This window comes from Dama dama, chromosome 33, assembly GCF_033118175.1.
Source record: "Dama dama isolate Ldn47 chromosome 33, ASM3311817v1, whole genome shotgun sequence".
NCBI lineage: Eukaryota > Metazoa > Chordata > Mammalia > Artiodactyla > Cervidae > Dama > Dama dama.
This window is the reverse complement of record NC_083713.1, coordinates 74,392,001-74,464,089: the sequence shown is the minus strand read 5'-3', so window position 1 is coordinate 74,464,089 and position 72,089 is coordinate 74,392,001.

Genomic DNA, 72,089 nt, shown 5'->3' with positions numbered 1-72,089 from the left:
TGAGTAGTATTCCATTGTGTATATGTACCATGGCTTCCTTATCCATTCGTCTGCTGATGGGAAATAAATAATATTCAAAAAAAAAAAGAAAGTAGAGTGTTTCCAAAGAGGATGGTTAATTACATTAAATGCTACTGATAGGTAATGGAAGATAAGAGCTTAAAATGTAAAGTAGAGAAGATAAGTGGAAAATGTAAAGAGAGAAGTTAAGGGTATTTGACCCAGGAATTAGACTCATGAGATTATAAAGCACGTGAAATAAAGAAGTGAGGATCTAAATGAAGAAAGAGTACAGTGAGGGTATCAACTCCTTTGGAAAGATGTGTTGAAAAGGGCAACAGAAAAATGTAGCAGGTAAAGGAGGACATTGGATCACTGAAGGGTTTATTTACAACTGGACTATACCGGTACTTGTTTTTAGACCAATGACAATGATGCATAGAGAAGAAACAAAAGATGCAGAAGAGAGAGTGAACCTGAGGGAGTAAAGACCTCGAGTGTGGAGGAAGAACTGAGCCAGGCTACAGGTGAAGGTGATGGGGGTGTTGGTGGAGACACCACAGAGAGGCAGGTATGAGTAGGCATGCAAGCATGGTCAGAGATTGACCGCAGGAGAGGCTAAGTCTTCCCCATTGGTATATTTCTTTCCCCGCCGAAGTGTGAAGCAAGGTCCCTAACAGAATGGAAGCGGAACAGCCAAGGAGAGTCTGAGGAATCACTTTGGAAAAAGGTCAGATTCTTCTAACAGGAGGCTCCTGACCTGAAACAGAAGCACCTGGACAGTTGTGACCATAAGTGGAAGTCTGAGTAACTGACGCACTTGCTGCTTTTGTGAACACACGTTGGGAACTCTCCACACTGGATGAAGAGGCATCACTCTCTCCATTTTACAGGGGAAGGATACAAGTCTCACAGATGCTGAGTGACTTAGTATGTCCATCCAGTTCCTAGGTGATCAAGCCAAGATTAAATACACATATGTAGACGTCAAACCTTTTTCATAAAAATAATAATAGTAACTGCTACCTGTCTTCTGCCAAAGTACTTAGAAATGTATGAAGGGAAGGGACGGGAAGGGAAGACACTCAGTCGTGTCTTGACTCTTTGAAACCCCTTGGTCTGTAGCCTACCACACTCCTCCGTCCATGGGATTTTCCAGGCAAGAGTACTGGAGTGGGTTGCCATTTCCTCCTCCAGGGGATCTTCCCAACCCAGGGATTGAACCCAGGTCTGTCACATTGTTGGCAGATGCTTTACCCTCTGAGCCACCAGGGAAGGAGAACTGTATAAGGATGGCAAGTAAGAGTATTTTTAAGGATAATTCCAAAGTCATAACAAACATGCTTCTGCAGAAAAATCTGAAACCAATCCATTGACACTTTTGAAAAGCATACCCTATCATATATTGATGACTCTGAAATCTTTGTTCAAAGTTTAATTTTAATAGACTTTCTTATCTCAATTGCTTAGGAAAAACCAGATAAGATGATAATTTACAAAATGACCTGAAAAAAGACACTTGCTATAAGCTTGGCAGTATTTATTCAAAATAAATTCTTATGCATCAACCAATTAATAAAATCAGCAATGATCATGGCCTTGGGTAACAAAACCCTCAGAGTCTAGCAGCAAAACAATGTCAAAGAAAACAAATGTCCTGTGGGAAATGTCTTTAAAAGCTCATCACCTTATAAATCAACACTGGCAAATCAAATAGAGCAATTAACATGCAAAAAGTCTATATATGCTTCTTGAGGGAGAAAGTGCAAGAAAATAACATTTTTTTTTCTACTTGAACAGTACAAAGGAAAATAAAAATAGTGGATTGTGTTGGTCAACTGATGCCAAACAAATATGATTGCTCTGTGATAAGATGGCAGGATTAGTAGATGGGGCAGGGACAAATGATGTGCACATCTGTTTAGGACTGTGTGTACATGTATGTGTATGTTGTACACAACTGCACATAACCTGATATGCACATATATTTGAAATGTGTCATTTAGAAATAAAAATATTCACAGAAGATTTTATTAACATCAATTTGGTAGGCTCACAGATTAATTTAAACATGTTTAAAAGACTGTTAGCTTGGGACAATGTCACTCAGGAGAAAATCACAGAGAGATACTTCATTAGTCAGTATGACGTGAGGTTTTGCTAATAACCTAGAAACTTGGGATAAACACTATATTTTTAACTTAATATGAAATAAAGGTCTTCTTAGCAGTTAGAAACTTTATACAGAAAGAATTCAAGCAAATTGAAAAATGCAGACAAGAAGTATCCGATAAAGCAAATGTGGGAAAATTATGGATGTGTAAACGCATAAATCTGTAAATGTTCTTGGCCTATCATCTTGATGATTCCAGGCCGCCTGTTACATAAAATATTTTTGGTGTAATGTGTCTGCGCTCAGTTTCTCAGCCCCGTCCGACTCTTCGCAGCTCCATGGATGGTAGCTGACCAGGCTCCTCTGCCCAGGGAATTTTCCAGGCAAGAATACTGGGGCAGGGTGCCATTTCTTACTCCAGGAATCGATGTCCCAACCCCGGGATCGAACCAATGTCTATTCCGTCTCCTACACTGGCAGGTGGATTCCTTATCACTAGTGCTATCTGGGAAACCCTGTAATGTGTTTATGGCATTTAAACTTGTAGTAATAATAACAATAATGATAATAACACTTACCCTTTATCAAGTTCTTACACTGACAAATGCTATTAGGCTCTTTATAATACCCTAACTTATGTAATAAACACAACTGCATTGTCCCCATTTAACAGATAAGGAAACAGGCTCAGAGATCTTGAACTTTAATTGTTTGCTGGAGTCAGAGATCTAGAATGTAGTAAGAGTAAACTCTCCCCAAATTCTTTTTTTAAATTGAGCTGTAGAATTATGTAAGTTTCAGTTACTTAACATAATGATTCACAATTTTTAAAGGTTATAGTCTATTTATAATTATAAAAGTCTGGCTATATTCCCTGTATTGTACAATGTGATTGTAGCTCTTCTATTTTAAACGTGGTACTTTGTACCTCTTAAATCTCTACCTCTATTTCGCCCCTCCTCCTTCCCTCCATCTGCCCACTGGGAGCCACTAGCTTGTTCTCATATCTCTGAGTCTGCTTCTTTTTTTATTGTATTTAATAGTTTGTTGTATTTTTTAGATTCCACATATAAGTGATATCAATACAGTGTTTATGTCTTTCTCTGTCTCTCATTTTACTTAGCATGATGCCTTCCAAGTTCATTCAGGTTGTTGCAAATGGCACGTTTATTTATTTATGGCTGAGTAGTATTCCTTTATATATGTATATCTATATATTACATCTTTATCTGTCATTTGGTGATAGACACTTAGATAGATTCTATATCTTGGCAACTGTAAGTGGTACTGATGTGAACATTGGGATGAAGTTATCTTTTCAAATTAGTGTTTTTGTTTTGTTCACATGTATGCTGGATCATGTGATAGTTCTGTTTTTAATTTTGTGACAAACCTCCATACTGTATTCCATCCTGGCTCTACCACTTTACATTCCCACTGACTGTATACAGATTTCTTTTTTTCCATTTCCTCACCAGCATTTGCGTTTTGTGTTCTTTTTTGATGATGGCTATTCTGACAGGTGTGAGGTGGTTTTAATTTGCATTTCTCTGATAATTAACCATGCTGAGCTTCTTTCCAGGTGCCTATTGGCCATATGTATGTCTTCTTTGGAAAAATGTCTATTCAGTTCCTCTGCCCCCCCTTTTTTCTTTTTGCTTGTTCTATAAAAGTTAAGAGATTTATTTTTTTTTTTCCAGTGGGTTTTGTCATACACTGACATGAATCAGCAATAGATTTACACGTATTCCCCATCCCGATCCCCCCTCCCACCTCCCTCTCCACCCGATTCCTCTGGGTCTTCCCAGTGCACCAGGCCCGAGCACTTGTCTCATGCATCCCACCTGGGCTGGTGACCTGTTTCACCATAGATAACATACATGCTGTTCTTTCGCAGCATTCCACCCTCACCTTCTCCCACAGAGTTCAAAAGTCTGTTCTGTATTTCTGTGTCTCTTTTTCTGTTTTGCATATAGGATTGTTGTTACCATCTTTCTAAATTCCATATATATGTGTTAGTATGCTGTAATGTTCTTTATCTTTCTGGCTTACTTCACTCTGTATAATGGGCTCCAGTTTCATCCATCTCATTAGAACTGGTTCAAATGAATTCTTTTTAACGGCTGAGTAATATTCCATGGTGTATATGTGCCACAGCTTCCTTATCCATTCATCTGCTGATGGGCATCTAGGTTGCTTCCATGTCCTGGCTATTATAAACAGTGCTGCGATGAACATTGGGGTGCACGTGTCTCTTTCAGATCTGGTTTCCTCAGTGTGTATGCCTAGAAGTGGGATTGCTGGGTCATATGGCAGTTCTATTTCCAGTTTTTTAAGAAATCTCCACACTGTTTTCCATAGCGGCTGTACTAGTTGGCATTCCCACCAACAGTGTAAGAGGGTTCCCTTTTCTCCACACCCTCTCCAGCATTTATTGCTTGTAGACTTTTGGATAGCAGCCATCCTGACTGGCGTGTAATGGTACCTCATTGTGGTTTTGATTTGCATTTCTCTAATGATGAGTGATGTTGAGCATCTTTTCATGTGTTTGTTAGCCATCTGTATGTCTTCTTTGGAGAAATGTCTATTTAGTTCTTTGGCCCATTTTTTGATTGGGTCATTTATTTTTCTGGAATTGAGCTTCAGGAGTTGCTTGTATATTTTTGAGATTAATCCTTTGTCTGTTTCTTCATTTGCTATTATTTTCTCCCAATCTGAGGGCTGTCTTTTCACCTTACTTATAGTTTCCTTTGTAGTGCAAAAGCTTTTAAGTTTCATTAGGTCCCATTTGTTTAGTTTTGCTTTTATTTCCAATATTCTGGGAGGTGGGTCATGGAGGATCTTGCTGTGGTTTATGTCGGAGAGTGTTTTGCCTATGTTCTCCTCTAGGAGTTTTATAGTTTCTGGTCTTACATTTAGATCTTTAATCCATTTTGAGTTTATTTTTGTGTATGGTGTTAGAAAGTGTTCTAGTTTCATTCTTTTACAAGTGGTTGACCAGCTTCCCCAGCACCACTTGTTAAAGAGGTTGTCTTTTTTCCACTGTATATCCTTGCCTCCTTTGTCAAAGATAAGGTGTCCATAAGTTCGTGGATTTATCTCTGGGCTTTCTATTCTGTTCCATTGATCTATATTTCTGTCTTTGTGCCAGTACCATACTGTCTTGATGACTGTGGCTTTGTAGTAGAGTCTGAAGTCAGGCAGGTTGATTCCTCCAGTTCCATTCTTCTTTCTCAAGATTACTTTGGCTATTCGAGGTTTTTTGTATTTCCATACAAATTGTGAAATTCTTTGTTCTAGTTCTGTGAAAAATACCGTTGGCAGCTTGATAGGGATTGCACTGAATCTATAGATTGCTTTGGGTAGAACAGCCATTTTGACAATATTGATTCTTCCAATCCATGAACACGGTATGTTTCTCCATCTGTTTGTGTCCTCTTTGATTTCTTTCATCAGTGTTTTATAGTTTTCTATGTATAGGTCCTTTGTTTCTTTAGGTAGATATGCTCCTAAGTATTTTATTCTTTTTGTTGCAATGGTGAATGGTATTGTTTCCTTAATTTCTCTTTCTGTTTTTTCATTATTAGTATATAGGAATGCAAGGGATTTCTGTGTGTTAATTTTATATCCTGCAACTTTACTATATTCATTGATTAGCTCTAGTAATTTTCTGGAAGAGTCTTTAGGGTTTTCTATGTAGAGGATCATGTCATCTGCAAACAGTGAGAGTTTCACTTCTTCTTTTCCTATCTGGATTCCTTTTACTTCTTGTTCTGCTCTGATTGCTGTGGCCAAAACTTCCCACACTATGTTGAATAGTAGTGGTGAGAGTGGGCATCCTTGTCTTGTTCCTGATTTCAGGGGAAATGCTTTCAATTTTTCACCATTGAGGGTGATACTTGCTGTGGGTTTGTCATATATAGCTTTTATTATGTTGAGGTATGTTCCTTCTATTCCTGCTTTCTGGAGAGTTTTAATCATGAATGGGTGTTGAATTTTGTCAAAGGCTTTCTCTGCATCTATTGAGATAATCATATGGTTTTTATCTTTCAATTTGTTAATATGGTGTATTACATTGATTGATTTACAGATATTAAAGAATCCTTGCATTCCTGGGATAAAGCCCACTTGGTCATGGTGTATGATTTTTTTAATATGTTGTTGGATTCTGTTTGCTAGAATTTTGTTAAGGATTTTTGCATCTATGTTCATCAGTGATATTGGCCTGTAGTTTTCTTTTTTTGTGGCATCTTTGTCTGGTTTTGGAATTAGGGTGATGGTGGCCTCATAGAATGAGTTTGGAAGTTTACCTTCATCTGCAATTTTCTGGAAGAGTTTGAGTAAGATAGGTGTTAGCTCTTCTCTAAATTTTTGGTAGAATTCAGCTGTGAAGCCATCTGGTCCTGGGCTTTTGTTTGCTGGAAGATTTTTGATTACAGTTTCGATTTCCTTGCTTGTGATGGGTCTGTTAAGATCTTCTATTTCTTCCTGGTTCAGTTTTGGAAGGTTATACTTTTCTAAGAATTTGTCCATTTCATCCAAGTTGTCCATTTTATTGGCATAGAGCTGCTAGTAGTAGTCTCTTATGATCCTTTGTATTTCAGTGTTGTCTGTTGTGATCTCTCCATTTTCATTTCTAATTTTGTTAATTTGGTTCTTCTCTCTTTGCTTCTTAATGAGTCTTGCTAATGGTTTGTCAATTTTGTTTATTTTTTCAAAAAACCAGCTTTTAGCTTTGTTGATTTTTGCTATGGTCTCTTTAGTTTCTTTTGCATTTATTTCTGCCCTGATTTTTAAGATTTCTTTCCTTCTGCTAACCCTGGGGTTCTTCATTTCTTCCTTCTCTAATTGCTTTAGGTGTAGAGTTAGGTTATTTATTTGGCTCTTTTCTTGTTTCTTGATGTAAGCCTGTAATGCTATGAACCTTCCCCTTAGCACTGCTTTTACAGTATCCCATAGGTTTTGGGTTGTTGTGTTTTCATTTTCATTCATTTCTATACATATTTTGATTTCTTTTTTGATTTCTTCTATGATTTGTTGGTTATTCAGAAGCGTGTTATTTAGCCTCCATATGTTTGAATTTTTAACAATCTTTTTCCTGTAATTGAGATCTAATCTTACTGCACTGTGGTCAGAAAAGATGACTGGAATGATTTCAATTTTTTTGAATTTTCCAAGACCAGATTTATGGCCCAGGATGTGATCTATTCTGGAGAATGTTCCGTGTGCACTTGAGAAAAAGGTGAAGTTGATTGTTTTGGGGTGAAATGTCCTGTAGATATCAATTAGGTCTAGCTGGTCCATTGTGTCATTCAAGGTTTGTGTTTCCTTGTTAATTTTCTGTTTAGTTGATCTATCCATAGTTGTGAAAATTGGGCCTTTTTTTGGTCTGTGTTAATTGTCTGAACTGTTTCTATATTTTGGATATTAACTCCTTGTAAGTCTTATCATTTGCAAACATTTTCTCCCATTCAATAGGCTGTTTTTTCATTTCATTGATGATTTCTTTTGCTGTGCAAAAGCGTTTAAGTTTATGTAGGCTGCATTTCTTTATTTTCATTTTTGTTTCCCTTGCTTTAGGAGACAGTTCAAAAAAAATATTGCTACAATTCATGTCAAAGAATGTCTTACCTATGTTTTCTTCTAGGAGTTTTACACTATCCAATCTTACATGTTGGCCTTTAATTCATTTTGAAACTCTCCCCAAACTCTTGATTATTCTGTCATCCTCTTGGCCAAAAAGACCAACAAGTCAAAGGGCAAATGGCAAGGAAGCAGCTTCAGTCACCCTGGTCATCTCCCAGAGCTCTAGGTTGGGTTCCTTCTTCCCCATCACCATTAAGGCAGCACTGCCTCCTCCCCACTCTCCCCCATCAGGGTTGGGGCTGCTGAAGAAAATAATGAAGGCTGATAATGAAAGCGCCAAACCCCAGCCAGCCTTGCCCCTCTGGCTCCCGTGCCTGCTCTCTACACACAGCTCACTTACCGGAGGTCTGACTGCCACACTCATTCCCACCCAGCCTCCTACTATCCAGTGGGTTCCATTTTAATCTAGATTATATCTATGTGCATGTGCGCACATGAGTGTGTTCTCACATGCAAGTTTATACTTGTGTGTGCACATGCACATCTGTGCATGTACACGCGTGCCTGAGCCTGTCAGGCTCCTCTGTCCATGGGATTCTCCAGGCAAGAATACTAGAGTGGGTTGCCATGCCCTCCTCCAGGGGATCTTCCTGACCCAAGGATCAAACCTGCATCTCTTGTGTCTCTTGCATTGGCAGGAAGGTTCATTACTGCTAGTGCCACCTGGGAAGTCCTTCATGAAGCATAGATTTAGCCAAATATTAACAATTTTCATTGAGAAAAACTTGTGTAAAATCTAAATACTCAGCCTAATATTCAAGGTCTCCAAGTTTTTTCTGCAGAAGACTTTTTCCAAACGTATTTTCTATTACTTCTCTTTCTACATGCTATGCCCAGAACATTAAAAAAGAAACAACTTACTGTTTCCCTTATCCAAGCTCTGCTTTCCAATTTCCATGCTTTTGTCCATACTTATCTCCTTCCTTTTTGCTAAATGTCAAAATCACCACATTCCTCAAAGTTCAAATCAACTGTTAGCCCTCTGCAGATCCTAATCTGATTCCCTCACTCTGGATCAATGCTCTCATCCCTGCAGCACTGCACGTGATCCTGTGTTCTCCTTCATCTTAGTGCCATTCTGGTCATGCCTCATCTGACTCTCCATCATTGATGGAAAGATCCAAGAATGTTCTCATTCTTCACCCGGTCGGTGATGATAAATTATTGCTGAGCAAAGCAATGAAGACATTAATGAATGTAAAATAATTTTTAGACTCAGAAGATGTATCAGTATATCTCAGTTCCCAGCACTTAAAGAAAATGCTCAATAAATATCTACAGAATGAGTGCGTGAATGAATTAATCAATTGAACGAACTGATTGAGCTAAGAATGCACATTATAAGTCATTTGGTGAGTTGCTTAATTCACAATGCACATCAACTTCACTTCAGATAATCCATATTAGTTCTTTGAGTTGATGAGTATAAAAAGCACTGGTTAACTGTGCTGGGTCACGTGCTTTGTGAGCCTGCCCACATCATGTGTGCAAGACCAGTGCTCGGACATTATCCAGTGCATACTCTTCTGCACTGTTAAATTTCTTTGAACTTATAGGTAAACCTGGCCTTTATAATCATAGTGTCCAATACAGAAACATCTATCGTGAAAGAAGTGAATGTCCATTTGCTCACTTTACTTGAGTGAAGGCTTTAATTCAGGGAGAGAGCAAAAAGGTTTTATTTCCTAGTTGCTGTAGGTGTTTAGGACTCTGAGGAGAGAATGCTGTCTGCCCACCTCTCCAGTCTGTAATTCCTTGTCCTCAGGTTTCAGTAGGGTGCCTTTCTGAGGATGGTAATGAAATTACTAGTAATAGTAAAATTCACCCTAACAGATCGTTTCAATAAGCATGGTCAAGTCTGCAGAGAAATGATGGGTGGGTTAGATCTGGCCAGACCCTTGACACTCTATGTGTTCTAGGCAGGCAAACCTTCATCCTGTTCTCCACTGTTCAGACTTCAGCATGCTCTTCTGTCAGTGACTCGAGTTCTAAAATGATCCTACTCATGTTATCACACTGCTGAAACTCAGCCTCTCACTGAGAGGCCACAGTTTCTTCTAAGCTTGGAGAATAGCAGAAGGATGGGACACATTTACACTAAGGTCAGAATGACAGAAAGACCTGAAAGTCATCCCAGATATTGCTTTGTTTAAAAAAAAAAAATAAAACTCTACAACATTTTGTTTTTATTTTAATTTTGTAAGAAATTCAGGGAAGGGAACTCTCAGCATTCCATTGAACCCTAGTGCTAGAACTTACCATACTAATTTCATGAACCATGAAATGATTTCCTTAAGTAATATAATGTATCTCCCCTCTCCATTCCTGTGTTTTCTCCCCGTTTCTGCCAAAGTGAACTTCCTAAAATACAGATCTCCTGGTGTAACCCCACTATTTAAAATATATCAACTCATTTTTGCCTATGTGATAAAAGTTCAAGCCCTTCAACATAGAGCAGAAGTTTCTTCCCAATGGTGCCCCCACTTCAGTTCCCCTGATTCCATTTTTTTTTTGCAACAGAAAAATAATTTAGTTTCAATATTGATTTATTCAAAGTACTGAATTATCAACCTGTTTCAGGTTGGATTCTCCAGGAAGTATATTCTTCTTTTTTTTTTTTTTTTTTTTGAAGTATAATTGATTGAAAGTGTAGTGTTCATTTCTGATATATAGCAACATGACTGTTTTTTTGTGTTTGTGTGTGTGTGTGTGTGTGTGTGTGTGTGTATGTGTATGTGTGCATGGGATTCCTAGGTGATACAGTGGTAAAGAATCCACATGCCAATACAGGAGATGCAAAATAGACATGGGTTTGATCTCTGGGTCAGGAAGATCCCCTGAAGTCGGAAATAGCAACCCACTCCAGTATTCTTGCTTGGAAAATTACAGGGACAAGGAATTTTACAAGGACTGTAACCCACAAGGAGCCTGATGGGTTACAGTCCATAGGGCTGCAAAGAGTTGGACATGACTGGCTCATATATGTATGTACATTCTTTTTCATATCGTTTTCCATTATAGTTTATCACAGGACATTGACTGTGGTTCCCTGTGCCCCCTAAATAAAAGGCTCTGAGGTCTAACCTCTACACACTAACCAAACTCTCACCTTAAATACTTTGCAGAAGTTGTGGACTCTGCCTGTCACATGTCCCATGCTGCCTCTTCTGAATCAGCATGCTGACCTCAGTCGTCCTCATCTTAGCCCAGGCACCCCCACCCCTTCTTCCCTTGTTCCAGGACTGCCTGTCACCACTGCTGTTCTTATCCCAGGCTCCACCCTTCCTCTTTCAAGTCTCCCACTTCGCTGGGCTGCAAGCTCTCTGAGTTCCAGGTGAGTCTTCGAATGTCTCTCCATGTGCATCTAGCGCAAGTGTTCGTTCCATGAGTATACATTTGCTGAGTGACTGAATGAATCAACCAACCTCTACATTAATAAACAAAGGATTTTATTTATTTTATTTCATACCTTTTATTGGAGTATAGTTGTTTTACAATGTTGTGTGAGTTTCTACCGTCCTGCAAAGTGAATCAGCTATCCATATACATGTAACCTATTTTGAATTTCCTTCCTGTTTAGGTCACCGCAGAGCACTAAGTCCCCGGCGCTATCCAGGATGTTCTCGTTACTCATCCATTTTCACCAGAGTACTCAATCCCAACCTCCCAGTTCATTCCACTCCCTCCCTGCCTTGGTTTCCGTAAGCTTGTTCTCTACATCTGTGTCTTTATTTCTGCCTTGCTAACAGGTTCATCTGCATTGTTTTTCTAGATGCCACATGAGCGGTATTATCTGACATTGTTCTGTTTCCGACTTGCCTCATTCTGTACGGCAGTCTCTAGGTCCATCCATGGTGAATCAGCTCAGACTGATCTTAGGCCCAATTTGACCTAGCTTCTAAAACAAGAAACTTAAGGAAGGAAAAAAAGCAAAGAGCATATCATAGATCTAAGCAAAACCCAAAGTAAGTCAGAACTATGTACAGTCAGGTTCCTGATTTGTATATAAATAAAACATATTTCTTATATGGCGTGGCTAATGCCTAAGGATTTTGAAATATCTTGCTTTGAGTCTCACTCAAGTTGCTTAAGACAATAAAATACCTACTTTACCTATTGTGAAGAATTTTGGATGTGCTGTTGTGAGTGAGTTTGGGGTGTAAGGTATGTGGGTGGTGGGAGAAAATAAAGAGTTTAGGGAAATAAAGACAGAAAAGCAAATTCCAGAGAAAAGCAATACTATAGAGTGAACATGCCATGACTGTATGAAACTCCTGAATGCTCTTGTAAAAATTATTAAATTCTAATTTATACTGGATTGGGCTTGCCACAGTATGGTACACCCCAAAGTGTTTCTTCTCAGATCATAAATGCCCAGTGTCCTCCTGCTGGCCTAACAAATGCTTGTCAACCATGTTTTGGTTTGTGTTTGAGATGTGAAATTGCAAAGCTAATGCTTCTCCCCTTTCTTTGGAAAAAGAAAAGTTGTGATGATGAGTTTTGTTGGTGGCTGAACACAGGTATTCTTCTCATAAATGCTCTAAAAAGCATCTTTATGTCAAAAGAGAATTGTTTTGCAAGTTAATTTACCAAGTACTTTTTTTTCTTAAACCATCCTATTTTGTCCTTACCAAAACTTGCAAAATTTATGACAATCATCTTTAAGATGAGTACTTTGAGATTCAGGAAATTTGATGCAGAGTTGTGGTTCAAGCCTGCATATGATTCCAAGATATACATTCTTTCTGCTTCAACACAAGCCAACCTCCTGGGGAGCCAGAGAGGATACACAGATTTGCCCTCCTTTGCCCTAGTCCCCATTTGCTGAAAGCAACCCCAAGATCAATTATATTTCTTTAATTCTTTCCTTTGTCCAATATCTGCCTCCACAGCAGTTTCCTTTTCTTATTGCCCATGTAGCTTATCCCAGCCTTTCCCTCCTATAGGGAGAAATCACCCTCTGTACCCCATTTTCTCATTCTCTATCCCCCTTCCACCACCCTCTAAGTTCAGTCAATATTCTCCAGTTCCCTTCCAGACCCTTTCACTGAACTCTGTGGTTCTGTTGTGTATGATCAATTCGTCATTCTCAGGCTTCAGCTTATGCCCTGCACTCCTTTCATTGGCCCTACCCTACAGATGGGATCAGATGCTTTGGTTCCCGTGACTCCTTATCACACCTGCTTGTCATCTGTTGCTTTTAATCTTCCTCCAGTTCTAGGATATGAAGTCCTGAGACTCAAGACTGGGTTCTGTTTTCTGGGTTCTGATAAACATCCAGAACTTGGGGAAATGCCTTGCACACAGTAAATATTCAATAATATTCATTGAATAAATGAATGAATGAGTCTGGCTCACAAATTCTACACCAACTGAGTAATCCCCCCTGCCCATTTTGCATCATGTTTCCAGTGTGACAGAAAAGGATCACAAGCTGTGTCTGCCTGAGTTTTGTTTTCGTTGCATTTTCTGATATTTGGGGTTTTGTTTTGGTTGCTGTCACCTATATCACTGTGATATCTCAAATCTGCTGCCCCCCCCTCAGTTGTCCTCTATCCACACTTCACCATCCTATTCAATCTCAGGAAATGATGGGATCTTCTACTTTTCTATTGCGGAGGACACCATGTGAGCTTTCTCCTCTCTACCTTAATCTCCCTTGGAATCTTGACCCTTGATCTCTTGGCAAGTGCAAACTGCATTGATAAAGTTGCTGTCTTTGCACCCTCACCCCATCTTGCACTGCTTATCCAGCCCACTGTTCTGTCCGTGTCTCTCCTCTTGACCTGATGTGGTGCCTGCATTTTCTAGTCCTCCCTAGCTCACCAATGTTTTATTTAAGAAGGCACCTCTGTTCTGCCCTGTGGCTATCCTTCTGCTCCCTAGCATCCCCATTGTCTCTGCCAACTGCCCCAAGTCCTGGTAGATTCCTTGCCATCAGTCACAAATAAGCTTCTTGAGCCCTGGTTTCCCATTAATTCCATTTTCCTTGGTTAGAATGGTGTCCTCTTTCCTCTTAGCCCAGGATTGCCACCACTTCCCACTTCATTGGGTATTCCTCAATCAGATTCTCTCCACTCTACCTCTCCTGAATCTCAAACTTTTCCAGGACACCTTTAAGAGTATCTTATAGCACTTTACACATTCAAAATCACACCTATTCCTCAAGGGCTTTTTCATCTTCTATTCTCCCTATCCATAACTCCACTGAAACTTCTTCCCAAAATGTGTCATAAAAATTAGATGTACAAGTCTAGGCTCATGGGAGGCTTCTCTTTAGTTCTGTCTGAACTTATTGCCCCTGATCCAACCTGCAACCTATCCTAAACTCCACTGCAAGTCTAGTCTTTCTCGCCTACATCTTCTGTTGAATTATTATTTATTGACAATCTATGATTACACCCCAGAGACCAACAAACCAAGTTCATGTCTCCTAATTTGATTCTCAGGATCTACCAAACTATCCTTCACTTCTTGCTTTTGTCTTAGGGAGAAGAAAAAGTATTAATTTTATGAGATGAACCAACCTCATTTAAACATTAAAAAAAAAACTTTATTTTTGTAAAGCACAGTCAACACGGATTTTGAACTTCATGTCAAGGATGTCTCTTAAAATGCTCAACACAAATTCCTACAAAGACTGAAACTAAGACATGCTGCCAAAGCATCTCTCCTGTCTGTGCAGATGTGGGGTATATTTAGACCTGCACAAAGCAGCTCACAGCAGAAGTGCCCACCTTTCTTAGAGCATCTTCCCCACATCTAAGTGGTACAAGTGTCTCTCAATGGGAGATGCCATCATGTTGCCACTACTTATAGCAGACCACCCCTCCTGCGGAGAAAGAAACTCAGAGAACAAAGTTCAACACCTGGATGCAGAAAAAAAAAAAAAAAAGAAGCTAATTATTTTAAGCATCTCTTCTGTGCCTTGTGTTTCCTTCATTAATGCTGGAGATTCAGCTAATCTTTAGCTTTACTGTAAACTCAAATATAAAGGTCTAACTCCACATTAACTAGTTCTCAAAATTCAACAATGTTGACGCTTTATTCAATTTTTTACCAAAAGAGAAAAAACAATATTTTTTGCATAGTACAGTGTCACAGTTTGAAAAAATGATGCTTTTAGGTAAGAGGATACCAAAAAGAAAATTTTTGAAGAAAATGTCTGTTATTCGCCAAAGAAATACTGCATATGCTATATAATGATGTTTAACATTGATGAGGGATGACTTGAATATCAAAAATTATGGTGTGCTTTTCTTCTGTAAAAGTACTGTGCACAATTTCCAGTAATTTTTTAAAGGGAAGCTTGGCATCCTTTGCCTCATCTTTTGTCTTCTGGTGGGAATGTGGATGGACTAACTGGAACCTAAGAATTCAAAACATTTTAAGGAAGTTTGTAGCACATCAAAAAAAGCGAAAGTAAATCACTCAGCTTTGTCCAACTCTTTGTGACCCCATGAACTGTAGCCCACCAGGCTCCTCTGTTCATTGAATTGTCCAGGCAAGAATACTGGAGTGGTTTGCTATTCCCTTCTCCAGGGATCTTCCTGACTCAGGAATCAAACCCGTGTCTCCTGCATTGCAGGCAGACGCTTTACCATCTGAACCACTAAGGCACATTGACGATTATTTCTAATAATCCTCAAAGAGTTAAATGTCTAAAAACATGAGGTATAATAAACTTACAAAATAATTTAACATTGAGTAAAGGCTCAGTACTGTAGTAAGTGAACCAAAAACAAATGGGGATGAGATCTTTGAAAAGGAGTCCTGGCTAAAATTAAAGATGACCCCAATTTGCCAGCAAGACTAATATTCTGTGTGAACAGAAGCCTCCTTCTCCCAACAACCACTGACCACAATCTCTCTTATGTTGTGCCCTTTTTAAACTAGTGTATATTTTGCCTACTCAGATAGACAAATACATAACATTGTTCTCCTGTTCTTTGGAGAATATTTGAAATGATTTCCAGGTCTCTAAGTATCAAAACAATTTTATACAAGAAAATTAAGTTCCATGGGTGGGGGGAATAGCTTGTCACTTGAAATTTTAGTAACTGAATGATGTATTAAGTGATGGCTTTGCTCCCAGGCTAACCCACTAAAGCAATTAAAATACTCTGCACTCATACAGAAAAGTACAGAAAGTGTCTGCTGCTGAGCTTGTAACTACTTTACATGTTAAAGGCCTGCTGAATATGTTAGGTTGGGTTGGTCTATACGTGTCAGAAACCCTAAAGTAACAGGAAGTGAGAGGTTGATTCCCTCCCTTTCCGCAGAGGTAGAGAGCTAGATGGAACAGATCCATGTAAGTATGACAAGTAGACGCTCCTTCCATTTGGTCACCGTCATCCTCAGAATGTGCCTTTTCTCTCATAGTGCAATATGACTGCTTGAGTTCCAGTCATTTGTTTTGCATTCCAGATATTGGAAAGGATAAGGAAAAGAAATTGTTATCTTTTTGCTGGAACATAGTCACATTTCCACACCAAGCTGCAAGGGAGGGTGGGTCACTGGGTCACCATTCTTGCAGCAGTGCTGAGGGTGGTGGGCAGGACTGGCTTGGCTATGAAAAGGTGTTTCAGTGAAGGAGGACAAGGATGGGCAGGGGGTGACCAGGAATTCCCACATGTGTTCACCACATCCCAAACCAAGTATCCATGCCTATGCTGAGCCAAATGTTAAACAGTCGTGTAAACTAGGGATATGTGTTTGAAGGTACATGTCTACTTTTTAGAACTGTGTTTAACTGCATGAACATACTCGATTCTTTCTTCTCTCTTCTTTTTGTTCATTTGTCCTTTTTCATATTTGAAAAAAGGCTAACAAAACAAGTAGTCATGTCCAAATCTGATATTTTTATCATATGAACACACACATTACACCTTACATCTTAGAAGTCACAAAAAGAGTACAAAGCATATCATTAACACATTAGTCTTATCAGCAGAATTCTATATTTACTAGTTTAATTTCAATGATGCTTAAGTTATTTCCCCACAAACATTCTTGAGGGTCTGAGGATGGAAATAAACACATTGAAGTGTCCTGTTTTGATTGTGTACTAGCTGGATGGAAACTGGAGAAAGAAAAACACAACAGAGAAAGGCAAAAGATGGCTAGATTGGAGCTGGGGCTACCAGCTCTGCCTTGATTCTGTCCTTGACTTGCTGGGCACTGCCTATTTTCAGATCTCAGTTCCTTCATTTATAAAATGTGGGGACTGGATTAAGCCATAAATTCACTGTTATGGACTGAATTGTGCCCCCTCAAAATTCATATTTGAAGCCTTAACTCCCAGTGTGACTATATTGGATGTAGGACTTTGAAAGAAGTAACTAAGAATAAATGAGGTCATAAGGGTGGAGCCCTGATACAGTAGAACTGGTGCCCTTGTGACCAAAGCAAGAGGCACCAAAGAATCCCCAAAAGAATCCCCAAAAGGGATTAGGGCATGAAGAGAAAAGCCCATATGAGAACACAGCAAGATGGTGGTCATCTGTCAATCAATGCAGAGGGATTCAGCCTTGCCTGCACCTTGCTATTGGACTCCCGGCCTCCGGGACTGTGAGAAAATTATTTCTGCTGTCCAAGTTCCCCAAGCTATGGTGCTTTGTTATGGCAGTTCTAGCCAACTATTGTAGTAACTTCGAATTCTAACATTGTTTTGTTAGGAACCTAGACTGTTCTTATGTATAAAGATCAAAATATATTCGTCTGAATTTTAAAACAATATTTTACAGATAATAATAGAATTGAAAATAATTCTACAAAGCAATCATCAGCTCACAGAATTTTAATCAAATAAAAATGATTGTTTACAAGGGGCCTTAATGGTTTACAAAATGTCTCCATACAAATTACTTTATCATCAACTAAAGAAGTAGATGGTTTCATAGGTCACAGGATTAACCGCAGGTCTATTAATGTCTGTCTATGCATATATCTTGTCCCCTTCTTTCAAAAAAGAACAACAACAACAAAAAAAAACTGTCAAGGCAATTTATACTGAAAACAGGAGTGTAGTGAGGACAATATGCCAAAAAAAGTCATTTAAAGGTCATTATTGATTCTCCTCCAACTGACCACCATCTCTATAGCAATTACTGTCTGCAGGGCCCTATATCAACATTGGTGGAGAAACGAAAACTCCAAGTCTTGATTTCTATTCACAGGAAGACTATAATCAGTTAGGGAAATAAGATATAAACAGAAGAGTCTAAAATAAGAGAGATGCATACAATGATAGAATATATGTCACAAAATTGTATCATCTAAAAAGATGAATGAAATATAACTGTAGAGAAACCTATAATGTTTCAAAGACTTTTTGCTGTGATATGTAGCAGATAAAATGAAATCAGTTAAAAAAGCACACTGCTTCTGGTTGGGTGGAAGAGGGCTGGCAGGAAAGTGGTTAGTCTAAGTGAGTGGGAAATTATTAACCTGCCCAAAGGCTGCTTCAAGGTATTTTATTATCACTTCCTAAACCCCAGTGATTGTGGCTTGATTTTTGTCATGTTTCTATCACTTATATTATTTAAAATATTTGTCATTCACCTATCTTTATATATTAATCATTTATCAACCTTGGTATCTGGGCTTTATCCAATTACCTAAGTTTATCTCAATGGTTGGAGACAGTTCCATATGGCCACAGAAGGGTGACAGTTCATTCTATTGGAGCTAAAAAAAAAAAGATACCTAAGATAACAAGACGCTTGTCAATATGGTGGCCATCTCTTGCCAATTCTTGTTTGTGATCTATGGCCCATATTTTGTTCTTGAGCCCACTTCACTCTCAAATGTGTGAATTTGGATTATTCCTCCAACATCTGGCCAACAGTTAGGTTTCCTGCTTTGGTTTCACCCATCAACTGTGATTTACACCTTCTCAACTGAGCATGCATTACTGATACCTCTGCTGACACGCATGGCCTTGGACAAAGCACTTATTCCTGTTGTTAGTCCTACGTAGTTCAAATCACACTTCTGATAATTCTTGGTAGATACAATATAGATCAATTTTGGAGGGTTGCCTTATTCTGTTGCTGAATCATCAAAGACTCTCTATAAGCTAAAAGAAGGTGCACCAGTTTAAAAAAAAAAATCATTTCTAAAGGCAGCTGGATGGCAGAAAGTGCACTGGAACTTCTCAAGGTTCCTCAAGTTCTAACACCTTCCTGGGTTGGATTTCAGAGTGCATAACTGAAATAAGGCGTTCCACTTTTTGAAGCAATGAAGCCGATGAATTCATTTTAATAATTAACTCTTTGAATATTAACTTTAGTTCAGATTTACCAAGGAGTCGTTGCTTCCTGATTGCCACCTCAAAAGTTTAGAAGGAGTTTCTAAATCTTGTGGAATAGAATCCATTTTTTTCCTAGTTTTATTATACTGCCATTACTGGATGACTTTAACAAGATCTCATTATTAAATAAATTATCACAAATATAGGCCATACAACTTCACTCTTAAATTATTACTTTCTTATCTAGTGAAAGGGACCCAAAAGTTATGATATCTTAGCTGTTATAATCTTTGACTGATGTGGAAAGTAGGAAAATTAACATAAACTTGCTGGGACTCTGGAGGTTTTACTGAACATGGGAGGTGTGTCTTCTGAGTATTGGCAGTGACAGGATGCTGTTTCTTTAAGATTGAAAAAAAAAAATGTTTCAAAATAAATTATAATGATTGACATGTTCTTGGGTTTGCAACACCTCTTAACTCTCAATATTTCTTCCACTTCTTCAAGCTTATATTTCCTTCTACTTTCAGCTTCTTTTGTATCATTTAAACTCTTTTTTCTCTCTCCCAAAAGAAAATTTAAAATCTTTCCAAGTAATACAAAATAATCTATGCAGTATATTCATAGCCATGTAAATATAGAAGAAACTGGTTTGGGGGAAAAAAAAAACTAAAGAGAACTGAAATGTTTGGGTTATGGGTGAGGTATTTTTTCTTCTTATTTTTTAAAATTGCCTACAATTAGTAATAAACACTTTTGTACTAACAATAAAATGATGATAATAATAAGACCTGTAACATCATGAAAAGAACATGAGCTCAGGAGTCAAATAAATGTGGTTTAAATTATGGGCATGAGACCATGGGCAAGTCTCATCACCTTTATAAGGCACCATTGTCAACTTTTTGTCAAATTCCTTATAGAATACCTTCCTCCCAAAGTTGACGTTAGATAAAATAACCTCTGTAACAATGACTTCACGTGATCATGCTCCTCTTTTATAAAGTAAAATTTTTATCCAAATTGAAGAAGCCTCAGTGAAAAGTAAGCTAAGACAATGTTCTGCCTCAAAACTCGTCTGTCTTTGCCTCTGCGCAGAAAGTTGGATACCAAAACAGAAATGTCCGCTGAAGGAGCGCGTCAGCCAGAGGTAACGCAAAGCTTGTGGCCACAACGCCAGTGGAAGGCAGGTGTGCTCTGAGTCAAGGTTTCAACTTTTTCCAACCTGGATACAGGGTAGTCATTAGATTCTTCAGTGGCCTGTCTAGTTTCTCAAACACCTGGTAAAATTAAATGCCTAAAGACTGGCAAAGGATATGTTCATTGTATATAGCCATCATAAAACTAATGAACTGAAAAGTCTAAAATTCTCTGTCAGAAGTGATGTGATCTAACTTAGGAAACCATCTCCCTGACTCTGTAAGCTGAGTATGGGGACCGTTCTTTAGTGCTATGCATAGGTAATAACGGTTCCGCTCTGCAAACCTGGAATAATTAGACTAAATTGTTTTTATCCTCTTGAGAGAGCCTAGTAACAATGATTATAAGAGATTAAGCCATTTCAGGAAATAGGCAGGCTCTACTATGAACTTCAGGAATATAATCTCTGGTGAATAAAGTAGCTTATATAAAAATTCACAAAAAAGTACTTTTTAATCAGAAATTACTATATTAAACAAACTAGTACTGAGCTCCTACTGTTACATGCCAAGATCTGAAGATACAATTCAAAATTAATGCCCTCTTGATAGTGAATCCCTAACAAATCCTGTCTATTTTGCATTTACAATACACCCTTGTTTTTCATCCCTACTTGCCATATTGTTGCTCAAATTGTCTACAATTAGTAACACTTTTGTGATAATAATAATAGAATTATAATAATAATAATAAACCGAATAACCTAGTGTTAAGAACATGAGTTCAGGAGTCAGATAAATCTGATATAACTTCTTGCCTTCAACCTTCAAATCAAGCCGTCATCTTTTCTCATCTGGATAGATGATGACAGCCTTCTGTCCATTTTACTTCTTTGCAATTTTGTCCCCATGCCTAATTAATTGACCGTCCTTTCTCCAGAATCCTTGCCCTCCAGGAAAACATCCAAGCTCCTCCTGACTTTGCCTCTGGTTTTTCTCTGTGGTCTCACCTTTCACCATCCCCATTCTACTACAGCGCTAGGCTGGTCACCTCTTCGTGACCCCATGGGCTGTAGCCCACCAGGCTCCGCTATCCATGGAGATTCTCCAGGCAAGAATGCTGGAGTGGGTTGCCATGCTCTCCTCGAGGGGATGTTCCCGACCCAGAGATCAAACCCAGGCCTCCCACATTGCAGGTGAATTCCTTACCTGAATTCTAGTGAACTTTACTATATATTCACAGGCACACACTGTGATGTGCTTTCCACACCCTGTCTGCTCAAGCTTTTTGTCTCCTGGGTGTGCCCGTGACCATCTCTCTGCTAGGATACTTCTTTCCCATTATCCTAAAGCCCACTTTATTACTCATGCCTTTTAATTTTCCATATTTTCAAAGCTTTGATATTCAGGCCCCTGCTGATCCTGGAGAGACTGCTCCTTGCAGGCTGGCCAGTTCAGAGAGACGGTAAACAACTCCCCTGGGAGAGCGTCGTTCATAGGCAAACCAACCACAGCCAGGCTACCCCTTTATCAAGCTCTCAAACGTCAAACCACTATTTCGCAGTACTAAACATCCCTTGGGGCTTCCCCGGAGGCATAGTGGTAAAGAATCTGCCTGTAATGTGGGAGACCCAGGTTTGTTCCACCGGTCAGGAAGATCCTCTGGAGAAGGGAAAGGCTTGGGATGAGATAACAATAAGGGATAGCTCTTCTGCCCCAGAGCCTGTTGAAATTATTCAAACTAGCCAATCTTAAACCTACTTACCTTGCTTCACTAGTTCCTTCCTGTAGAAACCCCAATAAAGACTCTGCCATGCCTTCCCCTGGCTCCCTCAGCCTACTGACTGACTCTGGTGATTTCCTGTGGGGGATGAAGGGGGGCCTTCTGGAGGGAATTCTGAGTAACAAAGTATCTTTTCAGTGGTAACTACCTTCATATCTGTTGGCCTCACCTAACACAAAAACATTCTGAAAGAGATGGGAATACCAGACTGCCTGACCTGCCTCTTGAGAAACCTGTATGCAGGTCAGGAAGCAACAGTTAGAACCGGACATGGAACAACAGACTTGTTCCAAATAGGAAAAGGAGTACGTCAACGCTGTATATTGTCACCCTGCTTATTTAACTTATATGCAGAGTACATCATGAGAAATGCTGGGCTGGAAGAAGCACAAGCTGGAATCGAGATCGCCAGGAGAAATATCAATAACCTCAGATATGCAGATGACACCACCTTTATGGCAGAAAGTGAAGAGGAACTAAAAAGCTTCTTGATAAAAGTGAAAGAGGAGAGTGAAAAAGTTGGCTTAAAACTCAACAGAAAACTAAGATCATGGCATCTGGTCCCATCACCTCATGGGAAATAGATGGGGAGACAGTGGAAACAGTGGCAGACTTTACTTTGGGGGGCTCCAAAATCACTGCAGATGGTGACTGCAGCCATGAAATTAAAAGACGCTTACTCCTTGGAAGAAAAGTTATGACCAACCTAGACAGCATATTAAAAAGCAGAGACATTACTCTGCCAACAAAGGTCCATCTAGTCAAGGCTACGGTTTTTCCAGTGGTCATGTATGGATGTGAGAGTTGGACTATAAAGAAAGCTGAGCACCGAAGAACTGATGCTTTTGAACTGTGGTGTTGGAGAAGACTTTTGAGAGTCCCTTGGACTGTAAGGAGATCCAACCAGTCCATCCTAAAGGAGATCAGTCCTGGGCGTTCATTGGAAGGACTGATGCTGAAGCTGAAACTCCAATACTTTGGCCACCTCATAGGAAGAGTTGACTCGTTGGAAAAGACCCTGATGCTGGGAGTGGTTGGGGGCAGGAGGAGAAGGGGATGACAGAGGATGAGATGGTTGGATGGCATCACCGACTCAATGGACATGGATTTGGGTGGACTCTGGGAGTTGGTGATGGACAGGGAGGCCTGGCGTGCTGCAATTCATGGGGTCGCAAAGAGTCAGACACGACTGAGCGATTGAACTGAACTGAACATAAATAACAATGGAACAGTTTAAAACACTTAACTCTATTATTATCCACTGGAAAACCTGCCTGAATCCCTTCACTCTCCCAGGTGACCATGATACAGTGTATCTCATCTGTGCTTTCTTTGGCCACATAAACACCATCCTCAGGCTCTTCGTGCATTGATAATATGGCAAGCGTCCCCACCAAACTCTCTGGCCACTACTATATCCTGTATATATACTTACTGCCAAACTTTCAAGTAATACCTACAGAGAGTGTATAGCAAACTCTCCAGCTGAACTGAACTCAACTAGAAAATGAGCTCTGCCTTCAGAAAACATCAGTATGAAGAACGATGCGGAGCAGCAAGCAGATGATTCCAGTTCATCCTGGTAAACTCAGAGATAGCAACAAACAGGGCACTGCAGGAACTGAAGGATATACATGAGACCCTAGGCCTGACATGTAACTGTTTAGAAGGTTTCACTTTGTTCTTCTTTTTGTCTTTAAGAGTCAAAGTTTCTCCTGCTTTCAACAGCATTTGCACATTCAGTTCAGTTCAGTCGCTCAGTCGTGTCCGACTCTTTGCGACCCCATGAACCGCAGCACGCTAGGCCTCCCTGTCCATCACCAACTCCCAGAGTCCACCCAAAGCCATGTCAATTGAGTTGGTGATGCCAGCCAACCATCTCATTCTCTGTCATCCCCTTCTCCTCCTGCCCTCAATCTTTCCCAGCATCAGGGTCCTTTCCAATGAGTCAGCTCTTCGCATCAGGTGGCCAAAGTATTGGAGTTTCAGCTTCAGCATCAATCCTTCCAATGAACACCCAGGACTGATCTCCTTCAGGATGGACTGGTTGGATCTCCTTGCAGTCCAAGGGACTCAAAAGTCTTCTCCAACACCACAGTTCAAAAGCATCAATTCTTTGGTCCTCAGCTTTCTTTATAGTCCAACACTCACATCCATACCTGACCACTGGAAAAACCGTAGCCTTGACTAGATGGACCTTTGTTAGCAAAGTAATGTCTCTGCTTTTTAATATGCTGTCTAGGTTGGTCATAACTTTCCTTCCAAGGAGTAAGCATCTTTTAATTTCATGGCTGCAGTCACCATCTGCAGTGATCTTGGTGCCCAGAAAAATAAAGTCAGCCACAGTTTCCACTGTTTCCCCATCTATTTGCCATGGTAAATCTAAAGCACTAACAGAACAAAAAGAAATGGCCTCAAAATCAGTTAATTTGGAGCTCCTGACTATTGGATGGATGACTTGGCATATTTACAAAGAAGAAAATTATTGTATCAATTAAAGTAGCTGTCCTGGATTTTACCTTCTATAAGTGCTTTCACCATGCCCTGCCTCTGTTCCCTCTGCTAGTGTCTTTGCCACGGCTAATGCTGGTCTTATACCTTCCTGGGGGCTTCTGAGGTGGTGCTAGTGGTGGAGAAATTGCTTGCCAATGCAGGCGACAGAAGAGGCAGTTTCAATCCCTGGGTCAGGAAGATCCCCTGGAGGAGGGCATGGCAACCCACTCGAGTATTCCCGCCTGAGAAATCCCATGGACAGAGGAGCCTGCAGGACGGTGGTGTGGGCAGGCGGTGAGGGGGTTGGGGGAGTGGGGGCCACAGTCCATAGAGTCACAAAGAGTCGGACACAAATGAAGCAACTTAGCAAGCACGCACGCACATACGGCATACCTTCCTCCAGAGTGAAAGACCAAGCAGTGATTAAAGTCCTGGTCTGCATTTTCAGGCCCTATTTGCCTACTTGATTAAATATTCAGCAGACACTATGGGGATATAGCCAGTCTATTGCCCCTTTCATCTTACCTCAACAATTTCCATCACAACTTTTTATCCAAGCTTGACAAACTGACTTACCAACATATCAATTTTAGGCATATAATCAAAGCCTGTGACTTAGTAATTCACTCTACTCTCCAAATACATAGTCATTATGCCTTGAAAGCATGTTATACTGCATTGTAATTTTCCATAAAATTGCAAATGATGGTAAGCCATAAGCCATGACACCAATTCTGGCCAGAGCCAATACAAAAGTCTGGATGGAGCCAGAGTGCTTCAAACAAGTAATCTTAAATGAAGGAGGAACTACTTGAATCCTAATTGGATTGTCATCAGTTATATTTTAATGCTGAACTGCTTCTAAAACCATATGCATGGTGGAATTTTTTATTCACATTATATTTCTATTATTTATATTGTATAAAACTATTACTGATATTGTTGGTACAGAAATTTACTTTCTCAATCCTATTCAGGCCCCTTAGATAACATACTTATTGGGATGACCTTTCTGATAAAACCATTCACAAAAGGTAACTCTTAATGCGATCTCATTAACATTGATTTTTCTGAGGGAGCTGGGGAATCTTGAAAGAAATACAAAAAGTCACAAGTCGAATTTCTGAATGAATTATTAAGTTCATTACATGGATTGTCATCCAAATTTCTTATCCAACAACAAGCTAACTTGGAATATTGAAAACAACATAGGAACTTTGATGGAGACGCATGTAGTTTAAAGATTCTGATGGCTTGACTGAGATTAAGCAATGCTGAAAAAACCTGCCTGCCTTACTAAACTGTCAATGCTCTTCAGCATTGCTAATAATTGTAGAGAGGAGGCTGTTTATCAGTTTGTTTGTTTACCTGCTTGTTTGTTGTGGCCCTATAATATAATTCACGTGATAATATAATGACAGAACAAGCCTGGTCCCCATTGCAATATTTTACCTTCAGTGCAGGTAACTCAGTTAACTCAGCCTCAGACTCTGGGAAGAACTCTGTCCTTTCTTCAGGAAGAATTTAATGTATCTGGGTTCCTTAATTCAAGTCACTCAGAATCAAGGCAGCCTGATGGTTAGTTGGGCTCTGAGATTATATTCCATTTTCCCCCCAGCCTTATTGAGATATAACTGACATATTGTGTGTATTTAAGGTGTACAATGTGTTGGCTTTATTGCTTATATATTGCTAAATGATTACCACAGTATCATTAGCTAACACCTCCATCCCATCCAGTAATCATGCTTTCTTTTTCTGTGGTGAGAACATTAAAGATGTACTAACGGTCCTACTTACAATTTCTTACAATGGTGCAAAAGCAATATGCATTCAGTAGAAACTATACTTTTAATTTTTTTTTTCCCAAGACTAGCATCATGCAGTATATACTCTCTTGTGATGCTGGGTAGCATCAACAAACTATGTGTACCAGTCAGCCACACGATCACAAGGGTAAACAGCCAATATATTTATGGCTATTCTATACCCAGTCATCCTGCTTTTCACTTTCAGTATAGCATTCAATGGGCTTCCCTGGTGGCTCAACAGTAAAGAATCCACTTGCAATGCAGGAGATATAGAAGACGCGGGTTTGGTCCCTGGGTCAAGATCCCCTGGAAGAAGGAATGGCGGCCAACTCCAGTATTCTTGCCTGGAGAATCCCATGGACAGAGGACCCTGGCGGGCTCCAGTCCATTGGGTCACAAAGAATCGGATACAACTAAAGCAGCTGAGCATGCATGCATGCATAGTATTCAATAAATTGCATTAGATGTTCAACACTTTATTATAAGTAGGCTTTCTAGTAGGTTATTTCGTGCAACGGTATGCTAATAGGAGTGTTCTGAGCATGTTTAAAGTAGGCTAGGCTAAGCCATGATATTCTATAGGTTAAGTGTATTAAATGCATATCTGTTCTGATGTTTGCTATTTCCTTCTTTCTGCTAACTTTGAGCTTAGTTTGTTCTTTTTTTTTTTTTTTTTTTTTCTTGGGGTATAAATGTAAGTTGTTTATTTGTAATCTTTCTTTTTTCTTAATATAGGCATTTATCACTGCAAAATTCCCTCTTAGACCTGCTTTTACAGAATCCTATATGTTTTACTGTGTTGTATTTCCATTTTCATTTGTTTCAAGATTCAAGATTTCATTTGATTCAAGACTTCCCTTTTGATTTCTTCATGACTCATTGATTGTTTGTATAACAAATATTTTTTTAAGTCATTCATCTTCCACATGGCAGACAAGAGAATGCAGCTCACAAACCTCTAACTAAATGAACAGAATGGACCAAGGGTCCCCTTTGCTGTGCTCAGAAATCATTACCACATCTGAGCCAAGACTTTGCTTTCCATAAACTGCTACAAGATTAGCTGGCACATAACAGTAGATATCACTATTTCCAGTCTATGGAAAAGGAAACCAGGGCTTAGAGAACTTAAATACCTACCAAAGGAAATAAAGAAATTGGAAGAGCTCTTAATATATTTTCTATAAAATTTTAAAAGACAGTGTTATTCCCATCAATTGTGGTGTTTGTAACTTCAAAGGCACTGTCTAATCCATAGTCTTAGAAGGACAAGTTCTTCAGCACCTCAGTACTTCTTGGAAGGGTAATTCATTTTTTCTTTTATCTTGTTATCTTCATTTTATCTTGTCAGGCTCCTCTCTAAGACTAGAATTGGTTCCTGAATGCCAGTGAAAATAAATGTTTTTCTTAGAATACAATGTGAAAAATTATCATTGGAATTTTTCAGTGCAGTAGGTCCTGCTCTGGTTTGCCATCAACTGTTCCCCTGACTTGCTTGGCTATGTGTTATCTGTTTCTTTCAGTATGATTTTCAAGCCTGCTGGGACTTCACTCAACCAAGTGGTTATGCAACATCTGGCTCCATGGTCTCCAAATGTTGGGTTTCATATTCTTAGCTGCTTCTTAATCTAACACCAGCATTTAGGTCCCACCCTGCATTCGATGACCCAACATGAGACAGATGCCACTCAAGCATAGCAATAAGGAGTGGTCCAGCCCCTCAGAACCAGCGACTCCAGGAAGACACTCTACCTCTTAGGCTGAAGGGCAAAGAAAGAGGGAAATATTCTAGACCTGGTGAGGGTAACAGTCATTTTGTAACAGTTGCAGTAGCTGTATAACAAGAAAATGAGACAGAAACTCAGACCCTCTGGTGAGCACAGCCACCGCCCACTCGAGCCCCAGGGGGAAGGCGCAAAGGAAATAAACACCCCAACCTCTCTCTGTTCCCGCCTTCCTACCTTCTGACTGTGGAAGTTATGGGACAAGTGAGGTTGGCTAGGACAGCCAGTAATAGTCATTTTCCTAGAACATAAAACAAGGTGGAGAGAAGGGTGCAGATTGGGTCTGGAGGAAAGAAAGGAAGCATCTATCACACCCCCACATACCTGCTGTCCCCTCAGGACGCATCTAGCTTACATTCACGGTTCTCCCCTCTGAACTAGCGTGTTTCGTGGCTCTGTAGGATTCTTTTCAGATAGGTTCACCACAAGTTGTAGGTATTTGCCACTTTGGGCCTTTTGATACCCCTTTCCTCTTGTTTTGATAGTAACACCACCAGAACTCTTTTGAGGAGTCTTTGCATCCCAATCCTACTTTATGTGGTACATGGCTGATTTTAACACCCCTAGTGACAGAGGTTGAGTCCATTTTTAAGCAGCAGCAGCAGGCTAACCCTAAAGACAATATTTCAGTAGCAGCCAAGTCAGGTAAGTCAAAACAAATGAACTGACACATGAAATTCTGGCCAGTTTTGAATTTCACCTCTCAAAAGATAAGTCATCTACTGTTTCTTAACTGTAACTCTAATGATCTCATTGTGTTATAGGATGTTATAGAGCTATTTCCCTTTTAAGATTGTAAAGCCAGAGAACACAGCTGTTCTTTATATCCCTAATATCTAGCACAATCTCTGACATCCAGTTAACACTTGGAATAAATGGGGCAAATGATACAAGAGGATAAGCATCCTGGCACAGTACTATCCAGATGATGATTGATCCTCACAGAGATTTTGTCACTACATGTCAGCCTGTGTGTCTACCTGGTGTCAAGAGTCAGAATAGCAAAAAGAATAAAGGATAGATGATGATAAAGAGAGATTAGGAAATAAGTTTTTAGCTTTATATGGATAGAGAAATGGCTGAAAACCAAATACCTTGGTAAAAACTGAAATGTTCCTACATTGTATTTACCATATAAAGTGAAGTGAAGTGAAAGTCGCTCAGTCGTGTCCGACTCTGCAATTCCACAGACTGTACAGTCCATAGAATTCTCCAGGCCAGAATACTGGAGTGAGTAGCCTTTCCCTTCTCCAGAGGATCTTCCCAACCCAGGAATCAAACCGGGGCCTCCTGCAATGCAGGCGGATTCTTTACCAGCTGAGCCATCACTACAAAATTGGCTGTAGAGAATGCACAAGTTTAGGAACTAAACAGGTTAAATAAGGAAGAACCGTGTGTCTGAAGGAGACTAAGAAGACCCACGAACACCTGCATCACTTCTATTGTTTTCCAACATGTAGCCCTGGTCTACCTAGGTGGCCAATCCCATACTTTTATTCTGATCATCTTTTTTTTTAAACCCTGGAATGTGCCCCTGCTTCTTTGTACCACATCCCTCAAGGCCAAATTCAAATTACACTCCCTCCCAGAATCCATCTTACTTACTATGACTCATATTAGTAATGCTGTAGAGAAAACACAGAAAAAGAGGGAGTCTCCAAAAACAATTGTCCAAGAGATCACCATTGGAGGTTAGAAGAAATAAAATGGTCAAAGTCAACTAACTTCAAAGCAAATTCACATTTGTCTATTTGTTTGAGCCTCAATAGAAGATGAGTCCACATCACTCAATATTCTTCTGCTTTGTTACATTAATGTTCCACCTGCATAATATTTTTCATCCTCTCAAAATCATAAAGGTTATGTGGGAGGAAGGAAAACAGCAAGCATGAGTTAAAATTCCCTCCCCCTCCTCCTTCCCTACCACAGCACCTAGCAAGCCCAGGATTAGGTGTTTAATAGATATGTGATCATCGTGATCAATCAAAATGACATTATGTGAAGAGCAGTCACTTTTTATCATGAAATCTCCTTCAAATGTTTGGAATGTGTTTCAAGCAGCTTCATTTCTCTTAGGAAGCTAATATCCATAAATGTATCCATGTATATCTTTACATTGCATTAAAATTTGCTGGTTGAACAAATATATATATTTGCTGCATATATATGGAGCAAATATATATATAGAGAGAGCATATATATATGCCACACACATATATATATATATATCTGCCACCTTGCCTGCTCTAAATTCCTAAAAATGACAAATCACATATATATGTATAGATAGATATCTGCCACATATATATATATATATATATATCTGACACCTTGCCTGCTCTAAATTCCTAAAAATGACAAATCATATTTCAAAAATAATAAATCCACATTATAGAATATAAGATATTGAAAAGATAAGATCAGATTGACAGACGAAGTATAGCTAAAAGGACATGCAAAAAGAAATTGCTGAAAATGTAAGTGGTGGGTCCTAGTCATGAGAGCCTTGGTTATGATGCCACAACAAACAACTCCAAAAATGTGTTTACTTAACACACAAGCCTCATTCTCTCTTGTGTTACACACCACCAGGGGATTGGTGGAGGGCCGATTACACAAGTCACTCGAGGATCCAGGCTCAGGGAGGTCCACGCCTTTTCAGAAAGAATATCCTTTATAACATGCAGACAGAGGAGTGCTTGCGTGGACCCGTGAAATCCTCGCCGCTAGAATCGGCAGTAATTTGCAGAGTCCCTCTTGCTGAGACTGCTGGTTGGGCTACAACTGCAGCACCTGCTGGGCTTCCCGAGTGGCTCAGTGGTACAGAATCCACCTGCCCATGCAGGGGCACGGGCTCAGTTCCTGGGTGGGGGAGATCCCCTGGAGAAGGATGTGGCAACCTGCTCCATTTTCTTGCTTGGGAAATCCCATGGACAGAGGAGTCTGGTGGGCTACAGTCCATGGGGTCACAAAAGACTCGGACACGACTTAGCAACTAAACAATAACAGTTGCTAGAACAGGAAAAGGAAGAGGCCGGCCAGCTGCCTCAGCCTGTTATGATGCTAGATCACCTCCCAGTGACCTCCGATTGACCCAAGTATCCACGTGCTCCTCTCCAACATGACTGAGAAATGTGGAAGAGAAAATTGAGTATTTGCTGAATGTTATTCTCTGCCACCCCTGGAGAAGGAAATGGCAACCCATTCCCATATCCTTGCCTAGAGAATTCCATGGACAGAGGAGCCTGGCAGGCTACAGTCCATGGGGTCATACAGAGTCAGACAGGACTGAGCAGCTAAGCGCCCACATACATTCTCTGCCACTTAATGTAAGACTCTTTCCTTAGTCTGCAAATGATACTGTATGACTTGATTTCAGGAAAATGGCAGATAGACCCTAATCTGTAGAAGACTCCTAGAGAAAGAAGAACCAAGGAGATAAGAATTGATGACAAGGAGCCATGCCTCCATCTTGCATATACTACCTAAGCTACTTCTTCTCCATCATTTTTTTCCTGTTTTTCTAGTATGCATGTGCTGCATGCTAAGTCACCTCAGTCCTGTCCGACTCTTTGCAACACTATGGACCCACCAGGCTCTTCTGTCCATGGGGTTCTCCAGGCAAGAATATCAGAGTGGGTTGCCATGCCCTCCTCCAGGGAATCTTCCTGATCCAAGGACTGAACCCATGTCTCTCATGTCTCCTGTATTGGCAGGTGGTTCTTCATCACTAGTGCCACCCGGGAAGCCCTTATTTAGTACATCTCCTCCTTTTTAAAGACAAAGACATTGGAGTTTAATTTTCTTCTTAAAATCAAGGAGGAGTCAATCCCATCCTTGGATGAAGATTCTTTAAAGGCCTGGTGGATAGCACATCTACTAAATATTCCTAAATTCCTTCTAAATGTATCCACCCAGACTTTCAGTCATAAGGTAGTATGGAGTACTTCTTTTTAAAAATTTTTAATTGGAGGATAATGGCTTTACAATATTGTGTTAGTTTCTGCCATATATCAACATGAATCAGCCATAGGCCTACAAATGGCCCCTCCCCCTTGAGCTTCCCTCCCACCTCCCACCCCATGCCACTCCTTTAGTTTGTCACAGAGCCCCTGATTTGAGCTCCCTGCATCCTAGAGCAAATTCCTGCAGGCTGTCTGTTTACATAAGGTAATGCATTTGTTTCAAGGTTACTCTTCCAACTTGCTCCTCCCTCCCCTTCCCCTGACTGTGCGCACAAGTTTGCTCTCTGTGTCTGCATCTCCACTGTTTTTCTGAAAATAGATTCATCAGTACCATCTTTCTAGATTCCAAATATATGTGTACAAATAGGTATACAGTATTTGTTTTTCTCTTTCTGACTTCCTTCACTCTGTGTAATAGTCTCTGAGTCTGTCCACCTTGAAGTAGCTTCTATGTGTCACACAGTGTTCTAGGTTCTCTGTCTCTGAATGCACAAAATCAAACCAAACCTGGGTTCCGCACAAAGCAGAAGCCACAGAGAAACACATGGAGGTGAGTCTCTGGGGCATAACTGCAGAATCTTCCAGAGTTTAGCGACGAAGGAAGAGGATTCGTTCTGAAAGTGAACATGCCAGGAAAGGTTTAGCAGGGCTTCGTATTGCAAGTGACATTGGAAGAAACTTGAAAGGTCCAGTTTAGCTGTAATCACAAGCATTATGAAAACGTTCTATTATGTTTTCAATCTTTCCTCACCACAGTTACTTCTTGTTTTTCGATTCATCTTCCCGTTTACTTGCTTGGCAGAAGTGGCAGGAACCCACAGGGATGCCACCTTTCTCAGCTTCCAAATCATTCAGCTCTGCCTTTCCCAGCTGCTGTGCTGACTTTAAGTCTGAAAAACCAACCTGGAGGCCCAGGAAGCTGCCTGCTCCTTTCCCACCTGATGGTCGAGTCAGCTTTTAAAACAACGCTTCCCATATTTGTTATTCTCCTTCTTTAGCGCCATTGGCAGCTGTACTTTCCACTTCACATGAATTTTGGTCTATTCCAATTTTCCACTCCTCTGACTCTAATCCCATGGTTACAAATGGAATCCCAGGCTGCACTAATATCTCTTGCTTGCTGGCACTGAAAAGATCAATATTTCAAAATGCCATATGTTTTATAGATCAGCCATGGCATGCATACAAATAAGCGAGATCTGAACCATTACAAGTATCTGTAAGTTACAAAAACGACTGTCCAAAAGAGGCAAGTTATCCCTCGTGGCTACATATCCAAAGGTCATCTTGATGGCTGACCAGGATGCCAACTCTTTATGTGTCCTTTGCCATATCTGGGAATTTGAAGGAGAAAAGGATCACCAAAAATGCCACCAGCACGCTGAGTAATTTGACATGAAGGAACGCATTGGCAATTAGACATCCCCAGGGTTCAGCTTGAAGCTCTATCCAGTGGCAACCCTTGGTTCCTGAGAGTCTTGCTTGTACTCATTCTTTCACCTCATTCATTCAACAAATACTCATTGAGCACCTATACCTCATGGCCTGAACTGGGTTCCATGGATAAAAGGACAAATAAATCTCTTCTCAAGAGGCTCTTGCTCCACAAGAGGGAATGTGTACATAGGTAATAAAGTGAAACAGGCACAAAGAGAGAGGAAAACTCTCAGCTTCAAGGAACCCAGAAGTCTTCCAAGAGGAAGTGAGCCTGAGCTAAGTGTTGAACAATTTCAACACTTTTAACAGTTTTACAGGTCAACAATTTCAGAATGCATCTGGTAGAAAGAATGACGCATGTAGGAAACTGCAAATGGTTCAATATGACCAAGCAATTCATGACAATGGACATGTGAGACATAGGAAAAAAAAAAAAGAAAAGAAATCATATTTGTTTCAAAAATATTAGAGGTCTTCGGGATGTTTAGGGACAGGATCTAGCAAGTATTGATGATCCGTTGTGTATGTCCATGGATGCCTCCACCCAATGTTATTTAATTTTATCCTCCCAATAGTCCTCAAGTTACATTTAGTAAAGCCTCTCTCTCTTTTGCAGATAGGGAAAGGAGGGCACAGAGAGATTCAATATGTTGCCTTGGATCTTCACATAATAGATTATTAAATTAGACTACAAGCCATGGGCTCAGAAGTTTACAGAATATATAAAAATTCCAGTTGAATGATATTTGGAGCCAGACCAAGAAACATGAATTCTTAGATATAGAAATCTGATGAAAGGAAAAATCAGTGTTCATGGAGTGAAATATAAGATTGATGTAGCAGATAAAATACAAAACTGAAATATGGGATAGAAATTCACCAGGGAGAGAATATTTACAGGGAGAGAATAAATAGATTCTTAGAAGTCAAAGTCATTAATGTGTGGTCAGAGTTAGCTCTCTTGAGGTACACTGGCCTCATCAAAGCGCTTTGCAGGGTTGGACAAATATTTGCAGAATGCCTATGAGATACGAAACCTTATATCTTTACTTTAGAAACTTTCTCTAATTTACCCTCATAGCAAATCAATAAGCTTCCCTTTTATCTCACCCATGAGATGGGAGTGAATCCAGGTTGAAAGATAAAACGTATGTCACATGCATACGTATCACAGTGTTCAGAAGAGTAGAGAGACCATTACCTCAGATCACCTTCATTTTATAGGTAAAGAAACCCGAGCTTGAGAGTGGATCCCTTGCCTTCACTCGTGTAGCTAGAGGAGACAGCATATTTTAAGCCAGGTATGTCTGTTTCATTTTTTCACAGCCTTTCAAGCCATACCAACTCCTTCCGTTAGCGTTAAATGGAGGCAGAACTGTCTAATAGACATGTAAGTGCTCAATGAAATGAGAATACTAAAACTCTATTGTTTGATTATTTCCCTCACCATAATATATCTTCATTTCAGGAACCTGGGGCTTCCTGAAATCCTGACAAGTTCTGATTCTTTAAAATTATAGATTGATAGATGATAGGTAGATAGATAGATACATGGATTATTAGACATTTCCACTTCAATATGATTTACTGCCATGCCTGACTTCTTCTAGGTTCTTTGTATCCTAGAGCTTTTCTGTTTGTATAATTAACAAGTATACACTTTTAGATTATTTCAGGAACCTCTGAACAGGTGAGGCATCAGAAAGTCCCTGAAGTCATCACACTCTTACTACATCCTTTGATTTAGCAAAAACCAAACCATATGCAAATATCAAAAGATTGTAAAATCATCAGGCTCCACAGAAGTTCCAAAGTAATAAAATGAGCCCATTTCAAGGCAAGAAGAATGACCCTTATTAAAAAAGTTTTAAAAATTAAGTACAGTAATATGGCTTTAGTCTGTCAGGGCAGTAGTCAAATAAAAATATATTTAAAGAGCGGTTCTGGCCCCTGCGGTAGGTATGCCTGTGAGAGCCATCATGTCTTTAATAACTTTGCTGTATTTCTTCACCACATTATTGAAAATTGTTTAATGAGCAGTTTCCCTCAGAGAAGATACCAGATTCTCAGAAGCAGTTGCCATGAGAGATACTCTTTAAAGCCTGATGAAATTATGTTTATTCTTTTACATTTCTTCCTGGAGTGGTTGAAATCATGGTGATTTCATTTTTTTTCCTTTTAGAAATATGTTTTCTGCTTATAAAAATAGTAAGCATTCATGGTATAAAAAGTAAAATTAAGCAGTCTAAAGAACAATCAAGATCAATGTGATTCTATTGTACAAACACAGAGGGTAACTAAATATTAGGGTTTTCTGACTATCTCAACTTGAATTCCTACATGATTTTTGTATGAGTAAGAGCAAATAAAAATAAATCAATTACACTTGGATCCTGCCCCAATTTTTGTAGCCCACTTTTTAAAAATTGCATCATTCTCTCATACAAATCATATTCTTCTTGTAAACCAGAAAGCAATCGCCTTGGCATTTCAATTTTCTCCAGTGTGCAGGGATCCTCTTTTCCATTCACACCCAGCACTTCCTCCCATTCATGACTCTCATGTCCGTGGGCAGCCACTGGCCCCGTTCAGCCCACTTTGTGCCAGGCTGGTGTCATCTCTATCCCTCCAGCAGAACCCGTGATTACACGCGGTGGCGTTAGTGTCAGAGACCCAGGAATCAATTCACCCACCCAGTTATTGGCTCTGTGATTTGGGGTTAGTCACTTAAGCTTTCAAGGCCTCCATATTTTTTATCCACAAAATGGAAGATATAAAGATAAACCTCCTGAATTTAAAGGTAAAGATTTAAAGATAAACCACCTAAAGGGCATACCACAGAGATAGGCCTGGGGTAGATCACTGGTTCACATTAGCTTAAATGGTAGCTAATAGTGAAGAGAAGTTGTGAGAAATGTTACACTGAGAGAGGTAGTTACAATAAAGTTTCTTCAGGAACAGCTAACACAGACTTTTTATTGGTTATCTTTTCAAATAACAGCACAGTTTGGCTTTTAATCATTTCAAAAGTTCTGCTGAAATTTTCCTTCATAAATTGCCTCTCTCCTATTTCTACTGACAACTTTATTTTCTTTTTTGGTAGATTATTCCTTTATACTTTTTGCTCTTTTCATTTGCTGGGGTTTTAATGTATTTCTTATTGATTTACAGCTATTGTTTTTGAAATATACATATTTTATATTCCTTCAAGTTAGTCAAATATTTTTAAAATTCCACTTTGATTCCTCTGTTGATGTTTTCCTTGGAGTAAGAAATGGCAACCCACTCCAGTATTCTTCCCTGGAAACTTACATGAACAGAGGAGCTTGGTGGACTAGAGTCCATGGGGTTCGCAGGGTTGGACAGGACTGAGCAACTAACAAATGAGAAAAGGAAAGATATACCCATTTAAATGCAGAGTTTTTAAGAATAGCAAGGGGAGATAAGAAAGTCTTCCTCAGTGACCAATGCAAAGAAACCTCTTCAAGAAAATTAGAGATACCAAGGGAACATTTCATGCAAACATGGGCACAATAAAGGATGGAAATGGTATGGACCTAACAGGAGCAGAAGATATTAAGAAGAGGTGGCAAGAATACACAGAAGAACTGTACAAAAAAGATCTTCCTGACCCACATAACCACAATGGTGTGATCACTCACCTAGAGCCAGACATCCTGGAATGTGAAGTCAAGTGGGCCTTAGGAAGCATCACTACGAACAAAGCTAGTGGATGTGATGGAATTCCAGTTGAGCTGTTTCAAATCCTAAAACATGATGCTGTGAAAGTGCTGCACTCAATATGCCAGCAAATTTGGAACACTCAGCAGTGGTCACAGGACTGGAAAAGGTCGGTTTTCATTCCAATCCCAAAGAAAGGCCTCCCAAAGAATGCTCAAACTACCATACAATTGCACTCATCTCACATGCTAGCAAAGTAATGCTCAAAATTCTCCAAGCCAGGCTTCAACAGTACATGAACTGTGAACTTCCAGATGTTCAAGCTGGATTTAGAAAAGGCAGAGGAACCAGAGATCAAATTGCCAACATCCATTGCGTCATTGAAAAGGCAAGAGAGTTCAGAAAAACATTTACTTCTGCTTTATTGACTATACCAAAGCCTTTGACTGTGTGGATCACAATAAAGTGTGGAAAATTCTGAAAGAGATGGGAATACCAGACCACCTGACCTGCCTACTGAGAAATCTGTATGCAGGTCAAGAAGCAACAGTTAGAACTGGACATGGAACAAAAGACTGCTTCCACATTGGGAAAGGAATGCTTCAAGCCTGTATGTTATCACCCTGCTTATTGAACTTCTATGCAGAGTACATCATGCAAAATGCCAGGCTGGATGAACCACAAGCTGGAATCAAAACTGCCAGAGGAAATATAAATAACCTCAGATATGCAGAAGACACCACCCTTATGGCAGAAAATGAAGAGGAACTAAAGAACCTCTTGATGAAAGTGAAAGAAGAGTGAAAAAGCTGGCTTAAAACTCCACATTCAGAAAACTAAGATCATGGCATCTGGTCCCATCACTTCATGGGAAATAGATGGGGTAAAAATGGTGACAGTGAGAGGCTTTATTCTTTTGGGCTCCATATTCACTGCAGATGGTGGCTGAAGCCATTAAATTAAAAAATGCTTACTCCTTGGAAGAAAAGCTATGACCAACCTAGACGGCATACTAAAAAGCAGAGACATTACTTTGCCAACAAAGGTCTGTCTAGTCAAAGCTGTGGTTTTTCCAGTAGTCATGTATGGATGTGAGAGTTGGACTATAAAGAAAGCTGAGCGCCTAAGAATTGATGCTTTTGAACTGTGGTGTTGGAGAAGACTTCAGAGTCCCTTGGACTGCAAGGAGATCCAACCAGTCCATCCTAAAGGAGATCAGTCCTGGGTGTTCATTGGAAGGACTGATGCTGAAGCTGAAACTCCAATACTTTGGCCACCTGATGTGAAGAGCTGACTCATTTGAAAAGACCCTGATGCTGGGAAAGATTGAAGGCGGGAGAAGAAGGGGATGACAGAGGATGAGATGGTTGGGTGGCATCACCTCAATGGACAAGAGTTTGAGTAAACTCCAGGAGTTGGTGATGAACAGAGAAGCCTGGCATGTTGCAGTCCATGGGGTCGCAGAGAGTCAGACATGACTGAGCAACTGAACGGAACTGACCGAGTGACTGAGCACACATACATTAATATTTTAGCTTTAATCTCTTTACAGTAATTTTTACTGGTTTCACTAGAAATTACAATGTATATCTTAACCATCTATGTGGACTTACTATTTTACTGCATACATGCATGCTAGTTCGCTTCAGCCGTGTCTGACTGTTTTCGACCCTATGGACTATAGCCTGCCGGACTCCTCCGTCCATGGGACTCTCCAGGCCAGAATACTAAAGTCGGGTGCATGCCCTCCTCCAGGGGGTCTTCCTGACCTAGGGATCAAACATGTGTCTCTTATGTCTCCTGCATTGGTAGGCAGGTTCTTTACCACTAGTGCCATCTGGGAAGCCCCTAATATTTTACTACATCATGTAAAAATGGTAGAAACCTTCTAATATAGTTCAATTCATCACCACCAATCTTTGTAGTGTGATTGTTATAGACATAATACTAATAAACATTACAACCGCCATACTACAGTGCTATAATTATTTATTAAATAGGAGCATTTTTTTTAATTAAGAAAAAACAGACTCCCAGCCCTCAAAGATTTTGTGGTTTTTATCTGCAGATGGGGGCATTCACGCCCTCTCCCTCCCTTCCGAGAACTCCCCTATCATCTCTCGTGGTTCTGGACTTTGTCCTTTGGCACCACATGCCAACAGGAGCAGCTCTGGGCGCAGGAGGTCCATGCAGCCTGAGTACAGAGCAGGAGAGCGTGCCTTCCAGCTGATGCTGCCAACTTAACACATCTCACTCTTGCTTCTCCATGTTTGCTCCCCAGAGCTTCCAAATAGTTGTATTTTTCACATTATTTGCCTACATCTTGTAATTATTATTTATAATTATAGGGTTAGTCTTATTAAGCTTTTCTATCATGACTTTAAATCAGATTTCTGTTGTGACTCCTGAGTTTATTCTTCCTCCATCCCCTCATTGTTTGCGTTCCACTGACGAATCACATTCCTGTACATGGAAGAACTTTTCTTCACTCAAGAGTATATGAGGCTTTCTTTCCTACTACAGTCTTCAAGCAAAATACTTGAATGTGGCTCTAATAATAACAGCTGCAATTTACTGAGTCTAATCCACTCTAACTCTCCTAAAATGGAAGAAAATAAACAGAGCTTATTCTTCATGTAAAAAAGAATGTTTCTCCTTGTTTCTATCCATGCTGTTCTCTTCAGAGCCAACTGTTACTTCAACACTCTCTACTGCTGGGCTCTTCTTCTCTTACTGAGATGAACCTGTAGTCCAGGGCCTTTCTTTTTTGAACCCAAAGGCTATTCATAAATATCTAGTTCCCATGGTGTTCATTAATGTTCAGTCACCATTTTGTATTTTTAAAAAATTATTAGCTCTGGATTAGAAAATCTCTGATTTCAGTTCAGTCGCTCAGTCATTTCTGACTCTTGCAGAAAATCTCTGAGAACATGAATGATTCACCAGTATACCTGCTCCTAAGGTCATCTCTTTTTAAATTCTGATCAGTTCTCATTTCTCCAAGGACTACACATGGATTGCCAACAGGCACGTGAAAAAAATGCTCAACATCAGTAATTATTAGAGAAATGTAAATCAAAACTTCTTTGAGGTACCACATCACAGGAGTCAGAATGGCCTTCAAAAAGTCTACAAATAGTCAATGTTGAAAGGGTTGGTGGGAATGTAAGTTGGTGCAGCCACTATGGAGAACAGTATGGAGCATCCTTAAAAAACTGAGAATAGAGCTACCGTAGGACCCTGCAGTCCCACTCCTGGGCACACACACGAGAAAACTCTAATTTGAAAAGAGACATGCAAACCGACATCCACAGCAGTGCTGTTCACAGTAGCCAAGACTTGGAAACAACCTACACGTCCATAAATGGAAAAATGAATACAGAAAATGTGATACATACACACAATGGAATATTGCTCAACCACAAAAAGGAATTAAATAACGCCATTTGTAGCAACGTGGATGGACCTAGGGGTCATTGCATTAAGTAAAATAAGTCAGACAGAGACAAATGCCATATGATGTCACTCATATGTGGAATCAAAAAAAAAAAATAACTTACCCATAAAACATAAACAGATTCACAGGCATAGAAAACAAACTTATAATAACCAAAAGGAAAAAGAAGGGAAGGGATAAATTAGGAGTTTGGAACGAACAGATACACACTACTATATATAAAGTATAGGACTTACTGTGTAGCACAGGAAACTATATTCAATATCTTGTAATACCCTGTAATAGAAAAGGATCTGAAAAAGAATATACATATATGCATATGCACTTGAAACTGACACATCATTGTAAATTAACTTCAATTTTAAAAAGGAAAAGAATAAAATAAAATAAAAAGGAAAAGAAAAAAATATTCTGGTCAGTTTTGCTCCAATCTGTAATTGAAATTTATTTACTGAAATATTTTGGAAAGGAAGAGGCAAATCAGAGTTGAAAACTAAAATCAATCAGCATAAGAGAGTTAGAACATGAGACACTAGAATATATAAATAGGTAGTCAATATATTGAATCCAGGAAATATACTTGAATCCTGTATCTAGAGATGTGTGTGTGCATACCCCATCCCTCAGTCATATCCCAACCTTTTGTGACCCCATGAACTGTAGACCGCCAGTCTTCTCCATGGGATTCCCCAGACAAGAATACTGGAAAGGGTTGCCATTTCCTCCTCCAGGGTATCTTCCTGACCCAGGAATCTTCGTTGGCCGGCAGATTCTTTACCACTGAGTCATCTGGGAAGTCCAGGGGCCCATAATAAGTGTTCAATAATTATTTATTGAACAATGATATTTAAGTTTGTAAATGGCAATGTCTTTGTTCAAACAATTTACCTATGACTCATTTAAAAATGGTTTTATTTAACTTGTCTAGGAAGAGAGACTAAAAGTTTGCATCATGACCTTGGAAATGGCCTCCAACTAGAGAAAAATAATTCTATGATTTGTGTTTCTAGGTTGAAATGTGGTTGAAAGGGCCCTTCTTGGCCCTCCATAGTAAGTCTTTGCATTCTGTAACACTTCAAACTGATTCGTGATCATTCATCTGGTTGTCCCCTCCATCAAACTGTGAGTTCCTGGAGGATGAAACCAGTGCTGTCCTCATTTCAGAAGACCCCAGAGGTCATTATGTTTGCCACACACAGTGGAAACTCAGAAAATGGTAAATAGGTACATGTGTGACTTTTTGTTCCTAAATGAATGGTTCGCTTAGTATGCTAATTATCAGTAAGAGCTTTTTTAAATGACGTATTAATATGCCACATTAGACTACTATTAAGCTTATACAGTTTCAGCATTTATTTATTCGTTGCCTTCTACGGCTTCCCAGGAGGCTGTGGGTGAAGAATTTGCCTGCAGTGCAGGAGACGCAGGTTTGATCCCCAGGTCAGGAAGATCCCCTGGACGAGGGCGCAACAACCAACGCCAGTGTTCCTGCCTGGAGAGTCCCAGGACAGAGGAGCCTGTCTGGCTAGAGTCCATGAGGTCACGAAAAGTCAGACACGACCAACAAGTGAGCACACACCTCGGGCTCAGGCGTGGAGAAGGGCCAGAAGAGGCCATCAGGAGAGCGCTTACAGAGGAATCTGGGGCTTCTGCTGTCTGCTTGCCCAGCAAGCAGAGCCCAGCGCAGGAAACAAGGCTTCCATAAACTGGAATCCAGTTCTGCGCTTTTTAAAATTAGCATAGTTTCAAAACTTTAATTCAAAGAAATTTTAATTTCTACTTAAAAAAATTATTGGTAAAGTTACATGAGCAGATAACACCCTCTGGCTTAGACATTCTGTGCACAACTTTTTTCCCTACCTACTTTCGATACATAGCCAATATTAGATCAGGAATTGTTGTCTACCACATGCTGCCCTAGCCAGCTATGCCAGAACAGTTTCCAAAATAAAAATGGTAACATCTAAATTTTACCATAAGATGAGCCACATGGAGTCAGACACATAGTTGCCACTTATTAGAGTTTCTCTGCTGGCTCAGCCAGTAAAGAATCTGCTGGTAATGCAGGAGACCTGGGTTTGATAGATGGGTCAGGAAGATTCCCTGGAGAAGGAAATGGCAACCCACTTCAGTATTCTTGCCTGGAAAATCCCATGGACAGAGGAGCTTTGTGGGCTACAGTCCGTGGGATTCCAAGAGTCAGACACGACTTAGTGACTAAACCACCACGAAGGAATTTGGTGTCTCCTCTTATTTCTGGAATTTAGTAAAACAAAAATGGATTTAGACACTTTTCTCACTTTATACATTCTTTACCCACAGAGCCTCCTGGGACGCCTTCTAAAGTGAGCGAAGGTTGTCCATGATTTTAGGATCACCAAATCGCATAGAAGAAGGTTGGTTGTTAAGAGTTCCTAAGCCCCTCTTCTTTAGAAAGGGGAAGAAGTAGCTCTAGTTTCGTCAACTCAAAAAAGCAGAAAATACATCTGATGCTGCAGCAGCATGAAACAAAACCGAAGTGAGGAGAGAGACTTCAGAAGAGGAACCCTGGAGGAGAACTGGGCTGTACTTATGTTTTCCAGAATCAACAACACAGCAAAACGCAAAGTAACACAAGTGAAATTCTTCACCACCATTTTCATTGTTTCTTCTCTCCTAGGTGCATTGCATTGTTTTCATCTGGACAATTTCAATAACCTCTTAGCTCCTTGTCAGCAACCTCATCTTCTTCCAGAGGACCACCAGGGTGAACCGATAATGCTGTTTGTATGCTCAAATTCTTGCAACAACTCTGAGAACAAGTCCAAAGTCAGCCTGGTGTTTCCACTCTCCTTAAACATTGCTCCTTTTAAAAGTGCTTTCAAATGACCTTAATAACAAGAGTAACAACCATATTCTAGGCATCCTGTTGGGACATTTTAAAGGTCACATGTAAAAGCCCTTTTCCTGTTTCTGCTCCAAGACCTTCCTGCACAGGTGTGTTTTTTCTGTATAAACAATATCACATAAAATGTCTAACCCTGGCTGGATTAATTAGGGGCCAGCAAGTTCCAAAGCAATTTACAGCAGAATCTTAGTGCTGCCTTGAAATCAAAGTCACTTGTTTGCATTTAACAAGCTGTGCAGTGAAAGATATGTGATGAAATTTGGCACAGAATTTGGAATAGAATGTTTTTTTCACCCAAATGATCACTAGATGCACTAAAAACAGAAAACTCTTTTTTCTTTTTTGTAAGACAAAGTAATGGGAGATTTGTTGCATTTCAGCCTAATGCTAATTTTCTGACCCAAAATGACCAAATCACTTTTCAGGAATAACAAAATTGTTCAGTGGAATTCTGTTATGCTGGGGAATGATATTAATGTGCAATCCAAGAATAAAATTGACTTTCTGTAAATATAGAGAATTGGTTCACTCCAAAGGGATATTTTTAAAAAGATAAAATGACAGCAACCCAAGACAGTTTTCAAAGCCACAGTATAACTAATCCGAGCATTTTTTCTTTTCAAAAATGTCTTCTTGGTAAAATTTGGATTATATACCCACAATTACATTTTAGTGTTTTTCTTTATATTTATTTGTACACCCTGAATGGAAAGAATCTATGTTCATTTGTTCCCTAATCCCATGAGTCATCCCCAAAAAGTCAAATACTACTGTTCTTGTCTTGTAAATAAGAGCCGAAAAAGACCAGTTGCACCCAAAGTAATTTCTCAGGAAATTTTTACTTGTTTGTAAGCCTGTGTGAACTAAGATTCTGTTTCCACCTACTCCAAAATCTGGAGGTAGTGGCTTCTTCAGTATTGACCTAAACCCTCCAAGTATGGTATTGACCCCTTCTCTTCTGATACTTAGGCATCCTCTTTTTTTCTAAGCACCTCTGTCCTACTTCTTTGGCTTTTAACTTCTTCCATTTCTTCTTGAAGAACATATTCCCATCAAGGGTACCATTGAGCCTGGTGTTGTTATATTAAATGTAATTGCTGATTCTCCATCCTCCCTGCACATTTGACTCAGTGGATCACTCCTTCCTCTTTAGTAGTCTTTGCTTGTTTGACTACAATATTGTCCTTTTCTTTCTATCACACTGCCCATTGCTTTTGGATCTTCTTTTATGGATCCACCACATTTCCTTGACTCAGTCTTGGACATCTTCTCTCTTCTAAATAGATTCACTTCCTTTGTGATCTCTTCAATTTTATGACACTAAAATCAATCAATACATTGATGTCTCCCCAAATGATAAGTTTCAGCCATGAATCCTTCACCTGAACTTCTGTCTCCAGGTGTCTGCTTAAACATCCATACTCGAGTGCTTAATCAATACACTGAAATGAATGTGTTCCAGGAAGAACTCTTCCTCAACTCCTCCAGTTCCATGTGGGAACCTCCAGTATCCCTGTCACTCCTGCTGTCCATGACTTCTCTGTTACCCTCACACTCCACATCAAATCTATCAGGTGCCCATACTGCCACTGAAATATATCTGACATCTTATTACCTCCATTGCTACCAATTTGTAACCAGCCAATATCATCCCTGACATGGATTATTGAAATGCCTTCCAAGTTGTCTTCTTGCTTCTGCCTTTGTCAACTCTTCCGTGCCTATTACCCAATCTTTTAGTTTATTCTTGACAGTGAAATTGAGCTAGTCTCATTAAAGTATAAGCTATATCACATCACTTTCTTTCTTATACACCTTCTGTAAATTTCTTTGTGAAAGCCAAAATCACTTACAATGGCCTACAGGGTCAGACACAATATTTAGACATGCCCCATTCATTTCATAGAGTTCAATTCAGTTCAGTCACTCAGTCGTATCTGACTCTTTGCGACCCCATGGATTGCAGCACACCAGGCCTCCCTGTCCATCACCAACTCCCTGAGTTTACTCAAACTCATGTTCATCGAGTCAGTGACGCCATCCAACTATCTCATCCTCTGTTGTCCCCTTCTCCTCCTGCCTTCAATCTTTCCCAGCATCAGGGTCCTTTCAAATGAGTCAGTTCTTCACATCAGGTGGCCAAATTATTGGAGTTTCAGTTTCAGAATCGGTCCTTCCAATGAATATTCAGGACTGATTTCCTTTAGGATGGATTGGTTGGATCTCCTTGCAGTCCAAGGGACTCTCAAGAGTTCAAAAGCATCAGTTCTTCAGTACTCAGTTTTCTTTATAGTCCAACTTTCACAACCATTCATGACTACTGGAAAAACCATAGCTTTGACTAGTTGGACCTTTGTTGGCAAAGTAATGGCTCTGCTTTTTAGTATGCTGTCTAGTATGCATTACTTTGCTGCTGTATGAGATGAGTGCAATTGTATGGTAGTTTGAGCATTCTTTGGCATTGTCTTTCTTTGGGATTGGAAAGAAAACTGACCTTTTCCAGTCCTGTGGCCACTGCTGAGTTTTCCAAATTTACTGGCATATTGAGTGCAACACTTTCACAGAATTATCTTTTAAGATTTGAAATAGCTCAACTGGAATTCCATCTCTTCCACTAGCTTTGTTTATAGTAATGCTTCCTAAGACCTACTTGACTTCACATTCCAGGATATCTGGCTCTAGGTGAGTGATCACACCATCGTGATTATCTGGGTCATGAAGATCTTTTTTGTATAGTTCTGTGTATTCTCGCCACCTCTTCTTAATAACTTCTGCTTGTGTTAGGTCCCTACCATTTCTGTCCTTTATTGTGCCCATCTTTGCATGAAATGTTCCCTTGGTATTTCTAATTTTCTTGAAGAGATTTCTAGTCTTTCCCATTCTATTGTTTCCCTCTATTTCTTTGCCTTGATCCCTGAGGAAGTCTTTCTTATCTCTCCTTGCTATTCTTTGGAACTCTGCATTCAAATAGGTATCTCTTTCCTTTTCTCCTTTGCCTCTTGCATCTTTTCTTTTCTCAGCTAGTTGTAAGGCCTCCTCGGACAACAATTTTGCCTTTTTGTGTTTCTTTTTCTTGGGGATGGTCTTAATCACTGCCTCCTGTACAATGTCACAAACTTCCATCCATAGTTCTTCAGGCACTCTATCAGATCTAATCCCTTGAGTCTATTTCTCACTTCCACTGTATAGTCATAAGAGATTTGATTTAGGTCATACCTGAATGGTTTAGTGGTTTTCCCTACTTTCTTTAAGTCTGAATTTGGCAGTAAGGATTTCATGATCTGAGCCACAGTTAGCTCCCAGTCCTGTTTCTGCTCACTGTATAGAGCTTCTCCATCTTTGGCTGCAAAAAATATAATCAGTCTGATTTTGTTATTGACCATCTGGTGATGTCCATGTGTAGAGTCTTCTCTTGTGTTGTTGGCAGAGGGTGTTTGCTATGACCAGTGTGTTCTCTTGGCAAAACTCTGTTAGCCAAACTCTGGAGAAGGGAATGGCAAACCACTTCAGTATTCTTGCCTTGAGAACCCCATGAACAGTATGAAAAGGCAAAAAGATAGGACAGTGAAAGATGAACTCCCCAGGTTGGTAGTGTCCAACATGCTACTGGAAATCAGTGTAGAAATAGCTCCAGAAAGAATGAAGAGACAGAACCAAAGCAAAAACAGCACTCAATTGTAGATATGGCTGGTAATTGAAGAAAAGTCTGATGCAGTAAAGAGCAATATTGCATAGGAACCTGGAGTGTTAGGTCCATGAATCAAGGCAAATTGGGAGTGGTCAAACAGGAAATGGCAAGAGTGAACATTGACATTTTAGGAATCAGCAAACTAAAATGGACTGGAAAGGGTGAATTTAACTCAGATGATCATTATATCTACTACTGTGGGCAAGAATCCCTTAGAAGAAATGGAGTAGCCATCATAGTCAACAAAAGAGTCCAAAATGCAGTACTTGGGTGCAATCTCAAAAATGACAGAATGATCTATGTTCGTTTCCAAGGCAAACTATTCAATATCACAGTAATCCAAGTCTATGTCCCGACCAGTAACACTGAAGAGGCTGAAGTTGAACAGTTCTGTGAAGACCTTCTAGAACTAGAACCAAAAAAGATATCCTTTTCATTATACGGGACTGGAAAGCAAAAGTAGGAATTCAAGAGACACCTGGAATAACAGGCAAATTTGGCCGTGGATTTCATATAACTCCCATCTCAAACCCTCCACTGGTGCACACCAGCTGGCTCTCTGTTCTTCAGGCCTATGTGATCCACACTTTCAAGAACCCTTGTGCTTGCCATCTTTTCTCCTGGGTCCTTCCTACCAGCAATTTTCACACCATGTTTCTCTCTTTCTCTCTTACCTCCCTCTTGTCTTTCTCAAATATCACCTTCTTTCTGTGATCCTTCATTTACTATGCTTTTAGAATGAGAATTTTTCCAGCACTACTTATCTAATTATACAATAAAATAGTTAAATATTAATTTCAACACAAATGTTAAGATTAGTAAACATAGAATTAAACCCAGAAAACTAAAGTCTGGAGGAAAAAGAGAGAGAGAGAGAGAGAGAGAGAAGGAGAAGTGAGGGAGAGAGACAGCATAGCTATGTGAGTCAGAAAGTCCTCAGCACTTTACTTCTGACCACCCTGACAACCAAAATAAAAATGGTAACAGAATTGTTTGAGTGGTTTCTCAACATCCATAGAGATAAGTCATGACATTTCATAAGAGGAGGCAAAATTTTACCCACCACTTAGCTCCGAAAGAAATTTCTTACATGAAACTTCTTCGAAGGAATTCAAGCAAAGTTGGGGGTGGTGAAAATTACCATATCTCAACATGAAATGCAAGTGTGAACCTCAGAAAGTACTTCTTCTTGTTGCTTCAGTGAAAGCATAGGGTATAATACCAAAGTTCAACTAAGCAAAATTCATTTCACTGAGGAGAAAATAGTGTTCTTCCCAATGCTTTTCTATCTTCCTAGACTCCCAGCCGAAAGCTCATCCAGGAAAATAATGAGTACAGAGTGCCCTCTAAGCATTCCACTGTCCAAAGGACCATTTCAATTCCTGCCCATTCCCTCGGGCCTATTCTGGATCCAGCACTTTAGTTTTGCTATTTATTTAAGCTCATTAAGCAACAGGTACTCAGAAAATATTATGTCAGTATTTCTGAACTTATTTGCAAATAGAACTTTTGATGTTTTCTTGTGTTTTGCTTATTATGTTGGGAAAAAAGAAAGACCTGATTTACCTCTCTGGTAACCTGAGTTACCAGAGAGAGAGTGTGTGATTATCATGAAGATACATGGGCTGAACAAAAGCTGGGGCTGGGGGCAGGGAGGGAGGCACGTCCTCCTCCCATCCTCACGCTCTTCCTTCCTGGCCTCTCTCTCTGGCTCCTCGGCATATCTGCTGTTCCTCCTTCATCTTTACGGATGTTCTCATCCATCCCCTACTCAACACTTCATCTGTTTCCTCAAACAGCATGTGGAGTCTGAGCCAGGGTCTCAGCAGAGCTTCCTGGCATCCTGCTAATGGTCACTGTCTCAGTATTTCTTGACTCAAAGCCACAGGAAACAGTTTATCTATGTGAACCAGAATTATTAGGTCATTTATTTCTGGTATCCTGCTTTGGCCCATTTTTGGTTCAGCTGTAACCAGTAGGATTATAAATAGAGACATATGCTTCAAAGTCTGCCTATATGCCAAAAAGATATCCTTTTTTCATAAACTTTTTATTTTATATTGGAGTATAAGCAATTTATAATATTGTGATAGCTTCAGATGCACAGCAAAGTGAATAAGTCATGCATATGCATGTATTCATTCTTCCCCAAACTCCACTCCCATCCAGGCTGCCACATAACATTAAAAGAGTTCCCTGTGCTATACAGTAGGTCCTTGTTGTCTATCCATTTTTATTACAATAGTGTGTACATGTTGACCTCAAACTCCCTCACTATCCCCTCCCCCCACCATTCCCCCAGTAACCATAAAATTGTTTTCTATGTCTGTGAGTCTGTTTCTGTTTTGCCAATAAGTTAATTTGCATCACTTTTTTAGATTCCACATGTAAGTGTTACATGATTTTGTCTTTCTCCTTCTGACTTACTTCAGACAGTACAATAATCTACAGGTCCATCCATGTTGCTACAAATGGCATTGTTTCATTCTTTTTTATGGCTGAGTAATGAGATAAAATTGCCAACATCTGCTGGATCATCGAAAAAGCAAGAGAATTCCAGAAAAACATCTCCTTCTGCTTTATTGACTATGCCAAAGCCTTCGACTGTGTGGATCACAATAAATTATGGAAAAATCTGAAAGAGATGGGAATACCAGACCACCTGACCTACCTCTTGAGAAATCTGTATGCAGGTAAAGAGGCAACAGTTAGAACTGGACATGGAACAACAGACTGGTTTCAAATAGGAAAAGGAGTATGTCAAGGCTGTATATTGTCACCCGACTTATTTAACTTATATGCAGAGTACCTCATGAGAAACACTGGGCTGGATGAAGCACAAGCTGAAATCAAGTTTGCTGAGAGAAATATTAATAACCTCAGATATGCAGATGATACCACCTTTATGGCAGAAAGTGAAGAAGAACTAAAGAGCCTCCTGATAAAGGTGAAAGAAGAGAGGGGAAAAGTTGGCTTAAAGCTCAACATTCAGAAAACTAAGATCATGGCATCTGGTCCCATCACTTCATGGGAAATAGATGGGGAAACAGTGGAAACAGTGTCAGACTTTATTTTGGGGGGCTCCAAAATCACTGCAGATGGTGACTGCAGCCATGACATTAAAAGATGCTTACTCCTTGGAAAGAAAGTTACGACCAACCTAGACAGCATATTAAAAGCAGATACATTACTTTGCCAACAATGGTCTGTCTAGTCCAGGCTATGGTTTTTCCAGTGGTCATGTATGGATGTGAGAGTTGGACTGTGAAGAAAGCTGAGCCCAGAAGAATTGATGCTTTTGAACTGTGGTGTTGGAGCAGACTCTTGAGAGTCCCTTGGACTGTAAGGAGATCCAGCCAGTCCATCCTAAAGGAGACCAGTCCTGGGTGTTCATTGGAAGGACTGATGTTGAAGCTGAAACTCCAATACTTTGGCCACCTGATGTGAAGAGCTGACTCATTTGAAAAGACCCTGATTCTGGGAAAGATTGAAGGTGGGAGGAGAAGGGGACGACAGAGGATGAGATGGTTGGATGGCATCACCGACTCAATGGACATGAGTTTGAGTAAACTCCGGGAGTTGGTGATGGACAGGGAGGCCTGGTGTGCTGGGGTCCATGGGGTCCAAAGGGGCCACAAAGAGTCAGACATGACTGAGCAACTGAACTGAACTAAATATTCCACTGTGTACCACGTATTTATCCATTCCTCTGTCAATGGCCATCTAGGTTTCTCCATGTCTTGGCTCTCATAAATAGTGCTGCAGTGAACATAGGGGTGCCTGTATCCCTTCAGACCACATTTTTCTCTGTATATGTGCCCAGGAGTGGGATCGCAGGGTCACATGGTAGCTTTGGGGCTTCCTAACAGTGTAGTAGGTGGAGAATCTGCCTGCAATGCAGAAGACACAGGAGAAGAGGGCTTGGTTCCTGGGTCTGGATAATCTCCTGGAGGAGGGCATGGCAAACCCTCTGCAGTATTCTTGCCTGGAGGAACCCATGGACAGAGGAACCTGGAGGGCCACAGTCCAAAGAGTCGCAGAGTAAGATATGCACACATGTTTGGTAGCTCTATTTTTAATTTTTTAAGGAACCTCCATGACAAGACAGTGTTCTTGAAATAAATGTTGTGGGAGAGGCATTGATCCACATCATCAAGCTTTCTCCCAAAAGAGGGGCCAGTGAAACTGTGAACAGATAGATCCTGTGACCTGGAATCTGAGGACAAAAGGACCTTTCAGAGTCATTCAGATATTACTGTGAATTAAACTGCTGTCAATTTTATCTATGCACAAGGTATTCTTTAACAGAAATAATCAAGTATTGCCCTATTGATGCTAATTTATCAATTTTTTTGTAATGAAATATTGTTTAATCCACCCTGTCATATCATGGAACCATTGAGCTGATGTAGAGAAATAGGTCATATTTGAATAATGGATCTCTTTTTCATTTGACTCTTTGTTCAAAATAATCTTTTTGTTTTCATATCATTATAAATCATAGCAGAAATTTTTCATAAAAAATGTAATATGAGAAGAAACCAATTGCCATTTGTAAAAAAGAATATATTAAATATATTTATCTCAATTATATCTGTTATCAGAGGGTGACTGTCACTGCAAATCTTTCTGTGCTCAACTTATCTTGGAAAAATGAAAAAAGAATTTGGTAGCTTAGGAAAGCTTCCCAGTCCAAAACTATAGAGGAAAACTAATTTTGGTTTTGACCACAAAAGACATCAACGAACTCATACCTCATAACTTCAGTTCAACTTAGGCAACTGCTTCACTCTCTCAAAACCATTCTTCCACAGTTTTAACCAAAATGTACCCTATTAAATGCACTGCTGAATCCAGCAGTAGCAGTGTTTCTGTTCAAGTATTAGACACCTTAGCCTTCCAAATAAACCCTTCATTCTGTATGATGGTGATGACTCTATTGCTTCACCACCGAATAAACACAGTCAACTGCACAGGTATTACTGGCTCCACACAGCCTCTTCAAACCATCCACAAGACTGAAAGAGCCTACTTTGAAACCATCCATACGGGGAAAAAATGAAGCCAGAGAATCATTCAGTGATAACACAACCCCAAACCTAAATTGCATTCAGGAAATTCATTTTGATACAAAGTGCTATTTGATAGGGGAATAAAATCAGGAAACAGCTTAGTTGATAAGGAGAAAAGAGAAGCATGCTTAGCTTGAGCCAAGCTACAGATGTATCTAATTAGCAGGACCAGCATTTTGGTGGTGTTTGTCTTTTTTTCTCTCAATACATCCACCACCAACCAGCCTCTTGTTTCTGCAGTTTGTTCATTGCCCCATTTTCCTCTCATTGGTGACTTACTTTCCTTGGTTTCAGAGTAAGACATCATGTCAACTATCTATATCTTGATCAGATTTAATTGTAATCAATGAAGTCTCTTCATGAGAGATTTTCATTCTAAGTTTTATACTAAATTGCACAAAGAAAGATGCTGTTGGCTTTTCAAGAAATGTCCAGCATTAGCATATGAAAGGAAAAAAGTGATGGGCATCTGAAAGTCATAAGATGTGAGAACTGCCATATGAACCAGCAATCCCACTTCTGGGCATACACACTGAGGAAACCAGATCTGAAAGAGACACGTGCACCCCAATGTTCATCGCAGCACTGTTTATAATAGCCAGGACATGGAAGCAACCTAGATGCCCATCAGCAAACGAATGGATAAGGAAGCTGTGGTACATATACACCATGGAATATTACTCAGCCATTAAAAAAAATTCATTTGAATCAGTTCTAATGAGATGGATGAAACTGGAGCCCATTATACAGAGTGAAGTAAGCCAGAAAGATAAAGACCAATACAGCATACTAACGCATATATATGGAATTTAGAAAGATGGTAGTGATAACCCTATATGCAAAACAGAAAAAGAGACACAGATGTACAGAACAGACTTTTGGACTCTGTGGGAGAAGGCGAGGGTGAGATGTTTTGAGAGAACAGCATCAAAACATGTATATTATCAAGGGTGAAACAGATCACCAGCCTAGGCTGGATGCATGAGACGGGTGCTCAGGGCTGGTTCACTGGGAAGACCCAGAGGGATCGGGTGGAGAGGGAGGTGGGAGGGGGGATCGGGATGGGGAATACATGTAAATGCATGGCTGATTCATGTCAAGGTATGACAAAACCCACTACAATATTGTAAAGTAATTAGCCTCCAACTAATAAAAACAAATGGAAAAAGAAAAGAAACTGCCTCATGTACACATTGAGATATTAATACATTCCTGATCCCTTGGTATTGCTGACTAATGGCATGCTGAATAAATCTTGCCTAAAAAAAAAAAAAAAAAAAAGATGTGATAGTTATTCATTTACTATGGGAAGTGCTAAATGAGGCATGCTACACAAATGATCTCTTAAATCTTACAACCATCCTCCCTCTTTCCTACATTCCTCCTAGTGGAGGAATCTGAGACTTAAAAAAGATGGAAGTAACTTCAGTTCAATTCAGTCACTTAGTGTCCAACTATTTACGACCCCATGGACTGCAGCACGCCAGACTTCCCTGTCCATCACCAACTCCTGAAGCTTGCTCAAACTCACGTCCACTGAGTCAGTGATGCCATCCAAATCCAGGAGGTAGTAGGCCCAAAATTTGAACCTTAGTTTGTCTGACTCCATAGCATACAGTCTTCCAACATGCAGTGATTACAAGTCTTCTAGCTGCTGTCCTCTAGTCTTTAATCCCTTCACACTGTCATGTGAAAACACTGCTTCATGTCTGACCATTTTAGACTCTATTCCTTAAAATCCACCAGTGATTCCTGACATTTGTGTGCTCCTTAACTTATCACGCAAGGCTAGGTACAAGTGAGCGCTCTTCTGATCCACTGGATCATTTCTTCACAGGTATAACAAGCAGACCCTTATCCTCTTGCACCTCTGGCCCCTAGGTATTAAGATCATTAAACTAAAATTGATGCCTACTCTATAGCAGAATTTTAAGAGATGTTACTGACCACATGGCCTCCTATATAAGAGTGGAGTAATAGTCCCAACCAAGTCTGACTGCAGCTGCAATATTAACATATCTTCACAAGAACCATCTGAACAATTTCAGGAGCTTCCTAACCCAGCAGTGTAAACACAGTGACTGGTGTGCCACAGGCGGAGGCGTTTCTGCATCAGGAGAGGCTCCAAGCCTGTACACTGAGATATCCCTAAATCCATCTTTCCTCATCCTCTAATATTCCAAACAGGAAACAACTATCCTCCAAGAGGTCCATGACCAGCCTTAAAAACCCTAACTATAAATACCCCACATACAAGGAAGTATATATCATATTTTTACCTTTCACATATCTATGTGCATTTAGGTTTAAAGTTAGGTTTGTTAACATTTTAATTTAATTAATCCAGGAGAAAAGATACAATTATGATGTAGATGTCTGGTCATGTAAAGCCATTCTCCTATTTATTCCCGGTGGCTCAGCTGGTAAAGAATCCTCTTGCAGCACGGGAGACCTGGGTTTGATCCCTGGGTTGGGAAGATCCTCTGAAGCAGGGAACAGCTACCCACTCCACTATTCTGGCCTGGAGAATTCCTGGACTTTATAGTCCATATGGTTGCAAAGATCTGGGCACAGCTGAGAGACTTCCACTTCACTCCTGCTTACAGACAGGCCGCTACAAGAAGCAGTGGAGGGAACAGTTTCTACCCCTTCAGACTCCACTGTTACAAGTAGACTTCCAGATGCATATCAATGTTATTTTCAAAAACCTCCTTCAAGTCCTTTATACTTGTTAGTCTTGAACTGCATGGAATTCTCTGTAAGTTGCATAGTCTCTAGGTGGCTTTCATCTACCCATGCCTTCACTGGTACCGTTCTCTCTCTCAGGAATGCCCTTCTTATCTTCTTCATCATTTAAGATTATATCAAGCATGATCTCTTTAAAGAAGCTCGTTCTGAACCTCAGAATAGGCCGATGGTTAAATCTTTGTATTCCTGAGTCATTTATGCTTCTTAACCATATGTTATTTTGTTGAAATACTCCATTTATGTGTCCATTTTCCTCACAAATGACAAGCTCTGCAGAAGAAGGGATGCTAGTTGAGCTGATTATGGAGTCACACAAATTGGGATAGGATCTTAGCTCCACTACTTACTAACTTGTGACATTAAACCTCTGTGTACCATGGAAAACTTGTCTGCAAATAGTTTTACTTTCTATTCTCTAGACATAATACTGTGGAGCTTTGCCAAAATAATATAAATAAAAGCCTAAAATAGCATCCAGAACGTAATAAGCTGAAAAAGTGTTAGGTATGTTCAAGAAGAAACTTTTTGTGGTTGACAGTTGGATCTGTTCTGTTTGTAGCTTGCTTTGTTTGCATGATTGAATTTCAGCAATCTTACTTGATAATGCAAATAAGTTACCAATAATTCTTTTGTCTCCTCTATCTCCCATTATTTTCTGAAATTATTCTGTTTCATGAAATCCCATGGGATTCAAACAGAATGTCTTGTCCCTGGAACAGTTTTACTGGAGTCCCAGGTCTTCTCTTCTATCATATAGGCTCAGTGACCTGATTTGTCATCTAAAAGAGTCATATTAACCAAGTGCCATGGACTGAGATATAATCATAATAACAACAGGTAAACTATACAGAGTGCTTAATATGTATAAGCTACTGTGCTAACCAAGTCACATGAAATACTATATTTTGTCATCACAATCATCCTATAAGGCAGTTTGCTCATGGTAACCCAGTTAGTTCAATCCTCCTCTGAAATCTATGCTTTAAACACCACATTCCATTACCTAATTATATATTTTAAAGATTATCATTTTAATGACTTCAGTGAGAAGAATAATAACTCTGTAGACCAGTTCCTTAAGCATATGCCCTCTTCACGTTTTCTACTTGGAGCTAATCTTCATCGGGCTTCCCTAGTGGCTCAGATGGTAAAGAATCTCCCTGCAGTACATGAGACCTGGGTTCAATCCCTGGTCAGGAAGATCCCCTGGAGAGGGGAAATGGTTACCCACTCTAGTATTCTTGCCTGAAGAATTCCAGGGACAGAGGATCCGGGTGGGCTACAGTCCATGGGGTCACAAAGAGTTGGACATAACTGAGCAACTAATACTACACGAAGATGTTAACATCACAGGGTCTTCATTTTTCCTTTGGCCACACTGCATGGTTTGTGAGATCTCAGTTCCCCCAGGAGGGCTTAAACCCAGGCCACAGCAATGAAAGCCCAGAAGCATGGAACCCTAGGCACTACACCACCAGGAAACTCCTTAAAATCATAGATTCTGCGACGTGCATGGGATTTGATATTTTGTATCTAATATTTAGTTGCTCTGAATTACAGAGTATCCAGGAACTAAACTAACTGGAAGTACTCATTACAAAGTTAACAGGGCCAGACAGTTTAAGTATTTTGCATTCATAGTAAAAATCTGTTCCATACTAGAATATTTACAGGAGGAAATGCTGATATTTGCTTCCCAGTCAATAATCTATTTTTCTTCTCATCTATTAGTGCAATAAGCTATTTTGGGTCACTGAAAACTATCCCTTTGGTCCTTTTTTTTTTTTTTTTTTTAGTTGGAGGCCAATCACTTCACAACATTTCAGTGGGTTTTGTCATACATTGATATGAATCAGCCATGGATTTACACGTATTCCCCATCCCGATCCCCGCTCCCACCTCCCTCTCCACCCGATTCCTCTGGGTCTTCCCAGTGCACCAGGCCCGAGCACTTGTCTCATGCATCCCCCCTGGGCTGGTGATCTGTTTCACCATAGATAGTATACATGCTGTTCTTTTGAAACATCCCACCCTCACATTCTCCCAAAGAGTTCAAAAGTCTGTTCTGTATTTCTGTGTCTCTTTTTCTGTTTTGCATATAGGGTTATCATTACCATCTTTCTAAATTCCATATATATGTGTTAGTGTGCTGTAATGTTCTTTATCTTTCTGGCTTACTTCACTCTGTATAAGGGGCTCCAGCTTCATCCATCTCATTAGGACTGGTTCAAATGAATTCTTTTTAATGGCTGAGTAATATTCCATGGTGTATATGTACCACAGCTTCCTTATCCATTCGTCTGCTGATGGGCATCTAGGTTGCTTCCATGTCCTGGCTATTATAAACAGTGCTGCGATGAACATTGGGGTGCACGTGTCTCTTTCAGATCTGGTTTCCTCGGTGTGTATGCCCAGAAGTGGGATTGCTGGGTCATATGGCAGTTCTATTTCCAGTTTTTTAAGAAATCTCCACACTGTTTTCCATAGCAGCTGTACTAGTTGGCATTCCCACCAACAGTGTAAGAGGGTTCCCTTTTCTCCACACCCTCTCCAGCATTTATTGCTTGTAGACTTTTGGATAGCAGCCATCCTGACTGGCATGTAATGGTACCTCATTGTGGTTTTGATTTGCATTTCTCTAATAATGAGTGATGTTGAGCATCTTTTCATGTGTTTGTTAGCCATCTGTATGTCTTCTTTGGAGAAATGTCTGTTTAGTTCTTTGGCCCATTTTTTGATTGGGTCATTTATTTTTCTGGAATTAAGCTGCAGGAGTTGCACAAAAAACCTCGAATAGCCAAAGTAATCTTGAGAAAGAAGAATGGAACTGGAGGAATCAACCTGCCTGACTTCAGACTGTACTACAAAGCCACAGTCATCAAGACAGAATGGTACTGGCACAAAGACAGAAATATAGATCAGTGGAACAGAATAGAAAGCCCAGAGATAAATCCACAAACCTATGGACACCTTATCTTTGACAAAGGAGGCAAGGATATACAATGGAAAAAAGACAACCTCTTTAACAAGTGGTGCTGGGATAACTGGTCAACAACTTGTAAAAGAATGAAACTAGAACACTTTCTAACACCATACACAAAAATAAACTCAAAATGGATTAAAGATCTAAATGTAAGACCAGAAACTATAAAACTCCTAGAGGAGAACATAGGCAAAACACTCTCCGACATAAATCACAGCAAGATCCTCTATGACCCACCTCCCAGAATATTGGAAATAAAAGCAAAACTAAACAAATGGGACCTAATGAAACTTAAAAGCTTTTGCACTACAAAGGAAACTATAAGTAAGGTGAAAAGACAGCCCTCAGATTGGGAGAAAATAATAGCAAATGAAGAAACAGACAAAGGATTAATCTCAAAAATATACAAGCAACTCCTTTGGTCCTTTTGACTTAGTACTTTTAAGGTGACTTTTATTATGTCTCCTTAAGCCATTACAGGATGAGAAGGAAATGTAGCAAGGTGGTACCCATTTCAGGCTCTTAAAGCAGCCATTCCACCCCTGCTCTGCGACCATGAGCAAGTTACCTCCAAACCATAATTAACATGTTTTAAAATGGGTATGAGATTACCTATTTCATAGTGTTGTTAGAATAATCACACGAAACACCTATAGAATGATGTCTAGAACAGGGAGAACACTTAATGAATGAGGCTTCCTGATGACACTGTTGTTGATAGCCTTGTTTTCATACATATTACATTGTAACTCTTAAAAGAAAACCATATACTCTCTACCACCAATGCTTGAAAACCATTTTCTCTCCAGGCTCAAGGCTCCACCCTCTGAGACATCTTCCATTTTTCACAGAGGGTAGCAAATGTTTATAGCTTAGTTGTTTATTAGCTTGTTGCCTGCCTATAGAATTTTAGGAGTTGGACAGCCTTCTTTTATTTTATCCTCTTTTTTGTGCCCAAGTAAACAATATTTCTGCTGGTGTAACATCCTTACGAACCCTGTAGGTCTTCTGTGTATGTTTGGGGATTCCCTCTCATAAACTAGAAACTCCCCCACAAAATAATCCCATCTCATCTCTATCTATCCCTAGCTTCTGGGGAAATGGCTGAGTCACATGCTTAATCTCTTTAAAGGCTTTTCTGTCTGATTTGAATATTCTGACATTTTTTTTCCTCCCCAGGAACTAGAAAAAGATTGTTGTGTCATACCCTTGACTACATCTCCATATTTTAGTGTCTCTTGCAATCTAGATAAGCTGAGAATGTCCCCAATCACCAAATTCTTGTTTCTTTTCTGCTTAATATTTTTTTCTCAATTTAATTTTGTGCTTTTTATTTTACTACAAGCAACAAGAAGAAACCAGGCCACACTTTCAGCACTTTGCTTGGAAATCTCCTTAGTTCAATTCAGTTCATTACTTATAAGTTCTCTCTTTCACATAACTATAAGATAAAATTCTGAGTTTTCTGCCACTATGTAATGAGGATCCCCTTTCGTCCATTTTTCAATAATATGTTTCTCATTTCCTTCTCATACCTCGCCAAGAGCACTCGGTACTCATATTTCTACCAACAGTCTGTCTATGATGCCTTCAGTATTCTGTAGGATTATATAGGCTTTATCTACCATGCTCCTCACCTCCTTCTGAGCTCTCATCTTCAGAACCTTTAGTATCTAAATTCTTACTAACAATCCTTTCAGGGTAATAAGGTAATCTAGGCTTTTTCTATTATGTTTCTCAATTTTTTCCAGCCTCTGCCCAAGACCCACTTCCAAAGCCACTTCCAAGTTTTTAGGTATTTGTAATCAGAGTCACTCCACTTCTAGGTACTAAAATCCATATTAATCTCCTATTGTGCTGTAACAAATTACTAAAAAGCACAGTAGCCTAAAACAACACCTATTTATTATCTTACAGTTCTGGAGATCAGAGGTTTGAAATGGATCTTACCAGGCTAAACTCAAGATGTTGACAGAGCAGTATTCCTTCTAGAGGTTTGAAGAAGGAATTTATTCCTAGTGTTTTCACTGCTTCTTGAGGCTACCCATATACCCAGACAGCATGTTAAAAAGCAGAGACTTTGCTGACAAAGGTCCATCTAGTCAAAGCTATGGATTTTCTAGTAGTCATATATGGATGTGAGAATTGGACTATAAAGAAAACTGAGCACTGAAAAATTGATGCTTTTGAACTGTGGTGTTGGAGAAGACTCTTGAGAGTCCCTTGGAATGCAAGGAGATCCAACCTGTCCATCCTAAAGGAGATCAGTCCTGAATATTCATTGGAAGGACTGATGATGAGGCTGAAACTCCAATACTTTGGCCACCTTGATGCAAAGAACTGACTCATATGAAAAGACCCTGATGCTGGGGAAGATTGAAGGCAGGAGAAGAAAGGGATGGAAAAGGATGAGATGGTTGGATGGCATCACCAACTCGATGCACGTGAGTTTGAGCAAGCTCCGGGAGTTGGTGATGGACAGGGAAGCCTGGCGAGCTGCAGACCATGGAGCTGCATAGAACCGGACACGACCGAGCAACTGAACTGAACTGAGGCTGCCCACAGTCCTAGCTCATGTTTGCGTAACTCTTATCTCCACTTCCACTGTCACAGCATCTATGACTCTGACCTTCCTTTCTCCCTCTCATAAAAACCCTTGTGATTATATCAGAGCCACCTAGATAATCCAGGGTAATCTTCATACTTTAAGATTCTTGGATTAATTACATTGCAAAGTATCATTTGCCACAAAAGGTAAAATACCCACAAGTTCCAGGACTTAGAATGTGGATGTTATTAAGTGATCATTTTTCTACCTACTGCAAATTGTAGGAGTTTTTTCCTTATTTTGGATACTAGAATGTAACAGATGTTTTTGTTGGTCAGTCCCTAAGTTGTGTCTGACACTGTGACCCCATGGACTGCAGAACAGCAGGTTTCCCTGTCCTTTACTATCTCCTGGAGTTTGCTCAAATTCGTATACATCACATTCTATGCAGCCTTCTTCTTCTTTTGCCTCCAATTTTTCCCAGCATCAAGGTCTTTTCCAATGAATCAGTTATTCGCATCAGGTGGTCAAAGTTTCAGCGTCAGTCCTTCCAATGAGTGTTCAGGACTGATTTCCTTTAGGATAGACTGCTTTGATCTCCTTGAAGTCCAAGGGACTGTCATGAGTCTTCTCCAACACCACGATTTGAAAGCATCAGTTCTTCAGCACCCAGCCTTCTTTATGGTCCAACTCTCACATTCGTATATGACTTCTGAAAAAAAAAACAAAACAAAACCATAGCTTTGACTATACACATCTTTTAAAGTAAAATGATGTCTCTGCTTTTTAATATACTGTCTAGGTTTGTCATAGCTTTCCTTCTAAGGAGCAAGCATCTTTTAATTTCATGGCTGCAGTCACCATCCACAGTGATTTGGGAGCCCAAGAAAATAAAATATGTCACTGCTTCCACTTTTTTCCCCTTCTATTTGCCCTGAAGCAATGGGACCCAATACCATGATCTTAGTTTTTTTTAGTGTTGAATTTGAAGCTAGCTTTTTCACTCTCCTCTTTCACCTTCATCAAGAGGCTCTTTAGTTCCTCTTCACTTTCTGCCATTAAAGTGGTATCATCTGCACATCTGGGGTTGTTGATATCAGGCATACAATCTGCAAATATTTTCTCCCATTCTCTTGGCACTATTTTGACTATGGCATCCCTTGATGCCCAGAAGTTTTTAATTTTGATGAAGTCCAATTTGTTTTTTTTTTTTTTCCCCTTAGTTTTTGAGCTTTCTAACAGTTTCATAAGAAGCAGTACTATAAAAATGATAAGACATGTTTAAGCCTTTGATCCATTTGAGTTAATTTTTGTAAATTAGGCAACAATCCTATGTTATTTCAATATCCAGCATCATTTGATAAATTCTCTGTTGAATTGTTAGTACCCTTGTCAAAAATCAATTGACTGTAACTAAATGCATTTATTTTTAAACTCAATTTTGGACTCTCATTGATCTATATGGTTCATTATTCCAGTACAACACAGTCCTGATTACTACAGCTTTGCAGCGTGTTTTCAAATCTGGAAATGCGATCTCACTGATGATATGTTCTTTCACAAAATTATTTTCATTGTTCTGGATTCCTTGCATTTCCACATGGATTTTAGAATCACTCCTCAGTTTCTGCAAAAAAGCGGGACAAAGTCTGCTAAGATCTTGACAAGGATGGTGTTGAATCCGTAGATCAATTTGGAAAGTATCTTAACTATATGAAGTATTTCAATCCATGAACATGGGATGTTTTTTCCATTTATTTTAGAACTCTAATTTCTTCCAACATTTTCTTTCACCAGTATGCAAGCTTTTTAATCACATTGATAAATTTATTCTTATGTATTTCATTCTTTTTAATGTAACTGCAAATGCAATTTGTTCATTTCCATATTATTCATTCCTAATATGTGAAACTACAATTGATTTTCATATATTGATTCTGCATTATGCAAACTTGCTGAACTCAATTATTAATATTAGACCTATTGGGATATTTTTGTTTTTTATGTTGTTGATTTTTCCTTAGGATTTTCTATGTGCAAGATCATATCATTCGCAAATAGGTAGTTTTATTTCTTGTGCTCCAATCTGAAGGAATTTTCTTTCTTTTTCTTGACTAAATTCCTGAGCTCAAATCTCTGTAACAATATTGAATTGAAGTATCAAGAATTGACATCCTCGATTTGTACCTTGTCTTACTGAGAAAGCTTTCCATCTGTCATGAATAAGTAGGTGTTGGCTGTGGGTGTTACACAGATGCTGTTTATCATGGTGACAAAGTTTCCATCTATTTCTAGTTTAAGGTTTTCAATCATGAAAGGGTATTGAATTTTGTCCAATGGTTTTCAGAATTAATTAAGATTGTCTGTGGGGTTTGTTCTTTGTTTTCTCAATAAGGTATATTTCACTTATTGATATTTATATATTTTAATACAAATTTACATTTTGGGGAAAATTTACAAAAACTTATGGCTTCTAATTCTCTGTTCATGTTGCTGGATAAAGTTCACTATGGTTTTTGTTAAGGGGTTTTTATCTATGTTTGTAAGGGATATTAATCTGTATTATTCTTTTCTTGTGATTTGTTTGTTTTGATATCAAGGTAATAATGGCCTTATAAAATGAGTTGGAAAGTGTGTTCATCACTTTTATTTTTTGGAACAGTTTATAAAGCATAGGTGTTCATTTTTCTTTAAATAGTTCGTAGAATTCACTGGAGTAGTCATCTGGTCTTGGACTTCTCTTTGTGGAAATTTTACTGATACTAATTCAACCACTTTACTTGTTATGTGTCTATTTACTTGTTATATATCTATTTTTTCTGTATCTTTTTGAGTCTGTTTTTTTTTAACCTGGAGTATAATTGCTTTACAATATTGTGTTAGCTTCTGCTGTGTAGAAAAGTGAATCAGCTATATCTGTATACATATATTCCTTCCCTCATGAGCCTCCCTCCCACTGAGTCAGTTCTGATAGCTTGGGTCTTTCTAGAAATTTATACATTTTAACTAGTTTTTCTAATTTGTTGATATACAATTTTTCACAGTATTTCCTTATCTTTCTTATTGTTTCTTTAAAGTTTGTAATAATATATACTCATTTCAATTTCAGTAATTTTGAGTTTTTTCTTTTATTTTTTTCATTCATGTATGTATTTATTTATCTTGGATAGTCTAGTTAAAGGTTTATAAATGTTGCTTACCTTTTCCAAGAACTTGCTTTTGGTTTGTTCATTTTTCTCCATCATTTTGCTTGTTATTTAAGGGTATGATTAATCTCTATATATATCTGAATTTCTCAAATTTCCTTATGTTATTGAGTTCTAATATATTCCATAGTATTTGAAAAGCATACTTTGTATAATGTCAGTCCTTCTAAATTTATGGAGATTTGTTTTATGGCCTAACATGTGGTCTGCCCTACAAAACACTCCATGTGCACTAAGAAGAATGGGTGAAGAGTTCTATAGATATGTATTATACCCAGCTGTTTTACAGAATTGTTCAGTCCTTCTACTTTCTGTTGATGCTCTTTCTAACCATTCTATTCATTATTAAAAGCAGGGTATTGAAGTCTCCAACTATTTTAGCCAAATTTTCTATCTTTTTCTTCAATTCTGTCAGTTTTTGCTTTATTATTTATTATATATTTATATATATGTTATTTATATATCATTATATATTATTTCTATAATATTTATTATATATTATTATTATTTATTATTGAGGGCTTTGTTAAGTGCCTGCATGTTTATTACTGTTATTATGCTCGATTTATTGATTCTGACTCGTCCATATCAACACACTTTAGATGCTAGAGGATCTCTAGGCTCTTGACTCAACTATTTACTTTTTTATACACACTGTCTCTAGGTGGAATACCCAGTTTTGTGGCTTTAAATAACATCTCTGTGCTGATAACATTCAGATTTCTATCCAGTTCCAGTCTCCCCACAGAATCCACCCTCTTTTTCATTTTATAAACATCCCACACACAGCAGGCTCAGAAACTTATGACTCAGTCACTACCAAAGCCACTTCTAACCTCTGTTCTTTCCTATCTCAGAAAATGTTACAACACCCAACGATATTTTCGTGCTATAATCACATCAGTCCCTCTGTTTTCCTCTTCTCACACTTTGGCCGATTCATCCTCAGGCTCTAACTTTGGAGCACCCTGCTTCCTTCGCCCTCTCTATTGCCACTGTTCAGTCTGAGCTGCCGTCATCACCATCGTCACTCCCATCGCTGCACTGGCCTCTCTGCTTCTACACTGGCCCCTGCCCAGTCCAGCGTCCCCATAGAAGTCATTTCTGTCATAAATCCGACAACGCAGTGTCTAGTTGCTTTGCACTTAGAATAAAATCGAACATCCTCATCAGGGCTTAAAAGCCCTTTCATGATTTAAGCATCAACTTTCTCAATTCTATTTCCTTCTACTCGCCACTCACCATACTTCTTTTCCACAAACGTGCGAATTTCTTTCTCATCTTAAGTGTTTTGTATTTGCTGTTTTCTCTATCTTTTCTTGTCTACCTCTATCTCATCATTTTGTCTCAGAGTCAGGGTGACTTACCAGATAAAGGGTAGGAAAAACCCACAGACATTCACAAAACAAGATTATAGTCACATTGTAAGTAAAGTTTATGTAGACTAAGTATGGTTCTGCAGCAACCAGAATTTATAAACATGAAAGTATGAGGTTTAACCAGAATGGAATAAAGAAAAATATGTTACTTTTCAAAAAATTTAGTGCAATTTAAGCAATGATCTTGCAATTTAAAATAATGAAAGAAGAACTAAACTCCAATGGAGAAAAATTAAGAAAGGAAGTTGATAAAAATGGTAGATATAAACATACTGGAAAATTCAGAAGGATGTTGTAACCATCTCTGATATGTTTTCAACTTTGAAGATGCTGCAGGTCAAAGACTCTAGGGTCATGATCTATTATTGCGTTTACTGTAAGCATCTTGTAAGTACACAGATCCTAAGAAAACAAAGGCAAAGTCTAAAGGAATTTAAAGTAAAAGTCTATGACATTAAGCACAAAGAAGAACACACCTTCACATTCAAATGGGTCACAGATAAATCAACCAGAAACAGCATCATGGGGACTTCCTGGAGGTCCAGCAGTTAAGACTCTGTGCTGCCAGTGCAGGGGAAACGGATTCAATCCTGATCAAGGAACTAAGATCACACATGCCACTTGGCCAAAAAATAAAACAACAGCAACTATATGCATGTATATATACATCATATATATTTACATGTATATATGGAATCAGTTGGGAAGAAATGTTTGTAATATATATAATAATTTTTTTAGAAGATAGAATGATGGATGATGGGTACAAAGATAGAAATCTGGAAGCTGTGAGATTAGAGACCAAAATTTCCTTTGCTTATCAAAATATTTGATGGTATTCAGGGAAAACTTTCTTGGAAAGGTAATACCTGTACTGAATCTTGAAGGGAGCTATAACAATATGTGGACCACTCTGAAGTACTTTTGTAAGATTTAGCACCCACAGATATATATTCAAAATATTTAACAAATAGAAATATGTATATTGGACTTTCAAGGAGGTTCAGATGGTAAAGAATCTGCTTGCAATGCAGGAGGCTCCGGTTTGACTCCTGGGTTGGGAAGATCACTTGGAGAAGGAAATGGCAACCCTTTCCAGTATTCTTGCCTGGAGAATTCCATGGACAGAGGAGCCTGACAGGCTCCAGTCCATGGGGTCACAAACAGTTGGACACGAATGAGTAGCTAACACTTTCATATGTAAATATTGTATCTATTTTTATTTCCCAATATTGGAAGTGATAATACAGAGTTGACCCATGAGCTGGACATGGCCAGTCAAATGCTCCTCACCCCTCCTCTGTCCTTGGGATATGCCCACCTTTTCCACCCTAGGAGCTGTTTCCAGGATGCAGCCTTGAGAATAGGGTGTCACTGAGACCGTCTAGACTGTGTCTGTGACTGAACCTAGCCAAGGCCTCTGTATAAACCTTAAGATTCTGTCGGGTGGATGTGAGACCCACTCATCTTACACCATCCAAAGGCAAGTCTCTTATGTGAGTTCCCTTGTTTATCAGACCTGCCGCCTGCCAATTGTCACTGATCTGCCTCCTTCCTTTATCTCCCACTGCCCTTTGTGTGAGAGGCTGGTTCCAGACGACACACAGGTGGTTCCCAAGACTGCAAATTAGCACCTAATTCTTTTAATCTCAGCGACTGATTATCAAATTTTATAAGTTGTAGCATAGATCATTTGTCAATTCATTCTAAAAATGTACAAATGATTGTTGGCATGATCATTCTGACATGGTGGATGCTAGTTGTTAAAGCCATATTTTGACCCAGGAAACCACATCAAACTATCACAGTGAATTTTCCATTGAATCAGTAGTTATTAGATCACTGGTAGTCCCAAGAAGTCGATTTCCTTCTAAAATCAACAATATTCATTCTGCTGCTGCTGAATCCTCTCAGTTTCTGCTGAACAAATGGTAATTGGTCAAAAACAATAGCCCAATTTGGGAAATGAGCTAAAATTTAAAATAAAATGTTGTATTAGATTTGTTTAATATTTTCAATATCTTTACTATTGACTAAGTCACAAAAATTATTTATTGAAATGTCATAGGTATTAATAATTAGGTCAAATCTTATATTCCTGGTCAGAAAGTGGTGGAGCTGTTTGGTAATTCAGATCATCATCTATGGCCTCAAATTCTGGCTCTATGATAAAATAACTTTTTACTTCTTCAGTTCCTTCCCCTGTAAAGGGGACAATTGTGATAATTTTAATACTCTGCTGAGCTGATTATTCATTTAGAAAGTGTATGTCCAGCATAGAGTAAGGGTATGTTAAGTGTTAACTCTCATTTTATTAATAAACTCAATATTTTTAATATGTATGGTAAGTCAGCATTTATGAGTTTTAATGAATTTCTCCTCTTAAATGGAGATGAGCTTCAACAGGATTGCTTAAAAGAAGAACCCAAAACTTTGGCATGTCCTCATCCCAAACCATACCCCAGGCACATCCACACTTTCTGTCTTGACCCAGGAGCATCCCCTTCCCCACACTGGTAGATTACAGGATATGTAGCTGGTGTCCACACTGGCCTCTATGACTGCCTACTCAATTGTTTCTCTGTCCAGCCTTCGTTCTCTCAGAGCCAAAGTCTTTGTCTTGGTACTAAAATCGCTGTACCAAAAAAGGCCAGGTTGAAGGAACATTTGGAAACAGTAGGCAGTAGAGAGTATCCATAAATGCAGGTGGCCAGGTGACAGAGCACAGTCATCACTGGATCGCCAGTGATGCCCCCAAGGGCGCCTCTTCTCTCCAGGGAAGAATACACTTTAGCTGGGGGCACCATGGGACTGCCTGGACCAGCAGATGCAAGGACTACGTCCTGGCGGTGCCCACCTGTGTCTCCATTAATCCAACAGGAATATGGGCAGAACTTGAGCAGCACATAATGATCTGACTAGTCAGCAACGATGCCCAGGAAGTGGGAGAATCTGGAAGCTGAGTGACACTGTCAACGAACAATCAGAATAGACCCTAGTTGCAGTGCTAGAGCAAGGACCTGACAGCCCACAACTGTCCTGTCAGCACCTTTTAGTTACTGTCTCATAAGGATGACTAAAGAGGCCGGAAGAGGAGCCGGGGTGGCTCTGGGCTGGGTTCTAGAGCTCTCCCGTCCTTTAATATATCCAAGTCCAGTTTGAATTTTCACTGGGAGGTGCTATGCTATGTGATGTTTTCAATGTATTTGACCACAGAACTTTTTTAAAGAGCATCTTTAGGAAATTCACGTCATTAAACTCTAATATAGTGAAAAATTACAGATATTGGAGGTATTGAGCTCATTCCCAGGTCCATCTGTTTGACCTTGGATACATTACTTAACCTCTCTAACCCTGGTTTTCATATAAAAGGGTAATAAGATCTACATTATTACAGTGCAAAACCTGGAGAGAAAAGAAACTTTCAGACTGTAGCAGAGGAAGGCTTGCCATTCCTTATTTGGCTCACGTTCCCTCCTGGGCCTACACGTCCTAGGCTTTCTTGCACTGTGTGAAGCCACATCCCTAGTTCTGGGCAGTGGATTTGGGGGCCAGTGAGAAACTCCACTTTCAAGCTTTGCCCATAAAATCCCTCCTGTGAACAGCACAGTGTCCCTCCTCTCCGTCTGTCTCTGATTCTGTCCCTCTCTCTCTCCACCTACTGACTCCGTGGAGTGAATTCTAAAAGGGCAAGGCAGAAAGAAGAAGGAGCTTGTTGGGTCCCTGATTCACTTACTGAAATGGAACCCCCAAGGAAAGCCTCCTAGGCAACACATGAGCAAGAAGCAGACAGACATTGTGTTGAGTCACTGATGTTTTGACAGGCTTTGTGATGTTGCTATAGTATCGATGCTATTCCTATAGTGCACATGAAAAGTCCAGAGCACATTGTCTGATAATGTGTACTAGCTGGTAGATGGTGGGGTTGTTGTTATAAAACGATCATGAGGAGGAGGAGGAGGAGGATGCTGGTGCTGTGGTGACTGTAGTGATGTCATAGTGGTAATGGTGGTGGTGAGGAGGCGGAGGATGGTGATGATGGTAACAGTGATGATGGTGATGGCGTCAGTGATGCTGAGGAGGAGGAAGATGATGGTGATGGTGATGATGACGATGGTGATACCCATGGTGATGGTGGTGATGAAAATGATGATGATTAATGTTGCAGAAATATACTCAGAAAGGAACAATTTTATGATTCCACTAAAATATCAATGACATAAAACTCCAGGCTCATGGATGTCTCAGTGTTTTTTCTGTGGTGTGTGACTAGGAAGTGTTGCCTCATAGTCTCCGTTTGCTAGAGCTACCATAGCAAAGAACCACAGTCTGGATGGCTTAAACCACAGACACTTATTTCTCACGGTTCTGGAGACTTGACGTCCAAGACCAAAGTGCCCGCAGAGTTGATTCCTCCAGTGACCTCCCTTCTTGGCTTCTGGACAGTGTGGCTTCACATGGTCTTCCCTCTGTGAATATCTGGGTCTAAATCTCTTCCTATAAGGGCACCAGCCGTATTCGATTAAGGCCCATCGTAATGATTTCATTTTAACTTTATTACCTCTCGGAAGTCTCTCTGAATACAGTCCCATGATGAGGTCCTGGGGGTTAGAACTTCCGAAAGGCTGCAGTGGGAACAGGACAGAACACAGCCCATAACAATTACCAACCTAGGCTCTGTTTCCCAAAGAGCTCAAGTAAAGAAAATATGTCCAGATAATAGCCGTATACTCCTTCTGGAGTGCTGATCAAAAATAAGTTAACATCTTGGTTTAAACTTATTATATGCATGTCAATGTTACTCTCTTTACCTGGAGATAGTGCTTTATTATAGGACAATGGGAAAAGACAGTTACAGCAAATATAATTGGCTTTTCTCCCTGTTTTCCAACTAAAATGCATGTGAGATATCATTTGAACATAAAAGAAAGTGAATTTCAGACAGAATTCCTACTGAGCAGAAAGTAAAGCTAACTCCCAATTACAAATGGAGTATCCTTTAATTGTTGGTACATCACATGTGGATGTATGGTAGGCACGTGTTCAAAGAAGCAAAGTATCTCTGGGGTTCACACAGCCTTTTAGAAGCACATCTGGGAAGGGATTTTAAAAATATATTTTTCAGGTCCAAAAATGTTGGAATGTCAGAAAACAGAGGTGAAGGAATAATGGCATTTTATACTGCTTTTAGAAATTGCTGTATTGTAGAAAAATCATCAAGGAGATATTTGTATTAATAGAATTTATTTTGAAGGCATCAGGAGGAATCTTCAGAGAATGTAAAGTCAGTGCACATATTGTTATAGCAAACACCCTCATCGTGATACAGTTTAAGCAGAGACATCTTTACGTACCCAAGCAGAGTGGAGTGAACTCACAGCCAAGTAGTCTTGAACTCATTGCTTCCTGACCCCTTGAAAAATCTCACTTGGAAGAAAAACACATTTAGGAAGTGTTGCCTGAGGGTCTTGAGATCTTTTTGTTTCTCTCTTCTAGATATTCTTAAAGTAACCCTTGGTTTAAAAACAAACCCCTTCTCACCTGGTCCTGTCCTTTCTCCCTCACCCTTTAAAGCCCAAGAGATGATCAGGCCTCACTGAAGCATCCAGGCAGGCCTGGAACACCCTGGGGAGAAGCCCTAGAGTTTGCACCAGCAACAATGCTACCCAACATTTATTAAGAGTACAGTATTTGCTGAACACAGTTTTGACTTCATAAAGTAGAGGATTATAAAAATTTAAGAGGGCAATTTCTATATGTCTTGTTCACTGCTGTTTCTCCAGTGCATTTCACAAGAACTCAATAAATATCTCATTCACTCTTCCAAGCAATGATTTGAGGTTATTACCTTCATCTCAGAGAAGAAGAAAACAAGGCCCAGAGGTCGAGACTAGCCTGGGTTTCAGGTCTAATAGGAGGCAGATGGGACCAAAGTCAGGTACAACATCACCCTTAGTCATAAGCAAGAAAGTGGGGCTCCTCCCCAGACCTCGCTCCACAGAGACCCCACACTTCATAGTGTTACCTTCCTCAAGAGTGTCTAAGTTCCTGGGATGGGCTGGGGTGGGCAGTGCCATCTGGGGATAACTGTAGCCTGGATTTGGACCTGCATGGGCTCTGACCCCCATCTCTCTTTGGGAGAGATGTGCCTGACATACGGCCCCTACATGGGGTCCCCCAGACGTCACAGAGATCTCCAAAACCTTGTTCAAGTGAATCACAAACACCCCATGCGGTAAAGCCATGCCCTCCTGCCTGAGGCAGAGGTTGTGCAGGATGGAGACAGAGGTTCCTTGCATAAATGGGGCTTCTCTTCTTACTCTGCCCACAGGCCCCTCATCTCTGCTCCCTGTAACGGGCAGGTTTGTGGAAGGCACCAAGAAAGACATTTCATCCTAGTGACATAGTCATTACAGCCCAAAGGCTTCCAAGAAGAGGCTCCCAAGAGAGGGTTACTAGGAGCTGATATTCCCAGGTGGTCCAGTGACCAGCCTCAGGAGCAATGATGTCACTAGCATTCAGCAAATGGCCTGAGATACTACAATGGTGAGATCTATATCTCTTGTTGTTGTTTAGTCACTAAGTCATGTCTGACTCTTTTGCAACCCCATGGACTGTAGCCCACCAGGGTCCTCTGTCTGTGGGATTTCCCAAGTAAGAATACTGGAGTGGGTTGCCATTTCCACCTCCAGGGGATCTTCCCCAAGGATCAAATCCTTGTCTCCTTCTTGTCACGCGGATTCTTTACCAATGAGTCACCTGGGAAGCCCGAGATCAACATTATTTCATTATAAAATCATTTCCCCAAAACCATATTGTTATGAGTAATGGTGGGAGATACAGAATTATGCAGAAATAGTGTGTCTGGCCCCCAAGAAGGTGAAGTGGAGCCTAGATATGCTGCAGAATCTTCATGTGCACCAACTTGGCAATAAACAAACATAGAGATACTTCTTTTCCATCTATTATTCAAAACCTTATTTCTTAATAATAAAAAAAAATCACGATACCTCAC